The sequence below is a fragment of the Acinonyx jubatus genome, chromosome D1, assembly GCF_027475565.1.
Source record: "Acinonyx jubatus isolate Ajub_Pintada_27869175 chromosome D1, VMU_Ajub_asm_v1.0, whole genome shotgun sequence".
Classification (NCBI taxonomy): domain Eukaryota; kingdom Metazoa; phylum Chordata; class Mammalia; order Carnivora; family Felidae; genus Acinonyx; species Acinonyx jubatus.
The window spans coordinates 36219048-36291136 of record NC_069390.1 but is presented as its reverse complement, the minus strand read 5'-3'; the positions used below and the strand labels follow the sequence as shown (position 1 = coordinate 36291136).

The window sequence follows — 72089 nt, the reverse complement described above, 5'->3', positions numbered from 1 at the left end:
TGTTCTAATGTCTACCATCATAGCTTAGATCTGACTGTATTAGAACATCTTATGAAATCAGGCAGTGGATATTCTTTTATGTGTGTTAATCAAAAATTAAAGGCCCCTAAACAAGGTCATGGTAGAGGGCAGCTTAGCAATAGTCTTTCTACATTATATGATGCCTATCTTAAGTCTCTCCTGTGGAATCTGGATGGGATCTCAGAGTGTCTGGCACAGAGTAGGTACTCTATAAATGTTTGAGTTGAATTACATATTAACTGTGGGATTGTAGAGACAGTGATTTCACCTAATGCTGAAAATTCAGTGAGACAGGAGAGAAATATTACAAGCAGGCATTTCTCACTCTTCTCACATGATGTCCATTTTTCTCTCCTGTGTCTTAGAGATTACCCTACATTGCATTCCTGCCGCCATACATTCAGTCAATCATCAAAGACAAACCCTTGACCTTGGGAAGAAACAGGCTGGGCCTTGAGAGTGCTTTACCTAGTGTTCCATTGAAAATCTGCCTAGAGTACCTCAAGGAAGTTTTACATAAAATGAGACTCTCACAGTGTTTACGTAGAGCATAATGAAATGCCAAGTTGCCTATCTTGGCACATGTTATGCATTATCTTGCTGTCACTGAATTGGTAATATCTGTTTAATATGTATAAGTAATATAGCCTTCCCTAAAGTATATCATCTTGTCAAAATAAAAAAAAATTTCAAATCCCTCTTGGCTATATGTTTGGTATGCTGTTGAAGGAGAACTTTCTTACATCTGGAAGGAAAGGAATCTGAAATATTCAACATTGGGACTGTAAAATCTATGGAGGTTACACAAATTCAGATTATGCCTGGAAACCTCTTAATTAGATTTTTTTCAATCAATATTATATAACAACAGCCACATGACTGTACCTACATCTTTGTGGAAAGTGATACACTTCTTTCTTTTCTTTAAGTTTATTTTTATTTATTTTGAGAGAGAGAGTGCAAGCAGTGGAAGGGTGGTGGGGGTGGGGGAGAGAGAATCTCTGCTCTGACAGAGTGGAGCCTGATGGAGGGCTCACATCCATGAACCGTGAGATCATGACCTGAGCCAAAAGCAAGAGTCAGATGCTCAACTGACTGAGCCTTCAAAGCACCCCCACTTAATGTCTTGCAGCAGGACTCTCTGGGGTTGGTTCAAGCACAGAGTTATAGAAAACCAGCAAAATATTTTCCCTCACTGTATTGCCCAATCATTGTTAATACATTACCCATTCTAATCACCCAATCCTAATATCACATCTACAGTCAAGTGACAGAGATATGCCAAAGCTGAAGAAAGTCTTTTTTTTTAAACATTTTTTTAACATTTTTTTATTTTTGAGACAGAGAGACAGAGTGTGAACAGGGGAGGGTCAGAGAGAGAGGGAGACACAGAATCTGAAACAGTCTCCAGGCTCTGAGCTGTCAGCACAGAGCCGGATGTGGGGCTTGAACTCACAGACCGTGAGGTCATGACCTGAGCCGAAGTTGGCCGCTCAACCGACTGAGCCACCCAGGCGCCCCTGAAGAAAGTCTTTAAGAGTGTGTTTTACCTCCAAAAACAAACCCAAAGGAAAAGTTTTAAAAACGTAAATAGCACACAACATAATTTGAATGAGAACATAGCTTGTGAACATCACATTACATACATGGAGTATAAGTTCAGAAAAATTGATACCTACAGAAACAGAAATATGGTGTGAACACATTTAAAAATTGCTATGTTAGCAATGTCAGCTCTCTGATGAATCCAGCCCAACAGAATGTTTACTTAGTCTTCCTGTGCCAGTCACAGGATCTACAATATCAAATAAAACTGACACCTTTCCTGCTTTTCTAGGGCAGAAACATTAAAGACATACTTACAAAAATGGTCATTGGATTCATTTGACATGTGTATGAAAAACTCTCTGAGAAGATTTAAAATCTTCCAAATGCATGGGTTCTTTCGGTAGGCTCTCCCTCAGATCTTTGACTCTTGTGCAGTGAGTATGATTATGTAGTTTCCTGGTGTGTAGCAGTTCAAAAATCGAGGTTAGAGAGAGTATACCCAGAAGAGATTTGCTAGAGGCGGGCATGTGACAATAAATAAGTGACAACAGACAACTCACACCAATGTAGAAAAGAGACATAGAACCGTAGCTTCGTTCAAAAATTCAATATTTTTCCAATTTATATATTTATGTATGTGACATATTTTTTTTTAAATAAGCCTTGCCTGAAAGTTCAAACAATAAAATGCACAAATGTAGGGCAACTCTTATGGTGCTGGGGAAATAAAGAATGAGGAGAGGTAAAGCATTAAGAGCTCTTATTTATTTTCATCCATGACCACTTCAAACACCAAACCTGATGAATCTCGAAGAATGTTCCTCTGAAATCTTAGGTTTCATCAGTTTTCCTTAAAAATAACTACAAAAATGGATACCGTTGTGCCATTAGAGTTTCAATTCAGTCCAGCAATCTTCTTTATAAGATTACGACCACGAGGGGCGCCTGGGTGACTCAGTCAGTTAAGCATCTGACTTCGGCTCGGGTCACGATCTCCTGTTTTGTGAGTTGGAGCCCCACATCTGGCTCTGTGCTGACAGCTCGGAGCCGGAAGCCTGCTTTGGATTCTGTGTCTCCCTCTCTCTCTGCCCCTCCCTTGCTTGCACTCTAGCTGTCTCAAAAATAAATAATAAACATTAAAAAAATTATAAGATTATGACCATAAGAACAATACAAATAAAGAATTTATTCTGACAAAATAGAAAGAGAACTTGACTGAGGTGGCAAGCTTTAGATTTAAAATTAGTTTTGCCTTTTGCTGTACATCCTTGTGACTATTAGTCACGGTCTATGCTTCTAATAGTTTCCTATTGTTTTTGTAACAAATTATCACCAATTTAGAGGTTTAAAGCATGGAAGTATATTATGTTACAATTCTATAGTTATTTTTTTGTCTATTTATTTTGAGAGAGAGAGAGAGAGAGAGAGGAAGAGAGAGAGGGGCGGGGGAGAGAGAGAATCTCAAGTAGGCTTGGTACTCTTTGCACAGAATCTAGTGTGGGACTCTGTCTCATGAACCATGAGATCATAACCTGAGCAGAAATCAAGAGTCCGACGCTTAACCTACTAAGCCACCCAGGTGCCCTATATTATGTGACAATTCTGAAGGTCAGAAATCTCATGCAGATCTCACTGGCTAGAAACAAACTGTTGGCCTAATTGCGTCTTTCTTGGGGCTGTAAATAGAACCTTGCTTTTTCCAGCTTTTGGAGGCCACCTACTTTCCTTTTGGCTCATGAACCCCTTCCTCCATATTCAAAGTTAAGAATGTTGGGCCAACCCTTATTCTTGCTCCCATGTCTCTGATTCTTTCCCCTGATTCACTCTTCCATTTTTAGGGGCTCTTGTTGTTCCGTGGGGCACACCTAGATAATCTAGGATAATTTCTCTAAAGACAAGCTGATTTAGGAAACTTACTATTGTGCGATCTTTAATTCCCTTTGCCATTGTATCTAGCATATCCACAGATTCGATGGATTAGAACACAGGCATCTCTTGGGAATCACTATTCTTCCAATCACAGAGCTCTCTTTTTCTCTTCTCTATTTTGCTAAGATTTTTTAAAGCAAGTTGGTTTTAAAGCTTAATGAATTTTAAGTTAAATGTTGTATATGAAAGTTTTTTTGAATACTGTAAAGTAATATATAGAAATAGGTGGAGGGGATTGAGAGGCACACATTTCCAGTTACAAAAAAAAATCACAAATATTTAAAGTACAGCACAGGGAATATAGTCAATAACATTGTAATAACTTTGTGTGGTGACAGATAGTGACTAGACATAGTGGTGATTATTTTGTAATGTATATAAATGTCCAATCACTGGGCTATACACCTGAAACCAAAGTGATGTTGTATGTCAACTACACTTCAATAAAAATAAAGTGATATTTAGATTTAGGTTGATATTATAACATGATTTGTTTTTTGAATTTATGAGAAAATATCTATAGGACATGTCTAGAATTTTTTAAAAGTGGTGTGCCTTTAAAATGATTTTCTTCACAAAAAAATGATTTATTCACCAATTCAAATGAGGAATCTGATAAGAATGATTAATAATAATAACAGCATTTACTGTTTATTGAACAGATATACTAGACACAGAGTTAGGTTCATTTCACACATTAGTTCCAATCCTCACAACAGTCATGCGAATGAAGATTTAAAATTTGCATTTATAGATGTTGCGATTGAAAGCAAGAAGAACTAAGTAACACAACCTAACAACGCCACAATTTAAGCAGCAGAGGCAGAATCTGGGCTTCAAATTCCACAGTCTTTGCACTCCTACACTTCCCCCTGCTTTCTTGCAACATGAAAAAAAATAAAATTTTTATTTTTAACCTACTGAAATATACCTTGTTTTGGGAGTTTAACATAGTCTATTCAGACAGATAAGATTTCCAAATTAAAAAAAAAGTTGGAAAAGAGTTCTAGAAAGATAGATTGGAATTCCAGGAAGAAGATCACCACAAACAAATGCGAAACTGTGAAGCCTTTTAGATATATATTTAGGAACATTTTTGCCGACATGCAGGTTGTGTGGAAGGAAAATAAGGATTGGGAATCAGGGTAGAGACAGACTGCTCAAGAGATTATACTATTAAGGTAAGGTTTTTACACTTAATTTAGTAGACCTTTGGGACCCTGGAAGGCCTTGAGGTTAGAGGAGATTGTATATAATATAATTCATATTAAAGATTCTGGGGTTTTCACTTAAAAAACTTTTTCTCTTTTCTTTTTCTTTTTATTTTTTGAGGGGGGAGGAGCAGAGGGAAAGGAAGAGAGAGAATCCCAAGCAGACTCCATGCTCAGTGTGGTGCCCGACCTGGGCTCAATCTCTCATCATGAGATCCTGACCTGGGCTGAAATCAGGAGTCCGATGGTAAACTGACTGAGCCACCCAGGTGTCCCTCTCTTTTTCTCCTGAAAGATCCTGCCACTCTCCCAGGACAGAGGCTTTCAAATATATCTCTTAATTTTTTTCTTATATGATGACACAGTTTGTTTGTATTCATGATGATGTGTAGTCAGCAAAAATACTTGTGTATATTCAGAGGAAAAAAATTAAAAGCCATCTTTCAATATCCTATAAATATCTATAGCCTTTTCATTTGGGAAAAGTTGAATGCACATTTCTGAAACCAACTCATCACACTCTATAAAATAATGTCCCAGGCACACATACCCATAAGCATATTAAATATTCCATGAGTCCCTATAAAAATCTTAATATATATTTTCAATCGCCAGAATGTATGTATATTTAATGTCAGACCGAATCAAATCCCAAATGTATTCTAATGATTTTGAAGATATCCAACCAGCCATTTCCAGGGAGATAGGCTATCAATCAAAGTAAAGATGAAAAATATAACTTTATCATAGAAATCATATGGGTCTAGAGAAGTAGGAACTGAAGTGATAGTTTAGAAAAGTTACTTCCAGCTAAAAAAACCTCATTATTGGCAATGCCTTGAAAATCATTAGGCTTATTGTCATTTTTGTGTGTGTGTGAAAATACTTATCAAGCTTCTTTAAAATAAGCACTGAAAAGCATGGAAAAAAAATTCTAGGTTCTTGCTCAATATATGTCAAACCTTGTCTCTACTCTGTTACCCACCTGCCATATATTGTAAGATATATTCACACTGCAAAGCAATTTCTGACCCTTCATGGGGTCATTTTTCCAGGTTTTCTGTCACTGTGAGTGGTATAGGTCCAAAGAGCCATTCTTTCCTGGGGCAGCTAATGTAATGATATGTAGATATAACTGCAGATACAGAATATCTCACTAAAGACAAATTAAATGTATCTCCAGGTCAACCTTCCCTTAGCTGGACATCAAAAGTGCCCATGAGGTCTATAAGCAGTGTGGCACAAGAGAAGTTGAAGTGGAAATAAAAAGCAGTCATAATTGATTACAATTAAAATATTTTATATTTCGCAGATTTGACAGAAACATAAGACCATGTGCACACATTTCTTTAGAGCACCTTCTAGGACTGTGGAAAAGGTCTAGGCAAGGGGCAGCTGGGTGGCTCTGTTGGTTAAGTGTCTGACTTCCGCTCAGGTCATGACCTCACGGTTTGTGGAATCCAGAGGCGAGTCAGGCTCTGTGCTGACAGGTCAGAGCCTGGAGCCAGCTTTGGATTCTGTGTCTTTCTCTCTCTCTTCCCTCCCCCACTCACTCTTTCTCTCTCAAAAATAAATGAACATTAAAAAATGTTTTTAAAAATTACAAAAAAAAGGTCTGTGCAAGTGAGGGTCTCTGGAGTTTTGTTTCATCAGCTTCATGGTTTATATGGAGAACATTTTCCATACCATATAATTTTTCAAATATCAGCACTCTATATCTATTATGGTAATTTTATTGTTCATGTATATTTTATGGTATGCCACTGTAAAACCTTTGAAAAGGCAAGTGGTATATAAATTATGAATTAAAGCGCAAATAGGACTGGGGGTCAGAAGCTTTGCCACTCACTAGCTACATGTATGACATTAGGTTACTACTCAATCTCTCTGGGCTCCAAGTTCCTAAACTCAATGGTGTAAAGCCAACTAAGGCTGAATATAAGGTTATGTGGTAAAGTGGGGTGACCTCAAATGGCCTAACCACAAGTTCCCTCCCCACTCTGCTGTAGCAGGTGAGACCCCACTGACCAAACACCTTCCTCATCAAGGGGCCCAGGCACAGTTCCTATTTAACCCTGAGTAGTGACTGTCGGTCTTTGCCAGCCCAAAGAATTAGCCTAAGAAGCCAATCAGTTCCTTGCATGGAGACCAGGGGTCACATCACTCTCCTGGTACCACTATTTTACAAACGAAGGAACAGAGTAGATAGTCTAAAAAAATAACCTGAGCTGACACAGAACCAATAACTGAACAAGCCATGCATGAACTCCCCCACCCCCTGCCAAGCAAGTTTTCCATCATTTCAGAACAGATTCCAGATTATTATGAACATCAGGGCGCAGATAGCAGTGTGAGCAGAACTAATTTTTTCAGGGGAAGCAGTAAGATTTACTTCTTCTCTCTGTCAGTACCCACTTCCAGGCCTGCAACCCCAAGAAGCGTTTGCCCACACAGATGGGCTGTCTCTTCCAGATTCTGCTGAGACCTTTCCTGCCCAGCTCTCTTGCCCTTTCCACTATGGCAGAACCTCCCATAATGGTACCCACACCACACCACACAGGTGACCTTCTTGTCAACCTTCCCTTCTCCCCTGAAACAGCACGTGACTTCAAATCACTCTGGGTCTTTCTCCTATATCTCTGCCATGAGACAGGCATGTAGGACCCCCTCAGCCCACTTTACAGATGTTCATCCCAGCGATAGTGGACCAACATTCTGTGAGATTATTTGCATAGAAGAGTGCATGAAACGCTTAGGGGCCTATTTTCTGCAAAGGCAAACTGGAGAGGAGTTTCTGCAAAAGCAAGCAAGGAGAGTTTCCTTTGCATGTCTTATGTGTTTTTTGTTTGCACTTTATTCATTCCTTTTGCAATGCTTATTAAATTATATTACTTTTATTAAGGGGACATTTCACCAGAACTCAAACTAATTTTTATCACACTCTCTATTCAGAAATAGAAAGGCTCCTATATAAGGCTGTATATGGGAAAGAGGAAGTGTTTAGACTTCCCTTATCAAGCTTATAATATTCAGAATTTTAAAGTTTTAAATAGAATTCCAAAATGCTTAGTAAAGTTTGAATAGTTCTAGTTTATTGCAGGATGAAGATTGTCAAATGATGTGGAGAGCTAACAAAGAGAAGGCTGAAAGAGAGTTCCCATGGGACCTACCCAAATATTTACAGACTCCGTGGAAGAGGTAGTCTTTAAAACGAGACACAAAACCAAGACAGGGTGTTTAATGGTGATCTGGGGTGGAGGGTAGATAAGACAAAGTGAGGATTTAGTGTGTTTACAATTGCTGTGTAACAAAACATTCAAAATTTAGAAGCATGAAACAACCATTTTACCCTGCTCACAGACTCTGTGGGACAGAAATTTAGGCGGTGGTTTGTCTCTGTTCCATAACTTCTGGGGCCTCAGCTGGGAAGACTTGAGGTGACATGATGGCTGGGGCCAGAAATCATCAGGAAGTTTTTTCACCCATATATTTGGCACATGGCCAGAGTTACTAGAAGGCTGAGTTTCCCTGGAGCTCTGAATTGGAATACCTATACCTTGGGTCATGATGTGGCCTGGGCTTCCCAAGCATGATGACTGGATTTTTGAGAAAAATTTCCCAAGAACAAGTGGCCCTAGAGAGCAAGGTGGCATTGCATGAACTTTCCTCTCCTAGACTCAGAAGACTCACAGTGTTACTTTTAGTGCATTCTACTCCTTACATCACTAAGCCTGGTCTAGATTCAAGGAAAGAGAGAATAGTCAAAATTGCAGGCTTACTTGAAAATCACCACATAGAGAAGCCCAGTGACCTTATCTTCCTATTTCTTACACAAATATATATGAGATATTTGACCTATTGCTCTGGAATGTATGATGTCAGAGGCAGACCGTAATATTTTGGGGATAATGGTTGTATATACTCAGAGGGAACTAGCAGTATCCAGATTCTTGTGAATTTCTTGCTCTTCAGTTCACAACTGAGATATGGTAGTTGGTTCAGAAAGTTGAAACTAAACAGTCAACTGAGCTTTGAGCAAGACTCTCTAAAAGACCAGACTATTTGAAATCTCATGACAGAAGAAAAGGTTAGGAAAGATCTTCGATGTCAGATGTGTGATATTTTCTTTTTATGTATAATCATTGTGCTTTTATGATCGAAGGTGAGTTTTGCCAATAGGTTTATTTCCTTTTAAGGCAAATAGCATGAATAAAGCAAGGCTTTTTTATGGATCTTTCATAATAGAAATCACCTGTGATCTTCATTAAACGTCAGACCCTCTGGATATCCCATAACTTCTTTAATATAGTAAAAGACAAGGGTCTTTGCATTTAAATTAAATTACATTTGCCTAGCTTAGCTTTGACAGTAGGAGTTTGTTCCTGCCCTTACTTAGTTATAATCCTGGAGATGGGGCAGAGAATCAGAGAATCTTAAAACTTCAAAGAACATTGGGAAATATCAATCTAGTCCCTGTATCTTATGTTGTAAGGATAATAAAAATCAAATCAGTTAAATGACTCACCCAGAACCATAGAGGGAATTAATAGCACAACTTCTAATCCTAAAACTTTTTCAGTGAGTGTCTTTGTCTCTTCTCCCTGTGTTTCTTAGGTTTCATTCCCTCAGCTCCCAAACTTTTCTGTCATAAAAAGAAACCACTTTTGTCAGACTTGAAACATTCTTTCTCATCAAACTGTAAAGAGCACAGTTTTAATATCACATTCTGACACAGTTTAAGAAACTCATTATTGTGACCTTTTCACAAATGTTTACATGGAAGATGGCTGGCAGCGTTTGACAGTTGATGTAAGGTTTCATGTCTCAGAAAGATTGGGATGGGAAAGAGTTCCTCATCATTTTATTGTTAACAATCTGCAGATGATGTGGGTAACATCCTAAGTGGGTTACTTAGCTTTTTATTCATAATGTAGAATGGTTAAGCAGAGAGAAAAAACACTTGCTGATAATTTAAGTATTTTATATAGGTACCTAAGTAAAATTTATTTTCTTTTAGGATGACATTAGGAGAAATTTGCTTATTGTCTAATAACTTTCATCTCTTGAACTTTACTTTTGTTTTAAAATAATTTTATAACACATCTGTGATGATCAGGTCATACATTATTTGAAGTTGAAATAAATTTAAAACTTTGCTTTCAGCAAGAAGAGTTAAATTATAAGTGAAATAGTTTTTAGCATTCTTTCTCATTGATTGATTGGTTGATTTATTGATTGATTCAATAACTAGGTGTTGAGTTCCAGTTATATGCTAGGGACTGTGTTAGGAATTGAGGATAGTAAGTGCCCTTACATACCTCAAAGTGGTTCAAATACTATTCATATTTTTCTTCCCTGGGAACAGAGAAAAAGAAAAGATACTTGACTTGAGCCATTAGAAACATGGATTAGTGGCCTGGAAAAACCGGGAAGGGGATGAGAAATCAGGGATTATATGTTATGGTCCTTCTTCTCCTGAATCCTACCTAGATCTCTCTATGGAAAGCTGCTGATGATTCTAGATCTCATAGATACCTTTCTTCTTGTGTTTAAAATATTTGTTGGTATGAATCTTTCATTTGGTGATTACTTAAAGCGATAAATTTTGAAATAATTCCCTCTCTCTTTCCACAACACACACACACACCGATACACACACACACACACACACACACACACACACACACACACCTCCAACAACACTGAAGCTCCTTTGGGAAGAGAAGGAATGAGGGAGAATGCGTTAACTGTAAGGTTTCTTCTAAATCATCTGCTAAAGTCTTTTGGGAATACAGATAACAAAAATTATTATTTTTTAATTGTTTAACTCACACCAACTAATGTCTAGAACATTTCTTTTATAATTCATCTTAATTCTGTAGTTCATTTTTTTTTTAATGCAGGGGAGGTGCAGAGAGAGAGGAAGTCACAGACTCCAAAGCAGGCTCCAGGTTCTGAGCTATCAGCACAGAGCCTGACACAGGGCTTGAACTCAAAGACTGCAAGATCATGACCTGAGCCAAGTGACTGAACCACACAGGCACCTGCTGTAGTTCACCTTTTTATTGCCTCTTTGCAAGCATTCTCCTCTTTACCACTTCCTTTTCTTTGTCACGTTGTCCTTAGCTAACCTCCAACTCAGATTTATCAGTGAGCTAGTACCATAAGAATACTCCATAACAAACCATCCCAAAGCACTTAAAACAATGATTTATTCTCATCCATTCATTTGTGAATCTGCTAGACTCGGGTGGATATAGGTTGAGTATGTCACTATTGGGCTTTTAGCTGTAGATTTGACCCAGGTCTGCTCTGTGTATCTCTAGCCCTCATGAACTGGCAGCTAACCAAGCTCTGCTCTTCCCATGGGAAAGGGTGGGTGAACAAAGAACATAGCAATCGTGAAAACATCATTTAAGTCTCTGAGACTGTCAAGTGTGCTATCTGATTGAACTAAGTAAGTCACATGGCCATGGCCAAAGTTTCAGGGGTGCTTAGAATGAGGATAAACACATGTGTGGATTTATAATTCTTTGATAGGAGTGTTTCAGGATGTTAGTGATAATTCAATCTAGTATCATTATTAAGCCCTATTATCCCTCTATTCCAGTGTTGCTCTGGGAAGTTAAACGGGACCAGAGAAAAACCTCCAAACTTGCAGATTGGCCTCACTTTGTATTCATGACCATTGACGTCAAAAAGCAGTCAATACTTCTCAATAGTCCTACATGATATCCCAGAAAGTTCATTTTCTCATTCTCTTCAAAACAATTTTTTAAAGAGTTCTTTTTTAAATGTTTATTTATTTTGTGTGTGTATGAGAGAGAGAGAGAGAGAAAGAGAGAGAGAAGAGGAGAGAGGGAGGGGCATAGAGAGAGTGGGGGAGGGGCAGAGAGAGGAGAGAGATAATCCTAAGCAGTGACAGTGCAGAGCCAGATGCGGGGCTTGATGTCTCGAACCTTGAGATCATAACCTGAGCCAAAATCAAGAGTCAGACTCTTAATCAACTGTCCCATCAACTGAGCCACCCAGGTGCCCCGACAATTTTTGTACTCACTTGCCTCTTTCTTCAAATGTGGTTTTGGTTTGTCCTCTCCAGTAGAATGTAACCCAATGAAAGCAGATATCTTTGAAGGTTTTGATCACTGATGCCTGTTAAGTTCTCTGAACAGTACACAGTATATAGTATATAGTATATAGTATATAGTATATAGTATATAGTATATAGTATAGTATATAGTGTGTATTCACATTTTGCTGATATAGATTATTCTAATTTTGATTAAATAATTAATTGGCTTAATATACCATGTCTCTTGCTAGAATATAAGTTAGATTAGTGACCTTTCTTTTTTAATTAATATAAACCCAGAAACCAGAATAGTTTCTTGCACAAGGCACTCAATAAATATTTGTTGAATGAAATAGCTTACTGTAGTATTGCAAATATTATTCCAAACTAGGAAAATCCAGTGTCTGAGATTTATTTAATGCAGGTTAAGGTGACACAAATTAGAAAGAATATGTGTTTATTATGTTATTTATTGGAGAACCAGTAGCTTGTTTCAAAGCTAGCAGATTATTTACATAATTCTATAGTAGTTTTTTATTGTATAACTTTATTTTCTATGAAGAATTACCACTAATGCCAAATACAAAAGGCAGAAATGTAGTCTACACTTAATGTGTATGTTTTGCTTTATCATGTTCCTCCAGCTCAAATAAATTGCTTTCAAAAAACCTATTTATAAATGTATTAACATATTAGATGGCATGAAGTTAATTGCTGAGACACAATAGGTATTCAATTTAGAAATGTAAAAAGAAGTGGGACCAGAAATAATGTGTGTTATATTTTTGAGGATTACTCACCTTGTTTAATTGTTGCAAGCAAGACACTGGAGCCAATGATTAATGATCGGCAGTCTGCCGGGCAATTTCTTGGGCAGCATTTCAATGGACAATCAGTAATGAGAATGTTGAACTAAGAATGGACATAGATGAAAACTTGGAGTTACTTTTAATGCATTATTGTCCTTCCCTTTGATGTTTACAAGTTATATTTCAACGTCAATATCTTACATATTTCTGAGTGGCAGTAGTATGATTTCCAGAAATGTGCAAAAGTTGAACTTAGTAGATAGATTTTCCTAAATTAACAGTCAAAATCTAAAAAGATCAGTTGATATAGAAGGGTTAAGATTCTGTGATATGTACCATCATGCTTAAGGAAAACAAAGTACAAATAATTTGAATTTTCAAACGGACCATTTATCACTTTCCTATTGGTTTAAGTCCTAGCCTCAAAACCTTGGAATTTATTATTATTATTATTATTATTATTATTATTTACTGAACATTACAGCAAAACAAGCCGATGACAGTGCATTAATACATAATTCAACTATGTTTATTGACTGCCTACGCTTTGCCAAATAGAAGCCTGGGCATTGGGGATATTACAATGGATAAGATATGGCGTTTTCCTTGAAAGAATTCACTGTCTAATGCAGGAAGACAAATAAGTATATTAAGTCATATTTCAGTATGATAAGCCTGATAGGAACTCAAGACAGCACTGAGGAGAAAGTTAACTCTCTCTGAGACCTTCACAGCAGTCCTAATGTTAGACTAAGGATTCAAACTGAGTCATGTATGGTATGCTTAAGGCTACCAGGTATATAAAGCATAAGGCAACACTATCATAGAATAAATCACAGAAGAGACATGAATCTAGCTTCTTCATTTTAATGATTATAAAACTGAAGGCCAGAGATGGTGTAGGATTTAGCCAATGTCATGCAGGGATCTTGAAATGAAGTCTGGACTTAGAACTCATAACTGCCAGTTTATTCACATTTCTATTGTATAACAAAACTTCTCTGCAAATGAAGAAAGATGCTGTTAGTTTTGTTCACTTGTAGTAGCCACTACCTGCTTCCCTAAATTTAGATATGTACTTGTTTAATAACAAAGCCTGTATTTGTTTGTGTCACACATCTTTTATAAAATACTGATTAGTTCAAGCAAATATGGCAATCCACACCCCACCCCTTTTTTTTGGCCCCCCCGTGGTGTAGCAGAAAGGCTGCTGGAAGGGACCTTTGGGGAATGTTTTCTCACCAATTAAAAAGAAGCAATAAACGAAAATGTTTTCTCTTACTGAAAGAAGTTGTTGTGTGGGCTTGTAATGCCCAGTATTTAGTCAATAGGTTATGACCCAGAGAAGAAGTGAACTGACACACTGAAGATAGGAGAGAACAAAGCCGAAAAGTAAAAATATATATTCTATTATATATAGAATATATATATTCTATATATATTCTAATATATATATTCTAGAATATATATATATATATTTTACACTTGAGTCCATAATGTGTTTTGGTTTATTATGTAAGATGTGAGGTAGTCAAGGTCCCTTACCCACCACCTCAAGGGTATCCAGATGCTCCAGCGCCTTTTGATGAAAAAAAAAAAAAATCAAACCCTTCCATTGAATTGCTTTTGTACTTGTGTCAAGTCACATTTTATGGCTATATTTCCTATGGAAATGCAAAAACTCTGGAGCAGCTAAAACAAATTAAAAAAAAAAGAATAAAATGGAGAAATCACTCTATAATTTCAAGACTGATTTTGCAGCCAAAGCAATTAAGAATGGAGCAGAATAGAGAACACAGGAAAACACAAGCTTTCAAATTTTTCTTCCCTTATCTTTAATTGTTAAAAGCTTAATTGTGAAGTGTCTTGACATGGATTAATCTGAGTTTATGTTATTTGAGATATGCTTTGGGTTTGCGCCTTTCTTTTTTTGTTGTTTTAAGATTTTATTTTTAAGTAATCTCTGCACCCAACATGGGGCTTGAACTTACAACCCCAGGATCAAGAGTTGTATACTCCACTGAGCCAGCCAAGTGCCCCTGAGTTTATGCCTTTCACCAAATTTGAGAATTTTCACTTTTTATCCTAATACTCTTTCTGCTTAACATTCTTCAATTCCTCTGAGACTTGAAATATATAACCTTTTGATCTTTTTTTAATGTTCTGCTGATTCCTTGAGGCTCTGCTTATTTGATTTTTAAGTCTATTTCCTCTCAGTTATTCAGATTGGATAAATTGTATTGATCTGTCCTCAAGTTCACAAGTCCTCCTGTCATCTCTACTCTACTACAGAGCCCACCAGGAGAGATTTTGATTTCTGGTACTGTATTTTTTCAGTTCTGCAATTTCCATGTGATTTTTTAAATGATTTTTGTTTCTTTGATGAGATTTTCTAATTTTTCCGTCTGTCTTACTGGTTCAGTTTGGTGTTATCACAGAGACATTTGTCCAAACCCAATAGAACTGAACCTCTTCTGAACCTGTTTTAATGCTAATTTGGGGATCAGGAGACATTGGATCTGGATTACCTTCTTCTTTAGGATGGGATTTGTAGATGCTATATATTGCTGTGTGATTTCTCTAGTCCTGAAGACTTCAACCAATTTGAATTACTTTTTTTTTTCTCTCTCAGAATTGCCTTGTGTCTATTTCTTGCTACATATTTCTGGTTTATAGTTATACTTTGGGGGAAAGGGGTAAGGAAAGGTGAATCTGTGCTATCTTGTTTGGACTAGAAGTGTCTATTTAGTTTCATATCTGAATTTTAGCTACAACTATACCAGGGCATTGAGTGTAGCTTATGGTTGATTTAAAATGTTTATTCAACATTCTGGTCTCAAATGGTTTAATTGTAAAATATCCATGTGCTCTGAAGAAAGCTCTTTGATTAGTGAATAATGATTTTAGTCCCAGTTAGAATACTACACTATTTAATTAGCTAAGTCTAGTGGCCACCTATAAATTTGCGGGCCGCTTGTTAGGTTAAAAGTTAAAGGAAGAAAGATAGGAAGGATATTTTAATCAAAACTGAAGGTGGAAAAGATGGTTGTTGACCTGCTAGGAATTAAGCCATCTTGGCTAGTGGTGAGGATACACGACATAATGCACATAAACTGTGTAGTAGGGACTCAATACGTCGTAGTTGCTATTATTTTCATTACTGTTGTTGCAACTATGTTTAGAATCTAATCAATTCAATTTGAGTAGTGAGGTATTTAACATTAGGGTTCTAGGTGCAGCAAAAGCCCTTTACAACTTGCAAATTCCCTCATCTGCTGCCATAATAACACTAATTACTAACATTAGCATACTGCAGTTACTAGAATCTGTATGAAGAACAGTCTCTGAAGTGTAGGTTATCACCACTCATAAAGGGCTAAGTGATTGATCTCTCTGGTTCCTTGCAAGTCTAAAGTTCAAGCTTTTTTGCATCCCCCTAGTTGGATTTAAAAAAGAAGAGCAGCAATGTGAAAGGTGGAAAAGATTAAAAATGAAGTCAAGGCATCTCTAAATTTTCTTTGAGTGGAGGACAGTCAGAAAGATCCTGTATGTGGAATGTCAAGGGCTCATTCTTCTGTAATGTATGCACTACATATGCACATAGGCACTGCAACATCAGAGGCAGAGGCATTGTGACTGGAATGATAACCTCTAAAACAGTCCTTGGGGCTCTCACCACAACATGACGATCATATTTTTCTTTTAGCTTCACTTGTGCCGTATATCGCAGGACTCACATTCTCATAAAATAAGCCCGACACTAACTTGTGTTTCACAGTTTGTATGGCACAGCAGATTTTATGTTAATGCCAGGCATGGCGGATGGCATTGTTTTGTCCTAATACATAAACTTTATGTAAATGTTACATAAACATTTTACCCTCTGAGGGTGTGGAGAGGTATGTGATAAATATCTGCCCTGAATTGCATGCATTAAGTTTATATGTGAAAATAAGTTTAAGAAGTATTAAATAACTATTATATGGCTATAATAGGCATTGAGGGATTTTGGAGACAGATGGACTAAGAGCTGAGACCTGACGAAACTGTTTATTACTTGCATGCATTTGGTCAAGTTGTTTGGCTTTTTGGAACCTATTTGTTTTTCTCTGTAACAGATGTGATGATTCCCAATACTGAAAGCCATGTGGCTGAAATAAAAAAAATATAGCCCCTAACCCAGGCCTTGTACATATATAAAGACTTTCTTCTTCTCATTAATTCATAATATTTCAAAAACCGTGTATACTCACATACACGCACACACACACACACAGAGACATACACATATTTACGTATACACACAGACACACATGTGTAGATAATTTTATGGATGCGTTATGATTCAGAGACTAGGGATTCAGAGGCTGGGATAGGGTTATTTAATACGTTTCCCAAGCATTCTCAGATTTCTTGAGTCCCCCAAATTTAGAAAGGATAATAAATTTGATTCCAGAGAAAGTATATTTCTTGGAAATATTTAAAACTGTGGGGTTAGTGGCAGATGAAGTTGACTGTCAGCATTGTAAAAAGTTTTAATCTTTTAGGCCTCCTAGTCTTTACTGCTATGTTTGGTGCAGTCTATAAAGTGAATCGGGGATAAGCACCGCTTCTTGAAGGAGGGGCAGAGTCTAACTAAACAGGAGTGGAAAAGCTCATGTAGGACACATTCATGCTATGGTGACACATTCATGCTAGCAAGACTACTCAGGGTTGAAAAAGCCAAGTCCAGGATACCTGTTTTTCCCAGTGGCAGAGGCAAAATTATGCCTTCCCTGTTAAGCTGATGCATTCAAATTCTGGAGCAGAAAATAACTTGATCTTATCTGTAGCAGCTTTAATTACCTTTATCCATTCTAGTCTGACTGTAATCAGCTCTCAGAGTACTTAATAGGACAGTGTAAAGTCACTAAGTTCTTGTTCTTCATGAATAATTTTTCTATTCCCAGGGAAGGCATTTCACATAGTGAGACTCATTACAGCCCAACACCTCTTTCCAATCAAGTTGTCCATTGGGATTTCCAGGGCATAAGGTGTGCTCAAGCATCAAAGTAGGGCTATTCAACTGAGTCTCTTCTGTTGCCAGTAGAATCACATAGGGAGTTATTTGGTGCATAACGTGAATTCCCTGACGTGTTAAGTGCAAATGACGAGAAGACTCCAAGACCAGTGCTGATACTTGAAGCTAATGAGGAAATCTGCCAGAAGAGGGAGAAATACCATGTTGAGAGTCAGCTCTGTTACAGTGAACGTGACAAAGGGTTTGGCCTCAGGAACTCCAGTGTCAGGACTGCTCTGTCACTTGCTGGTTACAGACCTTAGACAATTTAATCCATCTAAGCTTTTAGTTTTGTTTTTTGTTTTTTGTTTTTTGTTTTTTTATCTATCAAATAGATCTTTATGTAACAAATGTGTTCATTGTGAGCAATGAATAAAATGCTTTAAAAATGGTGAAGTGAGGTCCAAAAGCCTGTTTTATTATAAAATGTCAATATGTATCAGACATTTTGAGATGTATTAGATGTAGATCTTAAAAAAAATTTAAAAACACAAAAGAAAGACAATAAATAACTGCATGTAATACAAAAGTTGAAAAAAAACAAGAAATATAACCAGATTTCCTTATGTGGCTCAACCGTGGAAAACATTTACATGGTTACAGTAATGGAAACATGAAATAATGATTTGATCAAAAAACGTAAAATGGTTATACTGAAAAAAATAGAGGAAGAAAAGCTGAAGGGATTTGAAATGGCATGAACAGGGGTGTATAAGACAGCTAAATTCTCATTCAACATTCTTGCAAATCAATGTGTAATGTCTAGAATTCAAAACTCATTAATGGTAGTATACATATTATTAAGAAATATGAAAGTAAGTAAAAAGAAACAAAAAAAGAAAGTGACTGTTTCCAAGTGTTGGAGACTGGGGTTGAGGAGGGTGGGGTAGAAGATTGCCATAGTCCATTCCAACCTTTGTCATGCCATTTTAAAAAATTTAACTTGATTTTATTGTGGTAAGAACACTTAACATGAGATCCACCATCTTAAAAAAATTTAAGTGTGTAATACAGTATTGTTAACTATAGGTACAATACGGTACAGAAGACGTCTAGAACGTATTCATCTTGTGTAAGTGAAACTTTTTGCCTGTTAATTAGCAAGTCTCCATTTTCCCCTCCCATCTGCCCTGGCATCCACCATGCCACTCTCTGACTAAGTGAGTTTAATTATTTTAGATACTTCATACAGGTGGAATAATGCAGTGTTTGTTTTTCTGTGACTGGCATTTCACTTAGCATATTGTCCTCAAGCTTCATCCATGTGGTCACTTATGGTAGAATTTTTTTTCTTTTTTAAGACTGAAACATTCCATTGTATGAATATGCCACATTTTCCTTGTCCATTCATCCACAAAAATACATTTAGGTTGTTTCCACATCTTAGCTATTGTGAATAGTGCTGCCATGAACCTAAGAGTGCCAATATTGTTAAGATTTTGATTTTGATTCTTTTGGGTAAACAGCAGAAGTGAGGTCGTATTGTGTTCCGCCGGGGTGTGAGAATTCTGGTAGGACGGTATCTCAAATTTCGATATCAGCTTGGATGTTTCTGGTTTTGTGCTTGCTTGGGGTGCAGGAGCCTTTCAACTGATTCCTGGATATCTTACAAAGGGATTTGTCCACCAACTGATGAACTGGTGTTTTTGTTGGGAGTGGGGAGAGGAGGACCCCAGGATTTCTCATTTTGCTATCTTGCTGATGTCATGCCCCATCATGTTATTTACCACGTGAACATACATTAATTATAATAGTCCCAGTATATAATCTTTACTGCAAACTACAATAAAACCTCTTAGGAAATGATGGAGGATAGTTTTACTGTGAGCAGAAACATAAATTATCAATGGAAAGATTTACAATTGAATTTTGTTCTTCCATTTACTAATTACATGAATTTGGGAGACTATCTTTCTGAGCATAAATAACAAATAAGCATATTTGAAGTATCCAGTGTTATTTAATTTATTTATATTTAAATTATTTATATTTATTTGTTTATCTAAACAAGCTTATAGAAGAATTTCTAATTTATTCTGTGGCATGATGTCTAACTTATCATGTTCATTATTCCCTCAAGCAGGGAAGCACATTTTATGGCAATTTTGAGCTTATATTTTGCTCTCTGTTTTCTTAATGCATTCCTTCAACAATCCTCTAAATCATGTGTCCTCATGTTTATACATAAGGAGGTATAGAAAATAGAGTTCTAGAATTATAGCACTCAAAGGGATATTAGAGACCATTTATTTCAAATGCCATCTAAAGTATGAAGGTATATTTCTTTGTTTCTTTTGAGACTTTGTTAATCCCTTAATAAATAATATTTAAGTGGTGTCTTTTGAAATGAAACCAAAACCTGACATTCTTAAGATATACAAGTCCCCAAATATGCTTTATTTTGATAGTTTCTTTGTATTATGAATAGGATTTTTTTCTAATTCCATTTATCCATTGGATATTGATGGTCTAGAAAAAAACCCTTGGGGGCGCCTGGGTGGCTCAGTCGGTTGAGCGTCAGACTTCAGCTCAGGTCACGATCTCGCGGTTTGTGAGTTCGAGCCCCGCGTCAGGCTCTGGGCTGATGGCTCAGAGCCTGGAGCCTGCTTCGAATTCTGTGTTCCCCTCTCTCTCTGTCCCTCCCCCATTCATGCTCTGTCTCTCTCTGTCTCAAAAATAAATAAACATTAAAAAAAAAAAAAAAAAGAAAAAAACTCTTGATTTACACACACACAAACACACACACATATCCCTGTTTTGCTGGCCATTTACTAAACTATTTTATTAGTTTTAATAGTGTTTACAGTTTTCAATTTTTCTCTTTTTTAACAGTATTAACAAATTTCATCTGCAAACTGAAAATTTGGATTATCTTTATTATTCGAATTTAATTTTCTATGAATTAATTCAACATAAAAATGTCTGAAAATATTTGTAGACAAAAGTTTATTACAACATTATACAAAAGAGTAAAAATTAGAAACAGCCCAAATGATGCCCATTAATGAAAACTGGTTATAGTCTAAAATAAATGACATAATTTCATGTATCTTGACTTTAAGAAGGTGTACCGGAAATAATACCCACCTTCAAAATCTTGTTGCAAACTGTGGGCATTACATGTTTAATTTTTGTCTCACCAAATTATTTTGGATTTGTCCTTTAGAGGCCTAGAGTTTACTGTAAACAGCCATTCTTAGCTGACAGCTCACATCCAGCAAAGATCTAATAGAGAGACACTGCTTAAAATAGGCAAAATTTGTAATTGCAGAATATTACAATAGGCTAAAACTGTTTGAACATATTGGCTTATACAACTAAAAATTGTATGGATATGCCACACTGTCCAACTGAAAATTTAGTTGGTGTTTCTGTCATATCTTCATCTTACTGGTTGTAGGAAACATCCTTGTGATTGCTGGATTGTATGCACCACATACATCTACATTCAGGTACTAAGCCTTTAAATAGTTCTAATCTAGATCTTGTATCTCAGATTGATACTTAGTTGAACTGGAAAGAAAAACTTAGTTTCCTCACTTTATGGGAGGTATTTCCCCCAACCTATTTTGATAATAGAGAGAATCATGTACTTTATTTTTTAACATTTTTTTAAAAGTTTATTTATTTTTGAGAGATAGAACAGTGTGAGTGAGGGAGGGGCAGAGAGAGAGGGAGAGAGAGAATCCCAAGTTGGCTCTGAGCCACCAGCACAGAGCCTGATGCGGGGCTTGAACTCACAAAACCATGAGATCATGACCTGAGCTGACACCAAAAGGTGGGTGTCTAACCGACTGACCCACCCAAGTGCCCCTAGCACCAAACACTTTAAACCTGATATACTAGGGCATATGCTGACCCATCAGAAAGCAATTGAGAAATAGGAGACTAGGAAGCTGCAGGACAGAAGGCTCTTGCTTTAGGAGAGATGATGCTTTGTTAAGTACCTCATGGGGTTTACTGAAAGAGGTAAGAATCTCCTGGAAGTCCCCAGGGAAGAGTTGCACACACCTTCACCTTCACCTCGTGTTTATATGGTTCCACAGGACTGAGATGTTTTATTATGGAGGCAAACACGATTTATTATGGATGGTATTTTTAACTTGTTTGCCAAGGACAAATGTGGAGGTAGTAAGACACCCAGTTCAATATTCTCCAAAATGCCTGAAGCTAAACTCCTGATTAAATCTTTTGATTAGTGCCTAAGATGCATTATTTGTATTTCTTTCAGCATGCAGCAAAGTCACCAGACAAATGCTTTCAAAACACAATAGCAGAAGCATTGACCCTAAGAATTAAAAAATCAATGGGCTTTTAACTGTTCATTTGCTTAAAGGTGCAATATTTTAGTATTTTGTAGTGAAATTATAATAATAATGGTAGAGATCCGCTAATGTCATTTAATTTTAGAGAAACTTGTGTCGGGTCTAATTATTGAGAATTGAATATATTTCCAGTTAAATACACACCTATATTTTAAAATAGAAGCAATTCAATCTTTCACTCTTAAGTCATGATATCATTATGTTCAGGAAAGCCAGGATACTAATAATCAGTATTGCTGCTAAATAGTTTAGCCACTAAAAATAGTTTGCAAAATAAAAGCTCCTAAAACCTATTTTATATAAATTGTTCCTCTAGAGCATGCTGAGCTGTAGCTATCACAAGCCCTCTGGAACCTTCAGTTGAACAAACCATTTTAGGTTTGTGGGTCAATGAAGCAGTCGGTTCGAAGTGGGAGAAGAATTGCTCCAAAACTAAAAATTAGACAAAAGAGGCTGTCCTCCATAAAAAAGTTCTTAGAATGTGCGGAAAGAGAGCATTCACACTTACAGGGGGAAAAATGCTCATTTCTACCATGAAGCTCTTGGGGATCCCGTACTACCCAGGAGTAATGAGGAAAGGTTCACTGTGTATCTCTTGGATATTTCATGACGTAGGTAACTTAGTAACATTTTCAGACTTTTTCCTTCAATATATCCTTGTTAAGTATTTATTCTTTGCCAGAATCTGTCATGAAAATATAAATATTGGAGAACTAAGGCCAAGAACATCCAAGGAGTTTTTACAGTTCAGCGCACAAGACAGATGTGTAAACAATCATTCCAAGCACTTGTAAGGTGGGAGTGTTGTCCACACTGTAGAGAAGTATAACGTAAAGGAGAGTGATCAGTTACAATAGTAGCAGTGTGAAGAGGGTGGTGGGAAAGGTTTCACAAAAAGGAAAGAAGCAATTTGAGGCTTATTTTATTTTGGCTAAAATATGAAAATAAAAACTAACACTATTGATTCCTCAATATGTGCTAAGTAAATTAATTATCTCACTTAGTCATAATAACTGCTCTATAAGGTAGGAAAAATTGTCTCTGTTTTACTAATGAGGATCTGAGGCCCAGGGCATATAGATGAAACAGGACAGAGTTCATATTTGAACACAAGCATCTTGCTTCTGAAGCCATTGTTCCCAAGCACTCCCTATGCCACCTCTCATTGTAAAAGGAAGGAGAGCACATTGCAAAACCCAGACTGTGAAACAAAACTATGCTTTGGGGGAAGTAAAAATAATTCAGCACAACTGAAGCAAAGGCTGTATGTACATGAAAGAGTGAAAGGGTATAGGATTGGATCAAAGGATTAGAAGACAGACCAAATGGGACCACGTAGGCTGTGCATATGGCTTAAGAAATGAGGAATGTAGGACCAAAGGCAAAGAGATCAGATGACAGACAGAACAACCAAGGTAAGAGAATGATGGCTGCCTCGAATAAAGCAGACACAGTGATAAAGGGACAGGAGTGGATAGAAAAATGGTTAAAAAGAAGAGTGGAAAGGGGCGCCTGGGTGGCTCAGTTGATTAAGCGTGGGACTCTTGATTTCAGCTCAGGTCATGGTCTTATGGTTCCTGAGTTCGAGCCCCACCTCAGGCTATGTGCTGACAGTGCAGAGCCTGCTTGGGATTCTCTCTCTCTCTCTCTCTCTCTCTCTCTCTGCCCCTCCCCTGGTCTCTTTCTTTCTCTCTCAAAATAAAAAAATAAACTTCAAAAAATCTTTAAAAAAAAGAAGAGGGGAGGACTAGGGGGTGTATTAAAGGGAGGCTGAAGAAGACAAGAATGGATTCTAGGTTTATAACCTGAGCAACTGATTGTATATTAGAACCACACAAGCTAGGACACAAGGGAGAGAGTGCTTTCCCAGAGTCAATGCCCTTGTGCCTTTGAGGGTTTTGTGTGCATCTTTCAGAGATGCTTGTGCCTGGTGAATGCTTAAGAAGTCATTATCTATTCATTAGACACCTCTTTGAGAGAAGCATACAGCTGTCTTTAGGACACAATAGAATGTGTCTCCTTTGCCAAGGTAACAAATGATTCTCCATTTTCCCCAATTTGTGTAAATATACAAAAATAATCCAATATCACGGGTTTATTCTTTAGATTCTGAGCCCGAAAGTCCAGCAACTCGCTTTGAAAACATCCAACATCCTTTTATTGTGAGACATTTAAATTGCCCTGCAGACGTGACCTCACAGATCGTTACTTCGCCACCATGAAGTGGGCCAAAGAATAATTTATCACTATTTTTAAAAGGTATAAAAAGGTTAAATGACTCATTGGATTGCTCAAAATAGAAGCTCAGCTCTGAAGTCAGCTAGGTGCATGTAAGAGCAACCACCAAATGGCTGCATGACAGGGTGTAAATTGCAGTTTATTGATACTTGATATAGCTTGAGTTCTTAGAGTCTTAGTCTGCTGTGAGCAATGAGCTTAGAAGTGAAAAGGGGAATTGAAGAGGTATTTTTTCCAAGGTAGGCAGTTTATTCTTATTCTTTGTAGGCTTTTCTTCTGACCTGTGCTTTTCCATCAATAGGAATCTCAAGGTGAGATCCAATATCAAAGAAATAGGCACAACATGTTTGGCAGAAATGTTTCCTATGTAAAAACGCCTTTATGTTATGTATTATCCAATATTCTATTTGTCCCATACAATTTTATATTTTTTAATTTTATATCTAGGTCATCTCATTTAGTCTCTGCTGATGAATATGTATGTCAAATGCAATCCTTTTCTCTGGATGCCAGACCCACATAAGAAACTGTTTTTGCAATTCTTGGCTGACAAATAGGTCTCTCAAGGTCAGTATATTCACAACTTGAGTTACGTATATTCTTTCTATTCCAATTTTGCTCCTCCTACAGTCTCGTACAACTAGTTAATTGAAACTCTGTTCTTCTGTTGGTCAGGCCAAATCTTGGAATCATTCTTAATGCCTCAGCTTTTCTGAGGTCCCAAATTGGGTCTCTGATGAAATCCTGTAGCTACATTTATAATCAAATAGCTATTCCATTTACTCTTCCCACATCCACTAACTTACCAGGTCGAACCATCAATGCTCTTGTCTGAAAACGTTGGAACAGCCTTCCAACTTGTCATCCTGACTGTGTATTTTGCCTCCAAAATCTATTCCCACCATAATAGTCAGAATTACTCTGTGATAATCGACGCTATATTATTCTTTCACTTAATCCCTCTGGTGCCTTTACTTCTCATTTGAAGTACAAATCAAAGTAGTTACAACACAATTTAATCTGGTCCTACCATATGAATTTCCTCCTCCTACATTCCCTATAGCCCATTCCTTTCTGTCCACACTTGACTTCTTCATACATGAGGCAAACTCCTGCCTCAGTGCCTTTGCACTCATGGTCCAATCTTCTGAAATCACATCTTATAAACTTTTGCATGATTTCATCCATTATATCTCTTAGGTCTTCACTTTTCTTTGAAGCTTTCCCAAACTACCTGTTTTAAAATTGGAACCATTATGGGGTACCTGGGTGGCTCAGTCGGTTAGGCATCCAACTTCTGCTCAAGTCATGATCTTACTGTTCATGGGTATGAGCCCTGTGTCAGGTTCTGTGCTGGCAGCTCAGAGCCTGGAGCCTGCTTCAGATTCTGTCTCCCTCTCTCTCTGCCCTTCCACCTCTCAACGTTGGTCTCTCTCTCTTTCAAAAATAAATAAACATTTAAAAATTAAGAAATAAAATGAAATAAAATTGGAACTATTACTCTTATATACAATATCCTCCTTCCCTACTTTATTTTTCCCCTTAGCTCTTATTGTTATGTATAATAGGTAATATGCATTTTATTTATTTTTCTTATTTATTTTTTGCACGATAGAATTTAAGAACCATGAAGACAGGGATATTACTTGTTTTCTTAATGGTCTTGTACATGTAGTTACTCAATATATATTTATTGAATGAATGAAAAGTTATGCATTTTATACTTACTAAAATGACCTAGAATTTTGTACATTTTTTGTACATTTTTAAGAATCCTCATCATAGAAGAATGGTTGCTGTCTTTGCATGGATCCATGAAAAGTTGTATGTCTAGTTCATCTATAAGGTTGAACCATATAAAATTGCCAACTTTCAATATTGGTTTTGATTAATTTCTAAATAAAATTAATCACTTTTTTTTTCTTAGTACTGATTGCTTTTCTCCTTTGATTTCTTTTTTTTAAGTTTTCAAAATGTTTATTTTTCAGAGACAGAGTGCGAGCAGGGGAGGTGCAGAGAGAGAGGGAGACAGAGGATCTGAAGTGGGCTTTGCGTTGATGGCAGAGAGTCCCAAGCAGGGTTTGAATTCATGAACTGTGAGATCACCACCTGAGCTGTAGTCCAATGCTTAACCAATTGAACAAACAAGGGGCCCCTCTCCTTTGATTTCTTGACAGCTCTTAACTATAATTCCCAAATTCTGAATTCTATAAAGCAAATGGCTATAGGCTACTTCAGTTAAAGAAAAAGAAAGGTTGTCAATTACTCAGAAATTAGCTACTCTATGATCAGCTTTATGTTTGCAAGCATATGCAGGTTTAAGGCTGATATTCCTAGTCTGGAAAAGATAAGTTCTGGGCTCCATTCTGCTATTGCAGCATCAGGAAGATATGATAATGTAATCACTATAGTATTTTATTTTTTTACTTTTTCCAAAAGAAAAATGTCATTATCATCTACTGAAGAATTTGAGACATTGGGTTAAGTTCTTATTTTTGCCTTTTATCTATGTAATTCCTTTTAAATTGGGTTTCTCCTGAGTAAACCCAACTATTTTACCTTGAACAAAACTCTGTAGCTTGTCTCCTTTCACAGAAAAATTTAAAAAAAGAAAAGAAGTTATTAACTGTTTTATCTTTTGGTGAAAAATAATCAGCAGTGAGCTTAACACTTTGAAACAAAGTATGCTAGTAAGCTAGTGAGTACACACATGTTGCCTCTATTATTTACTTCTCCTCTATTTAAATTTTGTTAATGTTTATTTATTTTTGGGAGTGAGACAGAGGGACAGAGCACAAGTTGGGAAGGGGCAGAGAGACGACAGGAAGACACAGAATCCAAAGCAAGCTCCAGGCTCTGAGCTGTGAGCACAGAGCCTGACACACGGCACGAACCGTGAGATCATGACCTGAGCTGGAGTCAGACATCTCACTGACTGAACCACCCAGGTGCCCCAATTTCTCCCCTACCTTAAAAATGGACTGTGATGCTTTTATTTCATCTATTTCTATAAATATAAAAAACAAAATCAGCAAAAACAAACAAATAAACAAACAAACAAAAAAACACTCCTAAATGTACTGAAAGCCAAGGAAGACAAGACTTCATTAAAAGTGGCTGATGAAGTGATGAAGTATGGACAAGGAGGAAAAGATATCCTTGGCATCTGGGGGTAAGTTTGTGTCAGAGGCTGTGATAGGTAGGGATGTGGAAATGATAACTCACGTTGCAATAAAATTGTGTTAGTTCTTTTCCATAACAACAGTCTGGCAGGGTAAGATTTTCCTGTCCCCATTTTACAGCAAAATAACCTAAGATTCTTGTCTAAGAAAAAAATATATTGTATATGCGTAGGTAATGTATGGAGTATTCATGTACATATAGGTGTGTGTATGTATATGATTCTTTCTGACAAAATAATTTGTTAGCTTTAAGGTATTTTTGTTAGCTTCAAGGTCTTTGAGACAGTAAGCAAGAGAGCTGAAATTGGAATATTTTCATCTGATAAATAGAATTATGCTTCATCTCACCTTCTGAGTCATTCTTAACGCCTTAGGAGTATGAACTCTTGTTAATCGCAGAATATGTGTTATTAAGGATTTGCCTTTCCTGCATCCAAAAGGTATAGTGTGGCCAAGGTACTAAAACAGACATCAATTTTCCTCCTAGTAGAAATAAAATAGTTCTAAGAAGCTCTTTTTATCTCTAGGTTAAACCATAATACTTTTATGACAACACAGAAACTCCTGGAAAACTTTTGACTTAGAAAAATTTGTCTCCTTAATATTTTGTCCCTGAGGTGATATATTTATTAGGATCTGGGAGAAGCCTTGGTAAGGAAAACAACAAGAAACAGCACTGCCCATTTTATTTAAAAGTATATTCAATACACTGGGGAACCAACAGCACTGCTTTAATATCCTTCAGAAGGAACACATGATGGAAATGGAAAGAAGCGTTTGGACACTTCATTATAGAACTCCCTGTGGTTGGGGGCCACTTGAGAGTTTTGGCTGCTTCCCCGGCAGGAAAGAAATGCTTGTGATTAATAACCTCGATCTTCAGTGCCTACCAGAGCTGGTGCACAAATATCCTAGGTCCCTCACATTTTGTGTGGTGCCTCTTACACTGATTTCCAAAGTTTCTCATGAGAGATTAGCCTCCATTCACTGGCAATAGTAGCTGGCTTGAAAAGTTTGTCTTTATTGGCTGCCTTTTCTCTTAGCTTCATTTCTCTACCACTGGTGTTTCTTTCACATCTTTACACAAGCTACTTGCGCTTGAGTCCTTGCCTTGGGGTATACCTCTGGGGAACTCAAACTGAGACACACATTTTAAAAACTGGGTGCTTCCTGCTCTACTTTTCAATGACCCAAATATCTAAATGATTACTCCCGACAGCCTCTGAGCACCCATTTCCAGGTTTCTGCATCTTAGATGCTTCCATTTTGTCACTCTCCTCTACATATACTTTAAGAAGTTAAATTCTGCTGACATCCCATTCTAGATATTTGGTGTCTGGGTCCCTTTAAAGTCTGTCAGAGCAAAATTTGCACTGGATAGTGAAGCAGGCAGAAGCCTTTATACAAAACTAGTGTAAAAAGGAGAAAGAGTGAACTCAACTCTGGGAGCGCTCTTAAGTGTGGGGGTGAGCAAGTGGAAAAGTCCTGGATGACATTAGTGAGAGCACACTTAGTCCTGTGCTGGCAGTTGTTTTTCCCCATGATTAGGCCATGTGTGATTGCTCCTTGATGTTTATTTAGGTTAGGTTCCCACCTTCCACGAAGACTGGGAGGTAGGGGCACTATTTCTTTCAACGTTCACATTTCAAAAAGGTGGTTCCCAAGTCGTTGAGAAAGACATTTCCTTGATTATAAAACTGGCAAGAGTCTGGGAGAAGACTTACATACACATTTCAAATAATGTGTACATAATATACAATTGCAAACATTCTAAAGTAAATGCTCTAAGAAAAGAGGTCAAAGGCTCATTGTCAGGAAGAAAGCTGTCCAAAGTTTAGTCAGGCTGAGGGGAATAGTAAGGCCATCTTGGTCAATTCCTATTAATAAACATCCAAAGACATGCTTTTCTAGTCCTCTCTCATGCAGTGGTAAGAGTTGTCCAGAGGTGTCCTTCATTAGTTGTGTGATTCTGGTAACTTTACTTCACATTTCTAAGCCTCATAATCAAAAAGCTGGTAGTAATCATATACTTTCTTCAGTATTAGAACGTATTAGTTGGCTAGGGTGGCCCTAACAAAATACCACAAACTAGAAGGCTTAGACAACAGGAATTTATTTGCTTATGGTTCTTTGGGCAAAGTACGAAGTGTTAGCCTGGTTGGTTTCAGGTAAGACACCCTTTCTAGCTTATAGACGACCATCTTCTTACTGTGTCCTCACATGGCCTTCCTCTATATGTAGCATCCCTGGTATCTCTTGCTTTTCTTTTAAGGACATTGGTCCTATTGGATTAAAGCTCATTTGACCTTAACTACTTCCTGACGACCCCACCTTCACATACGGTCACCCTGGGGGTTAAGACTTCCACTTATGAATTTTGGAGGGACACAATTCAGCCCGTAACACATAGTTTCGGGATCATAGTAAGAAACCTACAAATGGTAATTATTATTAATAAGCACACGACAACTGGAAGCTTTGAATGAAAGGTAACTTTAGTAGCGTGTCAAGGAAATTTGAAAGCACAGAAGATGAGCTCTTTGGAGGCAGACAGCTCTATTCTAAAGTGCAGATGTAACTAATTCACTTACCAACCATGATTAAGAAAACATATTTCCAAAAATTCTTTCACCAGTACCTCTTTGATTTGATAAGTTTTACATTGATTTGGTAGGCTGACATTTTCTTACACTACATAATTATTCAGGATAAATAAGCTTATAAAGAAATGTCCTTCTGGCAAATTTGTATATTAGAGTTAGACTAAAAAAATTACCTTTAGGAACTAGCCTGAAACCCAGAAGAACCTCAATAGATCCACCTAGCCCTTTTGCTACCAATCATATTGATTGTGGGAGTAAATACATACAGAATACATGATTGGCTTTAAGTGACATATTTGCTAGTAAACCTATAACCACAAAGCAGATTTAACTAAAAAAATATTTGACAGAACAAACCTTTAGAACAGGGGCAGTGGGTGGGAAGTATTTCAGGAAAAGTAATGCTAAAATTAGAAATTTTCTCACGGAGGATTTTGTGGGGAAATCCCATTTATTCCCTATTAATCTCATATTTTAGGAACTTCCAACTTGTACCATTGGAATAATTTACATGATTGTCAAAACGTCGAAAAGGCAAGACGCATAGCCTTACAGGCACTACTCATTCTTGTACCTGGAGGAACTCCAGATATCTAAGAATACTCTCAGAAAAGCAAAGTACATGTAACATTCCCAGAGTCACTGATGGGTTGAATGGAAAATGCTAAAGTTGAATATCTACCCACCCTTTTCCCATTTATGTTGTTCTAGTGAATTTAATAACTCTTGCCTGAACTTGTTGTCCTGAGTTCGAGCCATTGAGCAGGTTTTGGTGATAACATAACATCATAGATGTGATTGGCTTTTGAATCTTTGTCAAATTGATAGTGTGAAGCAGATATTGCAGAAAAATATGATGTGATAGAGAATCAAGGAGTCTTGTATGTCGTACAAGGCAGGAGGATTCCTCAAGCTCCTTTACTATAATATCCCTGCAAATGTTTAAGGGTTATTACCTCAGGGCTTTAAGTGTGTATATAGAGATGGGGTGGGGAATGTACTTGACTTGTCCATTGCTTCCCAGATTCCAACTCTGACAAATCTTCTTCTTTCTTACAATAAAAGTAGAATAAAAAGAACATGGGAGAATAAGGAATGGGAAGCAAGACCAAAAAGGAGAAATGCAGCAGAATGAAGAGCACCAAAAATCTGAGCTGCCTCACTTCTTATGTCCTCTGGTATTGTTTATGCCATTAGCTAAATTAATTAAGCACTTAGAGTAAAAGTCTTCTTGACCGCTGATTAATCAGCAAGATTTTCAGAGTGCTAAATTACTCTCTGAGGAAACATCAAATTTGATTAATACTTCTTGTCACATTCACACACACACACACACACACACACACACACACACCCCTGTATACACATGCACACACATAACACTAATTACTAAAGTATTATTTTGTATCTTAAGGATAAGTCTCACTTCCAGAAGCATTTTCATCATTCTTTTGTTTAAAGTTCACATCTTTGTGAAATAGCTATTATCATTTGCTCACTTTCCGGAGGACGAAAATGAGACTTAGTATGTTTGTTACTTGACCATAGTCTCCAAAAGAGTGAAAGATGAATTTAATAATGTAACCCACTTCTGTCTGATTCCAGAGCCATTACAGGGAGACAATAGATTTTAGTTATCAAGAAGTAAACTCTCAAGTCATGGCATATCTTGAGTGCTGAATGCAACTAATTACAATCTATGGAAACCTCTGCATGTTAATTTCCTTCTTTCACCTCTCACTTCCCCTTCTGTGATATGGAAATAATGTATTGTGTACCTCATGTAAATGTTGTGACAATTAAACGAATTAGTATATGTACTCAGAACACTGCCTAGAATATAGCACATGTCCAGCAAACGTTAGTCCTGAAGACAAAACAATGATAATGATGATGATTACCCATTGTCTCTAGTGATGAAACAGCTCTCTCTGCAGTAAGTGAAGCTTCTACCCCTCACACTTTTTTGACAATGATACATATGTGTTGAGAAGTCTTGCCTCTGACGAAATAAGCCTATCTATTCTATATGTATTTCCTGCATTGCTGTTACTGGTTTGATCAATGCTGACCATTGCTGTGGAGAAATGTGTTACGATGTCTCTTCCAGAAACTGAAAATGCAGGTTATTTTTCCTATCTATACTTCAAACCCTAGGAAACTTCTTCCTGTCATGTCTCCTAATGACGTTGAGGGAGATAGCATCCAACCGGAGCAGGATGAAGGCTTCCACAGCCCATCAATGTGGTTTAAAGAGGAAAGACCTTCTTTTTCCATTTGAAGTTTCTGCGTTGATTCTCATTGTTCATTCTACTTTTCTAATCACCCTCAATCTCAAAGGGAATTTAGGGGATTCCTGACTCCATCTTCTGGTTGAAAAGATTTACAAGACCTTTAAAGTAATTAAAGAAACTGGCATCAAAGACAAAAGTAGCCAAAAATTGGAATTATTCAGAAAATTTCTTGAAGTACTTTTATGTTTGTGTCAGTGCAGTACCAAGAAAAATATGTTTTAAACAGAAACACTCTTTTTGTGGACTTTCATATTTGGGAAATTGGCTTTGTTTTTAGAGGCCCTTTTTACATTGTGCTTGATTTAATATCAGGCCAGAGGCAGAGTTTTGTCTTCCCAAATAATGATGACATTAAACATCTTGAAATTAGTAAATGACAGAAAAAGTGCAATTCAATAGAATGTTCCGAATTTTTACCAAGACCTTTATTAATGATTTGTTAGCAAATGTTTTAAGGGAAGTTGGTTAAGAGAGCTCTTAAATTATTTCAGTTATTCTTTGTGGATTTTATGGGATATGTCTGAGAAGATTTTTATTTATTTATGTATTTATTTACTTTATTATTTTTTGTTTGTTTGTTTTTAGTGACAACATGAAATTAAGAACATATGATTGTATCTGGTCATCAACTTTCATCATCAGACTGAATGCCAAAGGAATTCTAGCTGTTTCCTAAATTAAAACTTGTAGTCAAAAGACAGAGTTATACTACATTAGAGAAAATTTAAAAAAATAATTGGTCTCAGTATCTGAAGGCAAGGCCATGGTTTGTGGAAGGAAATGGATCTCTAGAGAACCCTTAGGACAGTAGAGTAAGGAGTTTGGATCATTAACCATTTGTAGTTAATAGAATATGGTTACAGTCACTGTATTTCAGTGCTGTCTGCAGTGACCAAGTCATGTTGGAATTAACAGGATATAGATTATGTGGTGGCTAATATTGATGTTGCTTGGAGAGGAGGATTGGGCTCCATTTATATGATCACAATATAGTTAGTTTAGTTCTCTGCATATTCTGTGTCTTGCCAACTAAATTCACATGTGTGAGTCCAAACTGCATAGGAGACTTGTGTATGTAAGAAAGAAGTGTGTACACATACTAAGATACTGAAAAATCGGTGATGGGGTGTCCTAGAAAGTGCTCAGTCTTTAGTCAGAGATCTGGTGTCTCATCACTGCCATTAGTTAAGTGTGAGATCTGTGCTGAGTAAAGCATTCTTCAAGCTTTACTTCCCTGATTGATAAAATGTAAGCAATAAATTCTAACTACATAGCTGCTATGAGAATTAGACGTGATGCAATTCATCAGAGTGCTTTGTAAGAGGTAAAAATTCTACATAAGGTTGACACTTGAACGCAGGTTTGAACAGCCAGGTCCACTTATACACCGATTTTTTTCGACAAATACAGTATAGTACTATAAATATATTTTTATCTTCCTTTAATTTTCTTTTTTTAAAGTTTATTTATTTATTTTTGAAAGAGGAAGAGTAAGGGAGGAGAGGCAGAGTGAAAGAGGAAGAGAGAGGATCCCAAGTAGGCTCCCCATTGTCAGTGCAGAGTCCAGTGTGGGACTCGAACTCAAAAACTGTGAGAGCATGACCTGAGCTAAAATCAAGTCTTAATTGACTGAGCCACCTAGGTGCCCCATCTTCCTTATGATTTTCTTAATAACATTTTATTTTCTCTAACTTATTTCATTGTAAGAATACAGTATATAATACATATATAAAATATATGTTAATCAACTGTTTATGTTATCAGTAAGGCTTCTGGTCAATAGTAGGCTATTAGCAGTTAAGTTTTGGGGGAGTCAAAAGTTATATGTGGATTTTTGACTGCATAGGGGTGTTGGTGCTCCTAAGCCCTGTGTTGTTCAAGGGTCACTGCACAGTTGTAACATTATAATTATTTTTATTCATATTACTTTTATTCTATATGTGCTCTAAATCTCAGCTAGAATCAATAAATAACTGGTAATAGTCATAGGTATAAAAGTATATATTATATCACTGATCTCATACTAATTTTTCCTTCAGGAGGAAAAAAAGACCTCCCCCCCCAAAAAAAGTAAAACACAAATAATCGAGGGAAGAGAATTAAAAATTAGTTTGAAGATTGGAGACCAGTTTTATGTAGCAGAAGATATTGAAGAATAGCAAGAAATAACATCACCCTATTTGTAAAAACTTGGTTTTCATTATTAAGATGTGTGTGTGATCACCATGCCCATTGAAGAGAAATAATGTTTTACAGACTTTTATGAATTAAAGGGAATATTCTAGATACTGAACTGGGCTAAGGGTTTGAAGAACCAAATTCTTGGCTTATTTTCTGGGTTAATTTGAATAATAATCTCACAGTGCCCAAATCTCTAATAACACAAATGAGAAAATCAGCCGTGCTAAGTGATCTCAAAAAGTTGTTCAGACTTCAAAATTCCAGACCGGACACCAAGTTGCTGCTTCTAAACTAATGCAGGCTTCACATCAATGATACATTTATTATTCCATTTTATTAGTAAGATGGCATCATACATTTCTATAGCTCAAAGTGTACTTTGATCTCCATACTTTCGATTCATGAAAAACTCCCTGAGTTGTCTTCAATTTCTTTCATCAATGTTTTATAATTTTCAGATTACAGCTCTTTCACCTCCTTGGTTAAGTTTATTCTAGGTATTTTATTCTTTTTGGTGCAATTTTAAACAGGATTGTGTTTTTATTTTTTCCGTGTCACAATAAATTTTTTATGGAAACAGGCTGGTGTGGGGACAAGGGGACAAACAAGTGCCTTTAGGTCCAGTGGCTCGGGTGAACTAGTGAGGCCTCTTCACATCGATGCCATACTCCGCTGACTGCAGGGGTCAAGTCCTCCATGGTTAGCGTGCTGCTTGCGGTTCTTGCTGTTGCTTCCAGAGCTGCTGGAAGCTGTGCCCTTCATTTTTCAGTGCTGTAGGGCATCACTGGCAATATCTGAGATGGATTTCTGGGCAGCTGCAGCTAGGGAGATGAGCCGAATTATGCCTGGGTCCAAGGTCTCAGAGCCAGCGCCGTGCAGGTAGTAACTAGGCACCGCATCTGGGATCATAGGCGTGTAATCCTCTAGCTGCATCAAGAAATCGACCACAGGCTTCTGGACATCACTGCCTTCACCTCTCCATTGGTCCTGCTCCACAGCACGTAAACCCCAGTAGACCCAGCCCCCTCGACCTCGGTGCCTGGCAGACAGTGGAGGCGCCCAGCACCACCCCAGTCACGTGCCCCCTGCCACCGCTCCAGCCCCAGATCCGTCCCCGCCCCGCCCCGCCCCGCCCCGCCGCCGTCCCTGTGGAGCTGGCCTTGTTTTCCCCAGTGGTGCTCATGGGGCAAGACTAGGGGTACTGCTGAGGCTCAGGCGGCAGAGCTCAGCACAGACTTGTGATGATTGTCTTAATTTCTCTTTCTGCTACTTTCTTGTTGAGAGTTTGTTTTTGTTGTTTTAAATCATGAACGGATCTGACATTTTGTCAAATGCTTTTTCTATATCTATTGAGATAGTTACATGGTTTTTATCTTTTTTTTGTTGTTAATGTGATGTATCACATTGATTTATTCGCAACTATTGGACCACTCTTGCATCGCTGGAATAAATTTTACTTACCTGTTAGAATGGCTAGTATCAAAATGACAAGAAATAATAAATGTTGGCAAGGTTGTGGAGAAAGGGGAACACACTCATGGTTGGTGGGAATGTAAATTGGTGCAGCCACTACAGAAAACAGTACGGATCTTTCTCAAAAATTGGAAATAAAACTACCATATCATCCAGCAATTCTACTTCTGGGTATTTATCCAAAGAAAAATAAAATACTAACTTGAAAAGATATATGGAACCCCATGTTTATTGTAACATTACTTATAATAGCCAATGTATGAGGTAACCTAAGTGGCCACTGATGGATGAATGGTATACATAAACAATGGAATATTATTCAGCCATAAAAAAGGATGAAATCTTGCCATTTACTACAACATGGATGGACCTCAAAGGAATTATGCTAAGTGAAGTCAGACAAAAAAAGACAAATACCATAGTCTCTCTTATATGTGGAATCTAAAGATAAATTAATTAAATAAAAAAAGCAAGGTCAAAGTCACACAGAACAGGTTGATAGCTGCCAGTGTTAGAGCATAGGAGAAATGGGTGATCTGTTTTTGTTCGTTTGTATTTCGGAAATAAATTAAAAACCAAGCCAAACAATGTTAGTTGGCATAGTGTAGGTATAACATCGGAATAAGAATCAGAAACTTGCTGAATTTTGGAATAAGGTAAAATAAAAGATCTTGCATACACTTAATAAATTACCAAGCTAAGGTTCAAATTCAGGTCTGTCTATAAAAGTCAAAACCTTTGTCATTATTCTAATCTCTTTTTCATCAAGAAGAAAATGTTGAAGCAAAGGGTCATGAGGATCAAAGTTAAGGCACTCTGTTTAATCTAAGCAAGTAGCCAAGGATAATAATCAAGAGCAATCTACCATTTAGATTAAAGACAGTAAATCTAGAAAATGGATCCATAGTCCAGGAAACATGCAGCCAATGTTTTCGGGACAGATATTTGGGTACAAGAAATTATAAATGCAGATTATAGAACTTGATTCTGAAGACAGCTTCTATCCCATCCAAAGGAAGATATTTCAGTGAGCATTTTTTTACTGAATAAATTTAAGATTGCCAATAGATGGTATATTGATACATAAATACATAGATATATAAATATAGAAATAGGATATATGTAGCTTAAAAGATTAGAATTTAGATAGTGGGTGGTAAAAGTGAAGAACAGAAATGAAGACATAACCTAAGAAAATGAAGTTCCTACTTAATGAAAATTTAATGGGTTCTGGAGACAGATGGACTGGGTTTACATCCAGTCTATATTATTACCTATGTAATCATAGGCAAGTTTTATAACCTCTGGAGCCTCTTTGTACTTTTCTATAAAACAGAGACCATGAAATTTACCATGTGTGGTTGTTGTGAATATTAGAAAGAATATATCCAAAATGCCTAGCTGTGCCTCCATAAAGTAGTTACCCAATGGATGACAATAGAACTTGTCTTTATTATTAATATTGTCAGCTTCACATAAAGTTGCATGTCCTTGAGAAGCGGGGGGGGGGGGGGGCAGAATGATAGATTCTGATGGCTAAATAACACATTCCTATGCACCAGAGAACTGAAAAGATAAGGGAGAAGAAAATGGATGTATCAGAATAGGCAGGTTCCATTTCAAAGCACTCAAGGAATCAGCAGTTAAAAACTAAAAAAAAAAAAAAAGGTCTTATCATTTGTGTTGAAAAAAGAGACTAAGTTGGAAAGTGACATTTGTAACATTAAAGGACCTGCTCAGTTCAACTTTTCTATTTTTACTATTTAGAGTCTGGAACACAGAGAAAAAAGGGTCTTTGAAATTTAGTTCCATGTTTCCAATCAGTAAATGGCTTCTTAATTATTATGATTCTGATTTAGGAAGACGAAAATAATGGTTCATAGATATTTTTATCCTTTCTAATAATAAAGAATAACTGGTAAGTTTGTAGTTAAAATAAACCATAGATGGATAAATGAAAAGCTGAGAATGTAAATAATCTAAAGAAAATTACATTGTTTGCTAAAAAGATCATTTTGGCATAAAAATCTGAGTCTAAGCCATATCTGATGGTAAGTATTTTGAAAGAGAAATAAAAAAGACAAAGCATAAGAATTATGTGATGTGTCAGCCAATGGCTGCCTGATAACTTTAAAAAATGGAGTCAAAGATGAGATTTCTCTACTAATAAAGAGAAAAACAGGAGTTTTGCAGGTTAAAAAAATAAGGTAAACAACTTATATATCTATTTGTTCTAAGTGCACTTATAAAAGACAATAAAATAGGTAGACAGAATATAATAACAATGTTGATATTATGCTCTCAATTTAGTAGAAAATAGCCTATATATAGCCTCCCTAATATCATGACACATGTGACTTATGTATACGTGGCAGTCTTCCCTTAATGTTATGGCTATGTGTGTATAGACACCATTTCAGAATTCAACTCAGAAATCTCATTATGCTCTGTTTAATTGGGTGTGTTTTTAAGTAAGTTGAAATCCATAATAGGAGACATAATACATTTCTACCTTGTAACAGATTTATCCCATCTTGAATAATAATTGCCTATTCCACAAGAGTAACCATTTGAGCACCTTAATATGGATGACTGGTAAAGAATAAAGAACACCAGGAAGTCAAATATCCTCAAATGAGAATGAATATATATATATATATATATATAAAACATAAATGGTATAGAGTTGTGACAGCCTGTGAAGGATTAAAGATTTTGCTTAAACAGATGTGACCTGGAATTTATTGTAATTACTGTGGGTCTATGGTTAATTCCAGAGAAAGCAAATAGGAAATAAGAGTAAAAGATTTTATTTTCTCAATTAGGCAAGGATCAAGCTGAGAGAGATCAATGAAATCGTGATCAGTAACACCTAGCTTATCATTACTGAAAAAATAAAAGTCACTTGGAAAAAGACTAGGAGAGCAGAAGGTAGGCAAAGAATCTTGCTGGAAATTTATGGACAAATTGCTTGAGCCAGATATGTCATGAGTCATAGGCTCACGATTTCACTGTTTGTAGACACATCAAAACATAGAATGCCTTAGCCTACAGTTACACTAAACCTAATTTGAATAGTGGAGAATCTCCAGAGTTGAAACTTTTTAAATTATTTAATTGCGTATACTTTTTTACTAGGATTATTATTACTGAATAAATATGCTTTTGAAAAATGTGTTTAATTTTTCTTTCTGAATAACTATGCTTAAAGGGAAGCTATTTCTGTAAACCACAATGCATACTGCCCCCAATCCACCACCTGATAATTAACCTGAATTTACTCATCCTAATTTGCAGAAATGTGGAAAAAAGTAACCTCCTTTTTATAAATCTGTAGGTTATGATAAAACTAATGATAACACAATCAACTAGTCATTCATTAACTCTAATTTTAATTTAATGAAGCAAATCTAATCTGAGTCTTTTTTTGCATTTTACCCTTTATCAATAATAATCTGAAACTATGCAATGCCATTAGAGAATGCATTAGTAAGTTGAGATCTGTGCCCTCTCTTCCAAATAGTCAACAAGATCCACAAAGTCTGTGTTTTGCTTTTGATCTTAAAAAAATGAAATTCAAACTAAAGTTTCAATTTAATGAGGTTAATAGATTCAGAAAAAGCAAAAGTACAAAGAAATAGAACATAGGATAAATTAGTTCAGACACTGAGATTAATGATTTTCTTTCATAGCTAAATTATAAAAACTATTTATGAAATTATAAATAAAGATGCTTTTCTTTTGGTTATACAGGAAAATAAAATATATTAATCTAATTTTGATATTTAAGTAAAGTTAAAATTTAGAGTTTTCCAACTATAGTATTTTGATCTTTTATTAAACTTAGATTTAAAATTCAAAGAAACGCATTCTCATTTTATAGCATTATCCTCCACTTTGTACTTAAATATCTATCATTAATAGGTTATATTGGGTAAATATAATGCACTAATGAATAAATCGAGCTGTGTGGGATCAAATTAAGTTGTTTTAGAAAATAAGCTGTTATGTGTTTGAATTCTGGTTTTTGACACTTAATGTCATTTTGACTTTGAAACGTTACTTTAAAAGTCCCTGATCCTTATTTTTTTCATATCTAAAATGAAGTTATTAGAAGTAAGTTTATTGTGAATACTAGATATGCTCTATTTGCAATATTTACCATTGAATATGGCTCATGGTGGGAACCAGTCTTTAAAGTGTTGGGGCACCTGGGTGGCTCAGTTGGTTGAGAGCCTGACTCTTGGTTTAAGCTCAGGTCATGATCTCACAGTTTCCTGAGTTTGTGCCCCCGCGTTAGGCTCTGCACTGACAGTGCTGCGCCTACTTGGCATCCTTTCTCTCTCCCTCTCTCTGCCCCTCCCCCACTCGCTCTGTCTCTCTCAAAATAAGTAAACAAAAAATTAAAAAATAAAAATAAAATGAATATTACTCCTCTTTCTCCCTCCCCTTTTGCTTCTTCTGATTCCCCCTTCATCTTCTTTTTTGTATCATTATTATCACCAATTGTTTTAGCATGAATTTCATTTAAACAAATGAAAACACCATCATTCCCATGTTTGAACTACATCATTTTACATCTGGGTAGACTAAAGGGCTAAATGTGATGAATGAGCTGTACTGATTCCAGATCAGAGCCTCTAGTGACCTTATTACTTTAGGGTAGAGTATAGAAAATGCTTTCAGAAAGAAAGATGATCAAATTGATATAGCCAAAATAATCTTTTGTTCAACTTGTCAATCAATTTCATAGCCACAAATGATATATAATAATGAAGACTCTATTCACCATGGATTCTTTATGGTCTCTAGTTCAAGCTCTTGCTATTATTGAAAGTTTTATTCCTTACATTCATTTTTAAAATTTGACTTCATATTTGGATATTATACAGTGATGTTCACAAATGAGAATAAAGTACATGAAGACTTAGGGTCTTTGGGGAAAACATTATCAACTTAAGTATATGGTCCATGGTGATAGAGGTCAATCTGAACAGATAAGTCATTTGTTCCATCCAATGTTAATTTGGGCTGTATGCCTGAAGACAAGGTGTTGCCTAATGGAAATCATCAATTCTGATTTAATTCTGGATCTCATTCTAAATTATATTGTGAGCTTTCAGGTGGCATTTAACTTCTAGGACTAATGAACTTCCTCTGTGAAATCTTTAAGATACTTTTTTTTAATTCTAAGGTAGCTACAAGGATTTTAACCTGGGAAATAATGATTTTTGGAGAACTAATAACTGTAAAATGAAGAATTACGGTCTTTGCTTTTCAGGTTATAAAGGGGTCACTTCTGAAGCTGGGCCAATGAATTAGCAAGTATCTATATCACTACTCTATTTGATCTCTATGACTATATCCCCTCCCTCCCCCCACATTATGCATCTGTGTGTTCAATTTGAGTTTTGTTACACAAATGCAACTTTAGTTATCAGAACATAAAACAATGTGGTAGACTAAGCCAATAATGAAAGGCCAAATTTTCTGCAGCATTGTCCCATTTTTTGATTACCTTGATTGCAGGGTTTTCAGCTGAAAAGTGGCAAGATCTAAGTTATATTGTGAACTGATCACTATTTTTATTGTGTCAATGCAGAGAAACTAGTTAGGAGGCTACTATAATAATATAGGCAAGACATGGTTGTAACTTGGACTTATATGATACTTTTGGAAATAATTATCAACGGTAAGATTGTGGATAATTTTGAAGAGATAGCAAACCAAATATTTTCGGAGTATGAGAGGAAGAAAGTCACCAAGGATGATTCTTCAAAGTTTTGTTTCTGTTTTCTGAGCAACTTCATAATAAGGAAAACTGTGGAGGGGAGTAGTAGTTAATGGTGAGTGGGGGCAGAAATACTATTAGTCATGTCTTGCACATTGGATTCTCCAGATCCATACAGGTACAAAAAGCTTATTAGAGATGAACAGGTATATATATATATATATTTTTTTTTTTTACATTTTTTAATGTTTATTTATTTTTGAGAAACAGAGAGAAAGAGCATGAGTGGGGGAGGGGCAGAGAAAGAGGGAGACACAGAATCTGAAGCAGTCTCCAAGCTCTAAGCTGTCAGCACAGAGCCCAACACAGGGCTTAAACCCACGAACCATGTGATCATGACCTGAGCCGAACTCGAACACTCAACCAACTGAGCCACCCAGGTGCCCCAGAGATGAAATTGTGTAAACGGAAGGTGGACCAATAAGGCTGATGAGAGAAAAAAGTTTAATTGCAATGCAGGGCTGTCAATACCATGACTAATTTGATGGAGTCCTCTGCAATGAGCATTGCCTATCAGTGTGTATTACAGAAGCTGAAATGGCTGGGCTTATCTATCCTGACCCTCTGTCACTGGATGTGGCTTCCCCCAAACAAGGTAGCTGTCTACAGGTGAGGCAGACTTTAAAGATCTGGACATTGGAGGCTGTCTGCTGACCTCACAAACTGCAGCTGGGCAGCAAACCTGGCTTGGAAAGATCTGGCATTTTTTATTGACTTTTCCATATTCATTAAGAGAGCTGCTGCTCAAGGATGCAAATGGACCTTTCTGAGGAGAACCATACAAAATAGACACTAATTGGACAAATTACAGCTGGTCTCAGGGCTAAAAATGATGCTTACTGTCTCCCTCTTTCACTATCGATTTCTAATTTCCCAACACTCTGAGCTACTACTCTGTGGCCTTAGTATCTTGCATGGCGAAGTTACCTAGACCCTGCTTTCAAAGGAGTCTGAGCCCGGATCCTCTGCTCTTCTCAGAAAATGGCTGTTGTTATATATTTATAGTTATAATTGGTCAAAAGTGTAGTAAGAAGCATCCAAATGGAACAACCAAGTTTAACATGCATTTTTTTCTGTGTCTCGTGTAACATCAGTGCTACATTCTCATAATTGTCGGGGTCCATTACCATTGCCTAGGGAGTAATTCCTCTTCTTGTGTAGAGGTCCTGGAAACAAAAGGCACCCTATATGCTCAGGAATCATCTGATTTAATTAAATTAATTAATTAATTAATTTATTTATTTATTTTAAGTTTATTTATTTTGAGAGAGAGAGAGAGAGAACACAAGCTGAGGAGGGGCAGAGAGAGAGGAGAGAGAGGAGAGAGAGAATCTCAAGCATGGTCTGCATTGTCAATATAGTCAGAGGCAGGACTTGAACTCACAAACCATGACATCTTGACCTGAGCTGATATCAAGAGTTGGATGCTTAACTAACTGAGCCACCTGGACGCCCCTGAATTTTGTAATTATAGTTACATAAGATACTTTTATGTATCCTATGTGAAAGTAATTTCCTTCTAAAGATCAGGATTTCTGATCCTACAGGGTCCAGAGTTGTGGAAACAGAAAGCATCAAATCCCTCTTAGGTCATCAGAAATGAAAATGAGACCATTCAGCTTCCTCACTTGGTTTCTAAATGAGAGTGTATTTTTTCTACTGGGTAACATTTTTTTTTTGTATTGAATATATAGTCAGAGTCCTGAAGGATAGTATCTTATCCTTCAGAGTATCACCCTAAAGGGGAAAATCAGCTGTGGTTTCAGCAGGCTGTCCCAACAATCTATCAGGTGATGAATGCAATATGAAAAATGGATCTCCCAATCATAATCCCACAACCACACCTTCTTTGCTGAAAGTGAGTGCCCTAGTCTCCTGCGATGTGATGTGGGATCCCATTCCAGTGCATCAAGTAGTGGGTAAGCCTTCAGAAATTGGAGGTCAAAGTCCAGGGGATAGAAAAAACAAATCCATTACCCAGAATAAGTGTGTGTGTGTGTGTGTGTGTGTGTGTGTGTGTGGTGTTTTTTGTTTTTGTTTTTGTTTTTTGTAATTCTGTTCTTTCCAAGGAAGGGCTCTAGAGAAATCAACTTTCCACTTGGTCTAGTCAAGAAATGATATCACATGGAGGCACCTGGGTGGCTCAGTCGGCTAAGTGTCTGACTTCGGCTCAGGTCATAATCTCACGGCTCATGGGTTCGAGCCCCACCTCGGGCTCTGTGCTGACAGCTCAGAACCTGGAGCCTGCTTCAGATTCTGTGTCTCCCTCTCTCTCTGCCCCTCCTCCGCTCACACTCTATCTCTCTCTCAAAGTTAAAAATATTTAAAAAAAAAGAAAAGGAAAAAGAAAAAAGATATGATATCATATGAAGACTTCACAAGGCTCTCTGTTGCTGGCATTTCAGACATTAGGCAATAATGATGATTAGATTAGTCTTGGGAAGTAGAGTCCCTGATATTGGGCTTATGTGTAGCCTCCATTCCTATAACTAAGTCTTTTTAGTTCATATGTGCGCATCAAGGCAGAACGATGTTGGCTAAAGACAGACGATAACTGACATCAACTGGCTGAGATAATTTGTCTACTTAGTTGTTCAGTGTTCTTTGTACTTGGATGCTCTCTAGTGGATATTAACATGTTACAGACAGATGTCCAAATGTAGACACTGATTAGTTAAAGATTTATGCCTTAAAACATAGGATGGCTAATAAAAATAATTGAATCCTTATGTTATAATGTACAGTTATTGGAAGAACACTGAACTAAGAGTCACAAACACAAGGTCTCATCTTGAATATGACATTAGTAGGACCTAGACCTTGACCAATTGTAACTGCATTTATGAAAATAGGAATATTACTTGCTCTGAATGCCTCAATGTGTTATTGTGGTAAATAGTAAATTCTGGTGAAATTTAAGTACTGTTTAATATGGAATAAGACTAGTTATAAGCAGAAGTCCAGCCAATGAGGTTTTTAGAACTCGTATTCATAAGAATATAGAGAGTGATTCTTCCTTGTGGAAACTTGATTTCATTCCATCTCTCCTATAAGTCTACCTTTTCTAACTGTTTCTTTAGAGTAATAGTCTCTAATAGTTGTGACCGCATAAATGCCTTTCAAGTTATAGCACAGGGTGGTTTTACTAAATTGTTTTACCTCAACACTTAGTGGTTTTACCTCGGTACTTAGAGGTCACTTGTTTTGTGTGTTTCGTTATCACCTATTCTCTGATACTAAAGTGAAGGGCACACATTTTAGTTTTTGTGGTTGTTGTTATATCAGTATTTCACTTCTAGCTATAGTGTAAATTCTCTGAATTAGATAGTGTAAATTATCAAGCTACCTCCTCCAGACCTGCAAAAATATGGTTAAACAGTATGAAATTTTATTTCTTCTTTATGTAACCACCCAGAAGTGACTGGTTGAGGGCCAAGGGAGAAGTTCTGCCATATTTTTCATCCAATGACACCTAAACTTCCTCTGGTCATCACCATTTTCTAGTCACTATAAAGGAACAGAAAGTACAGAACAATGGTTTGGGCTTTAAAGAGTGATTTATAACCCACTGAATCTAATAAAAGTGTAATTTTGGCTTATCACATCTGATCTCGGTAATTGGAACTAAGAGCCCCTTAGAGAGAGCTGGCGAGTTATCATCAGCCAAGGTGGAAAAATTATGTCTGTCACAAAGTAATCTTGAGCCTAGGTCAAGACGAATCTAATATAATAAATTATAAACAGGTTGGTAATGCAATAGGAAGCAGCAGCATGAGCTGATAGCTGAGTCATATAATTAGAAATTCTTGAAATAAAAATCTATTAATTCTTATTATTGAGGTCTTGAGAACCTGCAAAATCCTACAACCAGCTAACAGACTTAAACCATGCCTTAAATTCTGTTCTTCCATTTTTATAGAAATACATTAAAATTTATCTAACATCTGCTTACTCCTTTTCTTCCCTCTACTGGGATCAAGAAAGTTCTTATGCCATATCATGTGCTGAACCTTTGCAAAAAACTCAAGTCAATTAATTTTTGAAGCCAAAATGACATTTAATTCAAGATGAAAACTATCATATCCATTATGTTGGCCAAACTAACTTTCAAGGAGAGCTTAAAACTATGGAGATTCTGTCAGTGCAGTGACCCAAATTACTTTTTGCCACTCATTGCCTCATCAGTGCAATTTAATTGATTCAACAAGGTCATAACTGGGCATATAGGCAAAGCTATAGAATTTCTTCCCAACATACAAGTTGATGTCAACTTCCAACCAACATGTTTTTATTACCAGAATTGTTTGTTATGCTATGATTATTTTTCAATATGTCATAAATTACTTACAGCTATGCTCATATTGACAAAGTTCTTATCTACTGACACCAATTATTTCCCCTTTAATCTTGTCAGATGGCTGCTGTTCAGTATAAGGTGTCCTTAATTAACAACTAACTGTAATTAAAAGTATAATGAAAATATATTACATTGTCAAGACTCTGTTCATCTTGATGTTATACAAGGACAATAGGACTGTTTCTATGAGAATGTAATGCTCAAATATTTAGCCCTCAAAATTTTCTCAGTGCATTTCAAGGATTAGCATTTTGAAATCATTGTTTTAAAATTGCAATAAGTACTAACTCCACTAAAAATAATATATATGACAACAGCTGTTTATGAAATCGTTCTCAGAAGTAGCTGTTTATTTTTTGTGTGGAAGAAAAATGGAAAAATTAGGAAATAATTTATTCTTAGTAAGAATCAAAGCTTGAAGCCATCTCTTATTTATTTAGGCCAATTATCCAATTATATTCTTGATATTAGGTCAAATTAAGCCATAAAAATTAATAGTAGTGCAATTCATCAAAAACACATTAATATTTTTACTTAGACTACATCTTTGAGTATATTCATTCTGTCTTGGCAGTGTATTGAGGTTTTCTATTGACACAGGATTTGAAGTATTTGCTTCTTTGCTATCTGCTTTGAAGAAATAAATGAAATGTAAAAATCTAAATAAGAAACGTTTTCAAACAGTATTGAAAGAAAATTAGATCAGAACTTTTTCTTTTGATTTTTTAAAAATTGGCCTTCCTTGGGGCGCCTGGGTGGCTCAGTTGGTTAAGCATCTGACTTCGGCTCAGGTCATGATCTCACAGTCTGTGGGTTCAAGCCCCCGGTCAGTCTTTGTGCTGACAGCTGAGAGCCTGGAGCCTGCTTTGGATTCTGTGTCTCCCCCTTTCTCTCTGCCCCTCCCCTGCTCGCTCTGTCTCTGTTTCTCTCTCTCTCAAAAATAAATAAACATTAAAAAAAAACAACACCACTTAAAATTGGCCTTCCTCTATATTATGTAATTTCTCATCTAATAACCTCTTACATTTTAGCATTTTACTATATACTTACTAAGTACCTGGGGGCTTATGATATATTTTGCACACAAATATGCACTAATTTTTTTGTGAATAAACGATATGGTGATCTGACGCATGTTTCAGAGACACTCTGTGAAGTAACAAAGGAAGACGCATAATTACTTGATCAGAAATAAAATTAAGTCAATACCCTGATACAGTGTCAATACCCTATATCCAGTGACTACCAGAAACATAATATTTGGCTGAACTATTTGCGTTTACTACTCATCTCAACAGAGGAAAGAAAAAAAAAAGACCAGGGTTATATTGTGATTTATTATAAAACAGATATATTTGGTCTTCATATCCCATTCCTGCACAGAATTCCTAAAACCTTTGGAATTTCTTAAGTGAAAAGAATGATAGAGGTGTCTTGATATTTGTAACAAACCCCTTTCAACCACATCTGAGTTTAATGTTAATGAGGTGACTTTTGGATCTATCTAAGGATGGGGTTGGTTTGCCATGGGAACCAACCTATGTTTGGAAGGTTGGTAGTTTCAGTTCCATCCTTCTGACCTCCTGGGAGAGAAGATGGGTTAGAGGTTGAATGGATCAACAACAGCCAATGCTTTAATCAGTCATGGCTATGTAATGAAGCCTTCATAAAACCCCAGAAAGATGGGGTTTGGAAAGATTGCAGGTTGGTAAACACACGGAGATTTGCGGATACTAGTGTATTAGGAGAGGTCGTGGAATCTCTGCCCTTTTCACATACCTTACCGTATGCATCTTTCATCTGGCTGTTTTGAAGTAACTCACTTATACGATCAACCTGTAATGTGGTAAGTAAAATGTTTCCCTGCATTCTGTGAGATGCTCTAGCAAATTAATCAAATGTAAGGTGGGAGTCATTGGATAGTCCAATCTATAGTTAGTTGTTCAGAAGCACAGGTGACAACGTGGACACACAAATTGGCTTCTGAAGCGTGGGGTTGGGGGGTGCAGTCTTGTAGGGCTGAACCTTTAGCCTGTGAAATCTAATGCTATGTGCCAGGTAGGTTGTGGCAGAGAGTGAAATTGCAGGACATCCAGCTGCTGTTGGAGAACTGCTTGCTGGTATGAGGAAAGAACCAACATGCTGTAAATTGGAATCAGAAACATTAGACAGCCTGATGGGAATGAGAAGAAGGACTTAGTACCTCTGATTTTCTTTCTCAAACTTTCTTTCTTTTTTGCACAGTACATCAGTTTGAATCCCAAATTTTTTGCAAGAATTACTGAAAAAATGACAGGATAGTTTTTCACTCCTGGAGTTGCTAAATTTTGAGAATGTGTTTCAGGAATGCTTAGCAGGTATTTAACTTTTCTATGGAGAGATAGCCTACCTGTTACAGAAGCTGACAAAGAGGAAAGACAAAGAAACCCTGCATGAATCCAGAAGGTATCTCTTGACCTCCTGCATCTAAATATCCTTGAATGTTTTCAAGCTTGAGGTCCATATAATGAAAGCCAGGAAATTCCCTTTACTCCTAAAGTTGGGTTGACTTGGGGTAATTTGCTGCGACTGAAAGATCCCTGTCAAGTTAAAGAGGCTGAAACCAGTGATTAAAGAGGCAAGAGAATGGCAGGGTTTTCCTTTAATAATGCAAATCAAACCTCACTAAGGGCTCCTTTAGGGGAAGACTTATTTTCTATTCAGATCCTGTAGCACAAAATATAGTACCTCCCAGATATTTTATCCACTGCTGTTCTATTATGTTTTTTCAAAGTACTTCTATTCTGATGTCTTGCCATCTGATCCCAACCTCTCATTTGGGTGGGGTAGACCCTATCTCTAATAGATGCCCTGCAGTTTTCCTTTATATCGATAATTTCTCTTTTTTTCTGCCATATTTTTCATAGATGTATTTATTGCTCAAAAACTTCCGGAAGCAGTTAAATGGCTTGAGTTGGTTGCTGAGAAGTCAATCCTGTCCTCTCAATTTATTCAGGAGCATTTCTAAAGGCACTTCTCTTTTTCAAGTGTTCATAAATTCCAGGCTGCTCATAGGCCATATTGCATAATTTTGACTAAGCCTATTTATCACCTGATGTGAATGTTCACTTGCTCCCAAACAGATCTTTAGATTGCATGGTTACAAAGAAAAACTGGAGCTAGTCATTAGTTACAGAGGTAAAAACAGATTTTATTCAGGACTATTGCGATAGGGGAAAAGAGACCTCATATAGAATTGGGTTCAATCCAAATATAACATGGGCAAGTCAGAATTTATGGCTAAGAAGCAGGGTAGGGTCAGTGGATGGAAAACTACTAAGAGGAAACATTAAGGTTAAGGAAGACATTGGCTAAAGCAATATAACAGGATTCTTACTGAGGACAAGACGGGGTAATCAGGTATCACCTAGGGGATTGGGGAGGATGACTAACCCAATCAGATATTGAGGGTGATCAGATATTGAGTGTGGGAGGTTCTGGTTAATCTGAATTAGTAGGTTTTTTGCTGAAGCTGGATTTTACAAGGAAGTGCACAGATGTGCCTAAGAGAAGCATCCTAAAATCTGGATGAGAAACAAATCTTTGTCAAAAGAGTTAAATGTTCTTGGAACTCTAGACTGCAGAGAGGGGAAATCAGAAATCTTAGAAATGCGAATCAGCTCCTTGAAATGGCATACTCTGTGCATCCCGCCATCTTCTCCCCTGCCCAGTCTATAAAATGCCTGATATTGTTTCTTAACTTTGTAGGTATTTGATCAACATGGTTAATTTTATACATCCAAGCAGCACCTACATGATTTGGAGATTTGATATTCCATGCTTATTTTCTATAAACAGATAAATAGTCTCCTCTTGGACAACATTAGTAATTGTCCTAACGTTCATACAGAATTTTCCAGTTTTCAAGGCATGTTACCATACATTGTTTCATTATTTTTTTTCTTCACGTAAACCTCACCTATACACAGACACAGGGGTGCAGTGAGGGTAATGACTTGTGTGAAGCCTTGGGAAAGTGAGTAGTAGAAAGAAGCAATGGCTGGAAACTGGTATGTCAGGTCAAGTGCTCTTTGCACTTTGCTCTGCTGCTTCTGGATTTTTCAATAGGATGCTGTTTGCTTTTGCATTAAAATAAATGCTTCATCACTTATTTAGGAGTAATACTTAAAAAGATTTTGGCTTTCAAACTTGCGGGGTAAGAGATTCTTTTTAAAAAATTCTTTTAAGTTGTATTTTAGAGAGTGAAATAGTGTGTCTGAGCAGGGCAAGAGGGGTAGACGGAAAGATAGAGAGAGAGCGAGAGCGAGAGCGAGAGCGAGAGAGAGAGAGAGAGAGAGAGAGAATCCTAACAAGGCTCCACTCCCAGTAGTGGAGCCCAACTTGGGGCTTGAGTCCACGACCCTTGGATCATGACCCGAGCCAAACAGGCTCCCCAAAAGATTTTATAATGAATCCTTCTGCACACATTTCTCTTCTTTTCAAATGTAAATCAATTTTAGGGAATCCAAATTTCCAGCTTCTTCGATCATTTCTTTATTTTATGCTAATTATCATATAATGCTAAAAAGGCCATTCATCTCCGAAAAGTACAGATATTTATTATGTTTGAATCAAAACATAGAGACTGCATTCAATGGGATTTTCAGCCACTCACCTGTCTATCTTGGCTGACACACTGAAGATTGTTTTTCCCCTTTGGAAATAACAGCTTATGTAGCAGTTCCTCTGCAATCTTTGCTTTATGATTCTTAATTCTTTTCATAATATTTTTGTTTTTGTTGTTCAAGAAGAAAGTTGACTCGGTGCTGATAAAGATGGTATAAAATAGAAACAGTGTTTCTATTTTAACTCAGTGTTTAAGTAGAAACATAGCTTACAGGAAATTTTCTATTGCTGCAATCCCTCGTCTCCTTCTGTGAGCCTCTTCCTTGCATAAAATGTTGCACACATACAGATTTGAGCTGCGGGTGAGGGGACAAATGATCAATCTCAGTAATCCTGAAGGATAGTAGAATATGCTACCCTAAACAGGCCACTTTGGCTTATTATTTTGAGCCATAGGCATTTGAAAAACAGCAAATTCAGGGAAAAGTTTTCTGGACTTCCCATGGCTGCCTAAATAAAGGTCCCACAAAAGGAACTCAGTTGTTATAGAGCCTCTCCACTACAGTTTCATCACTAGGGAAGATTGAGTCTTATCACAGGAAAGGAAACTAGAAGTGTCGACACCCCATCCAGACACTTTGTCACAGACTATTATACTTTCCATCTATTCTTCTAAGGATCTATTTATCTTTTCTAAAAATCATTTGCTCTCCCCAGGAAGCCTACATTTCCTTCCTCTTTTCCTATTAAGATGATATTTAATCCAGAATTGTAAGCCACTTTGGAGAGTTGCTCATTTTTTACGGTCTCCCATGTGCATAGGAATTCAGAAAAGTATACAGAAAATTCTTTTTTTTCTCCTCTACAATACAGATCAGCTCTCTGAAAGTATGTACTTTGAGGATTCTACCCACCCCTACCAACTTCAATTACTTTAATGCCTTTTCTAAAGAGCTTTTATTATAGGAAAATGTTATAACACTTAAAACCTGTCAGAATGGCTAAAACCAACAACGCAAGAAACACCAGGTGTTGGTGAGGATGTGGAGAAAAAGGAACCCTTATGCACTGTTTGGGAATGCAAACGGGTGCAGCTACTGTGGAAAACATTATGGAGGTTTCTCAGAAAGTTAAAAATAGACTACCTTACCATGCAGCAATTGCAGTACTGGGTATTTAACCCAAAGAACACAAAAACACTAATTCATAGAGATACATGCCTTCCTATGTTTACTTCAGCCTTATTTACAATAGCTAAGATATGGAAGCAACCCAAGTGTCCATCACTTGATGAATGGATAAAGAAGATACATATATCACATCTTCACACATATATGTGTGTGTGTGTATACATATCCATACAATGGAATATTATTCAGCCATAATAAATGAATGAAATATTGCCATTTGAAGAGACGTGGATGGAGCTAGAGCATATAATGTTAAGTGAAATAAGCCAGACAGAGAAAGACAAATACCATACGATTTCACTCATATGTGGAAACAAAACAATTGCTCATGGGGGAAAAGTGAGAGACAGAGATAGTCATAGCAAGAAATAGATTCTTAACTATAAAGAACAGTCTGATGGTTACCAGAGAGGAGGTGGGTGAGGGGATGGGTTAAATAGGTGATGAGGATTAAGGAGTGAACTTGTGATGAGCACCGGGTGATGTATGGAATTGTTGAATCATTATTTTGTACACCGGAAACTAATATAACACTCTATGTTAACTAACTGGAATTAAAATAAAAGCTTAAAGTAAAAATAAATAAATAAATAAATAAAATACCTCAGAGAGCTCCAAAAAGATTAAAAAATCAGAATATAAAATTGGATGTAAGTTATGATCGTAACTTTCCAAATACATATATGGCAGAAAACTATAATAATTATAGCTCTCTGTTAATGATAATAATTTTATGTCAGTGTTATGAATATTAGATTTTTTTATTTGTTTTCTTTTTCTTTTTTTTATGATTCTGTCAAATTAGTTATTCATTAATTAATGATTCTGAGGTATTAAGTCTGGGTGACCCACAGCTTAACATGGTAGAGCCCTTAATATAGACAGTTCATTTTTCAGACCGTGATTTTTTCTTTTGGCAAGTAAATAGCTTTGATCGAGTCACTTAGTTGTATATGTACTATAGCTACTATATATTAACATACTTAAACTATACTTAATTTATATATTAATGTATCTATTATTTATTAAGGTCTCAACAAATTAGATTACATTAATGACTAAGAGATGTCCCCACCCTTTAAAGTGTTTGAAGTTTAGTGAGAAAGATAGAGAAGAAAGCAGACGATTGAAATATAGGACATTAAATGATACAAAAGGCCGAATCTGAAATGTGATAGGAACAGAAAAAAAAGGGGGGGGCAGTGCTTTCAACTTACATATGTCAGAGAAGGATTTGGGTAGAAAATTACTAAGAAGTCAAGGTGCATATCAGTTGTTTGAGATTGGAGAGTGAGGGGTGCTTCCGGCATAGAGAACAGAATAGGTTGGTGAGATCCTGGCATGTTTAGGTGACTAGAAGTGAGTAAGCATTATCTGGAGCTAGGATTTCAGGGTGACATGACAGAAGACGAAAACAGGCAACAAAGATGCTTAGACTTCATTTTGATAGCAGTGGTGGACTCTGTTTTGAGATGTACATCACCAATTAGAGGTTGAAATGTCAATGTCCTGCAAAGTTTGAACATATTTAAGGAATATTATGTTCAAGCTGAAGTTCTCCTATTTCAGGGCAGAGGCCAAACAGAATGTTAATACCTATTTCAGTGTGACGATGGAATAAAATCTTAAATCATCACAAGTTCCCATGTTACACCTTCATGGCTTAAAAAATGAGGATGAACTTTAGATTTGGGCACTGTTTTGTTCAGTTGTACTACTTTGTTCAAATATCAGCATCTCCCATGAATTGTGTACAGGGGACAAAGTTAGTTAATCTTCCAGAGCCTCAGTTTCCTTGTTTTCTAGATGGGAATTAATTCCAACCAGAGGGGAGTTAACAGATTACAGGTGACATCTTATACAAAGTTAAACTAAAAGGGTGCCTAAGAAGAAGAAGACATTCAAAAAGTACTCTTCCTATTCTTACCTCCGAGATTTCTAAGAACACACATGAAAATGACTCCAACAGGTCAAAAGCAAAACATTCTTTTAGATGTAGCCAACTCCACTTGGCAGTTGCTGGGTACTATTTTCTAGACAAGGAGTCTGTCCTCTAGCTCTTAAAAATATGCAAATGATCCCCTTGAAATTCCCTACACTGCATATGAACTCAGCAATGCAACACCTTACTTGGCACACATTTTCTCATGATATGTCCTGTAAAGTGCAATATTTTAACTTCTACTTCACCAATTGTTACACTATTACTTTCTATAATATCCTATTAAGTGTCCCTTCTAAAGAGATTATAATCACCAGGCCCTGAATGTTCAACCCTGCTGAGCAATTCGTCACCCCTACTCCACTTTTCTTCCCACGTCAACATCCACAATAGTCTCTGTGCCTCTATTATTTAGAAAACTATGAAACCCTGTATCAGTACACAAACAGCTGTTTCTCAGGACATTTTTCAGCTTATTCAAGCACTTGCCATAACTGAAATCATGCATAATTACAATTCTAACTGCCTACATATAGTTACAAAGACCAATCTTTGCTTTACTTTCTGACAAAGGCCTCAGTTGGTACAACACAGGTCAATAACTTAATTATACCATCGTGAAATTGAAACAGAGAGGCCAAACATTTTTCAAGTTTATTGCCATTGGTCTTACAATGAAGGAAGGGATATTCATATGAATTACAAAGCATGTTTTTATGTCTTTTTTTTTTTTTTTGTATTTGCATTCAACTTCACATACTTCAAATACAATGAGATTGTGTGGAAGTGACTTAAAATGTTTTCCGGTTTATTTTCATCCTAGAATCTCAGTATATAAAAATGGGAAAAGTGGGTTAAGACCAAAGTCACAGCACCTTCTTATCTTGAGTACAAATTTTTGGAAGAGTCTTTATTTTTCTTGTAATAAGCTTCAGGAATTTCACCAAATTCTCAATTTAGAAAACATTCAAAATATTTTTGCAGTAGTTATTTTTTACAGGAGTACCTCTGTAATCATGATAACCACTTTTTTCTTCATTTTGTTTTTTATAACGACTATTTTTAAGACTTCTTGGAGGAGGCAGTTCCATGTGTTGTTAGTGAGAGTGAAATCTGGTCTAATATTTTTCTTGAACTCTTTAACATTGTTATTAAAATTTATATAAATACATATATGCCCTCTCTTTATAATTTCTTATACTTTATCCTAATAAAAGTATCAAAGATGTAAATAAAACTTCAGTCAAAATGCTACTCAATGCAACATTCTTATAATAATAAAAAGAAGCAAATTAGTCTTACATCATACAAAAAAAAAACACCTCAAAATGAATTAAGGATCTAAATATAAGACTTGAAACCACACAAATCCTAGAAGGAAGCACAGGCAACTAATTTCTCTGACACTGGTTGTGGCAACATTCTTCTAGACATGTCTCCTGAGGCAAGGGAAATAAAAAAAAAGCAAATAAATCATTGGAACTTTATCAAATTAAAAAGCTTCTGCAAAGCAAAGGTAACAACCAACAAAACTAACAGGCAACCTACTGAATGGGAGAAGATATTTGTAAATGACATATCTGATAAAGAGTTAGTTAGTATCCAAGATATTTAAAGAACTGATACAACTCAACACCCCAGAAACAAATAATCCAATTGAAAAATGGACAGAAGACACGAACAGATTTTTCTCCAAAGAAGACATACAGGTGGCCAACAGACACATGAAGAGATGCTCAACATCACTCATCACCAGGGAAATGCAAATCAAAAACACAATGAGATATCCCTTCACACTTGTCAGACTGGCTAAAATCAACAACACAAAAAACAAGTATTGGCAAGGATGTGGAGAAAAAGAAACCCTTGTTTCACCAATTCCTGTTGGTGGGAATCCAAACTTGTGCAGCCATTGTGGAAGACAGTGTGGAGGTTCCTTAAAAAATTAAAAATAGAACTACCCTATGATCTAGTACTTCCACTACTGGATATTTACCCAATGAATATAAGAACACTAATTCTGAGGGATATATGCACCCCTACATTTATTGCAGCATCATTTACAATAGCCTAACTATGGAGCAGCCCAAGTGTCCATTGATACATGAATGGATAAAGATTTCTCTGATCCATTTTAAGAGTTGTTCACACTCGATTCCTTTTCTCCCACCTCTCTGGAACTCACTTCCATTTAGATTTCATCCCTATAGTTTTTCTGAACTAACCCTTGTCAAAGTCAGCAATGACCTCCAAATCACTAACAGCAGTGGTCATTTCTTCATTCTAATCTAATTTTGACTTGTCGACATTTTTTAATATATTTGATTCTCTCCTCCTTAAAATACCATATTCACTTGAGTTTCAGAAATTAATACCTTGCCTCTAATTAAAGGAGAGTTTTATGGGTCAGTCATTGGAGCTTTTCTCTCTTCTCTCTACCTTCATACTCTAAACTGGGACTATCTAGCAAAAATGTCAAACCAGCCACAGTTCAGTGTCCTGATCTCCTGGTTCGTGAGTTTGAGCCCCACATCAGGCTCGCTGCTGTCAGTGCAGAGCTCACTTTGAATCATCTGTCCCCCCCCCACCCCTCCCCTGCTCACACTCTTTTTCTCAAAAAAATTTGTTTTTTTAATAAAATTGTATAAAAAGTAAAAATAGGCAATTTTAATTTTAAAATATATTTTATTTAAGACAACATATTAAAACATGATTGAAAGTACAATCAATATAAAATCATTAGTGAGGTATTTTAGATTATTATTTCACACAATGTCTTCAAAATCTATGGTATTTTATGCCTACCATACATCTCAATTCAGATGACTCATGTTTCTAATGTTCAAAAGCCCTTTGTGGCTAAGTCTACCATATTGGTCCATGTGGGTGTAGATAATCTCATTTATGGCTTTAAATACCATCCCTCTGGGCTGAGTGCTGTCAAATTAACATAAATGGAACCACTTCCCTGAAATCTTCTTCCCTTAAAAGCTTATTTGATATCTCTACTTGGTGTCAAATAGTTACATCAATATGTGTGTGTGTGTGTGTGTGTGTGCACATACTATATATATATATATATTTATATGTATGAATATATATACATACATATATAAGCATTTAATATAATGATTTAATGATTACCTACTATAAAAGTGTGTGTGTGTGTGTGTGTGTGTGTGTGTGTGTATACAGACAGTTAACCTTGTTAGAACTAGAACTACTTCTATAATGTGCATAGAGTCTGATCATTTATGTCCATTACTACGCTCTATTATTTCCCTGCCACTAGGTCCAAGTAGGAGTCGCTATTTTTCATGGTGCTTGCACTGTTCCTTTTCTACAGTGAAGTTTTTTTCTCTTTCTCCAGAATTCTATAAAAAGTAGAAAATAAAAGACAAATTCATACGGTGGTGTAATTTAATGTTTGCACCTAATTGAACTTACCATTTTCGTTTTCTGCCTGGTCTCTGTAGGCATTTGTGCTTATAACACTAGATGTGGACCGTAAGACATGACACACAGAAGGAGGCTTAACATATCTTAACCAGCATCTGTCCTATTTATCACATTAAAGATGTGGGTGATGTTTGTTGGCATTGCTATGTCTGTAAATCATTAAATAAAATAATGACAACCTTTCCTTTTGAACTCCATAGTTGAATTCTTTTTACAATTGAATCGAATAGCATAAGCAACATTTAGGAGAATTTAGACAAACATACTTGAACTATGTTACCCACCACAGTAGTTTCAAACTTAATGCTATGTTTTTGATTCCTAAAAGAACACTTGTGACATACAATGTGGAGTAATTACGTGTAGTTGAATATTTTATTTCTATGAATAAAAAGAGTATTTGCAATGTGTTATTTGTGCTGAGGTACTTATCTGTAATAAACTGAAACCCTTGCTCTCACCTTGCTATTTTGTTATGTAATACATAAAAACTAAATTAATAACCATGAAGACAACAAAAGATGAGTTTTAAAATAATCAAAGGGGTTCATATTCATGTGTGTTTTTTTTATTATTTATTTTAAGAGAGAGCGCATACATGGGGGAGGAGCAGAGAGAAGGAGAGAGAGAAAGAACTCAAGTAGGATCTGCACTGTCAGTTCCGAGCCTGATGCAGGGCTCGAACCCACGAAACATAAGATCATGACCTGAGCCCAAATCAAGAGTCAGATGCTTAACTGACTGAGACACCTAGATGTCCCTCATGTTTGTTTTTTTAAATGTCATAATTACAGACAAATTTCTATTTATATTAAACATAGATGTAGATATGGGTGCAAAACTAATCAAATAAACCATGGAATCGTCAATGCATTTGTAGACAAATCAAGTTTTCTTTTTGAAAGTACTGATTTAAATTAGATGAGACCCATTATCCTCCGGTTAAATATATCAGAGCAAAGGGATTTCCATCTGCATTGTCATCACTGAAATAATCAAAAGGAAACCAAGTAAATAAATTTCAAAAACAGGCAAAATGTGAAAACACCACTCAAAAAAAAATTTTTGAAGTAGTCATAACACCTAACCACTAATTGGAAGGAATAGCTGTTGTAAAGTGTGAAACTTGAAACAAGTCAAGGGGTGATGATAAAGTAGATGAGGCAGATTCTCAGACTTGACTAGAGGTACCTTTCCCTCTGGATTATAATGTGAAGGTTTGTTCTTCTGGGATTCAATAGAGAAGCAGAAGCGCTCAGGTGTGAGTGTGGGAAACCTCTCATTTAGTAAGTTCTGTTTTATCCTCTGATAGCTTATGAAATATTCTGTTAAGTGTTCGGTACCAAAGGAGGGTTTATATCTCAGCCCACGGAGAGAAAGTCTTGTAATTTTCATCGTAAATCCATTTTTCAGCGTCAAGGATAAGAGTAAATGCTTCCATTAGAAAGTTATTTTCTTAATCACTTCTCCCGTTTCTCCTTAGTATTATGGTTAATTAAAGTAATTTGTTGGATTACGGTTACAAAAAAGATAAGAAAGTATGAAGATAATTATGTGCCACCTGGGTTTAACTATTATGCCAGTGAAGATTGCTGCAGTCCTTATGTTAAACTTTTAAAATGAAATCTTGTGTAATAATTACAGAGTCCTTGTTAAGTTACATTATATTGGAATAAAATATAATAAGCATAATGTTTGGGTTTTTTTTCAACCAAGAGTCAAGGACTTGTATTATCAAAATAATTATAAAAAAAGCATTTAATCCGACAAGTAAATATATTTGTAGTGTTGTCTACATATGCTATGCTATCACACAGGAGAAGGAAGGGGACATCTTCCAGAAGGAATGCTTGTTAAACCTTATGATGTCCGTATTTCACCTGAAGGGATGAGTAAGACATGATGACTATTTGGTATCGTTGAATAAGTAGTTCAGAGAAGAAATCAGCAATATGCATTCATTAGTTATTTCAGCAAACATTTAATAAGCATCTACCATCAGTCCAGCCTTGGTCTGCATCCTAATGGCAGAGAATAGACAAAGACTTATTCTAGAGGGATAAAAGATGGTAAGTATGGAAACAAAAACAGATACATCAATTTTAGGTTCTCTGAAGATAAAGGAAGGAAAAAATGAGAAAATGAGGGCTGGCTGCTATTTTCTGAAGGGGTAAGGAAGCCTCTCTGAGAGTCACAATCAAGCAGATACCTCAATGGAACAGCCTACTTATCATTGACATACTTGATGATTCAGTTTGAATGCTGAGATTGTGTGAAATTTGTCCAGGTTATCAGTATATGAGTTTAGATATTTTGTATTCTCCATAAAAAGAGTACTTTGTACCACCATCAACACAACTGTAAAGATATGTATTGGCATTGTTTCCGGTAATATAAAAGCAATAGGAAGGGCTCTTAGGGGTACAATAACACCATTATTAATTGCCTTCATACACTCATGAGAAATTTCGTTAATGAGTATTAATGGTTAAAGAGATGCCATCCTCTTAAAATCCATGTAACAGAATCACATGTGAAACATGAACTAATTCTCTTAACTTTATTGTAACTCAATTTTCTTATTTGTGTAAAGACTTTTTACTGTCAAATTTCTTCTTTGAATAGTGTATGGGCTTGAACTGACAGATTGCTGGGCTCTTGAGCTCCTTTGAAATGCAGATTGTTTTGAGGTTCTTGGGCACACAGGGCTCTGTAATTATGCCACAACAACAGGGAACCTCTAGCTCAAGAAAGACATTGAACAGCTGCGGTGACCGTGTACAAACGTTTTCTCAGTTTCCAAAACAAACAGAAACACACACTGTTCAATGGCCTTTATTAGCAGACTATTCTCTAATTTCGTCTCATAACAATCTGCCAGTGTTTTCTTTAAAATTGCTTTCTAAAAGAAAAAATATATATTACTTAGCCATTTTAATTCAAGTGAAGCTAATGCTTGGCACTCCATCAAGACTGCTATTTGAGTCCACTTTTTCCCCTGCGAGACTATTAACTACTCATTATAAAGACCATGATAAAAACATATATATAAATACTAAACCTTAATATGTACAAGTAGATTACATGTACATGTACCATATGTACATGTAGAGTCACTTTGAATTTATCCTTTTTCATATCAACTCTGAAGGAATCAGAATTTGTACATAAAATCTCATTGGTCTGGTCCACTGAATCTTATGTAAAGAAATGGCTCATTAATTCTAGGAGACAGTCCTACAGAATGATTAGAGCCAGGGGCCCTGGAACCTGGGTTCAGACCCTGACTCTGCCACTCATGAGGTGTTTGGCTGTGGACTGGTTACTTTGCATTTCTGAACTTCTGATTCCTTATCTATAAACTGTGAATGTTAAGAGCACCAGCTTCACAGTGATGCTGAAGTGATAAATACATCTGGCTTTAAGAGCTTCCCCTGGATCCTGGTAAGAGCTCAGTGCACGTGGCTTCCTCCTGTTTGTGCTCTTTGAAGTCAGGGTGACTATACTGAGCACAAGTACAGAGTGTATCCACACCCCTCAAAGTAAAAGTGATCCTTTGCTATTTGATTAGAGAAGAAATCATCAAATAGTTCTAGCAATTAGGAACATATATGAGCGACAGAGACAGAAAGCCTGACTACATTGAAGCCATATACTGCTTTCTCAGCTAACCAGGCCTCGGGAGATGGGCTGTTACTTGTCTAGGTTCATTTGCACTGCGGTGTTATCAGAGAACCTGGCTTGTAGCCTAATGATTGCAACATAGCTGCTACAGATGGATACACCAAGAAAGTCCTCAAGGCAGAAGGGGTATGGGAGTGAAGGCAATCTCTTCTGTTCTTGCTCTTTTATCAGGAAATCAACAGATTTCCCACAATTTACCATCTGAATTTTGTTGATGACTTACTGTTATTCTCTGTGTCATATGGCAATTCTCCGCGGTAAGAGCTACTGAAATAGCAAGCTGGGACCTTGCAATCTCCAACAAACTTTAGGTTATATTAATAGGAATGGAGGTGAGAAATACAGGTTGGGTAATATTTTAGTGTGTGCCATAATAGCCATCCAGGGAAACATCAGAATTAAGTTAGACTTCCATATACTTATTTTATGGTTTGGTATTTATTGTTTTAATATCGAATTGCCTATTGGAGAGTGATACTATAAACTTTTCATTGCTTAATTCCTCTGCAGTTTTAATTTAGCAGTAGTACAAGATTTTATTTTGTAGCTGAAATGTTTTCGTGTGCTTTTGTTTGTTCGTTTGTTTTCCTGAAAACCATCAGCAGTTGGGCAAGGTGTCCCTAGAGTTCACTCAGTTCATTCATCGCGCTTCAGCTATACTGGCTTTCTATTTCTCAAATAGGCCAAGTTCGGCCCTACTTCATGGTTTTCCCACTTGTTCTTCCTTCAGGTTTGGAAAGCGCTCTTCCAGCCCAAACCTAGACCTATCACCACCATCTGCCCACCTCTGATTCCTAACCTAGGTTTGGTTCAAATGTCTCTTTCTCAGAGGCTCCTTCTCTGATCTGACGCCCCTTCTAATCAGCCTCTATCTCACTAATCCTATCTTATTTTATTCATTCTCTTGTTTTAATTTTCTTTCTTTAAAACTGTCTTATTTTTTATGCACTTACTTAATTGTCTGACTCTTCCAAATTTACAGTAAGTTCCTCCAACTGAGGGACATTTGTCTGATTCATCACTACAGTTCTCAACCTAAAACTGTACTTAGCACACAGTAGCAATTTAATAGATACTTGTAAGATAAATGAAAGAATTCTTAACACAGGGTTGTTCATTAAAGCAAGAGGAGTGATTTAAATATTAAACACTGAAATGTTTGATTACAGCAAGAGAAAAATGGGTCAATCTCTCCATTCCAACAATTGGAATGTACTTGAGAATACGTCTTCTTACACCTAACAGAACCTGAATGGACATGGTAACAGCTCTCACTTAAATTATACCATGGCTAAAAAACCTCCTTTTATTGACACAGACTTCCATTACCCCTGGTCAAATCTTGCTGGCTTCGGCATCATTGCCTTTGTCTATGTCTGTCCTGAGGCATCAAATATTTATTTAAAAATGCAATTCTATCCAATTAAAAGATGGGCAAAATATCTGAACAGAAGTCTCACTAGAGAAGATAAACAGATGGCAAATAAGCATATGAAAAGATGCTTAACATCATATGTCATTAGGAAATTGCAAATTAAACCAACAGTGAGATACCACTACATGCCTGTTAGAATGGCAAAATTCCAAAACACTGGCAACACCAAATGCTGGTGAGGATGTGGGGCAACAAGAGCTGTTGTATGTTACTGACAGAAACGCAAAATGGCAGTCATTTTGTAACCCAGTTTTGCAGAGTTTCTGGCAAAACATAGTATCATTTTGCCATATGACCTAGCAATCGTGTTTCATGATATTTAACCATATGAGTTGAAAACTTATTACTCAAAAACCTGAATATCAGCCTGCAGAGCAGCTTCATTCATAATTGCCAAAACTAGGAAGCAATCAAGATGCTCGTAAGTTAATGGACAAACAAACTTGGCACATCGATGCAATGGAATATTATTCAGCAATAAAAAAGTGAGCCATCAAGCTCCCACAAGACATGAGAAAACTTAAGTGCATATTGTTAAGTGAAAGAGGCCAATCTGATGATGCTACGTGGTGTATGATTCCAACTATTTGACATTCTAGAAAAGGCAAAACTACAGAGACAGTAAAAAGATATGTAGATGCCCAGAATTTGAAGGGAAGAGAATAGACGACCTATACGATGTTAAACATAAAGAATGAACCTTAATTTAAACTATGGATCTTAATGAATAATAATGCATTAGCACTCACCAATATTAACAGATGTACTACAATAATGCAAGATGTTAATGATAGAGGAAACCAGAGGAAGGGTGTTGGGGAACATGGGAATACTTTGCCTATTCTGTATTTTTCTATAAACCTAAAATTACTCAAAATAACCCACCTAACATCTGTTTTTAAATAATGCTCACAGAGTAATATTTAAATACAGAACACCTGTCTCTAGTGTCTTTGTATTAACAACTTGTAACATGAAAACTGGAAACAGTGATTGATTGGCTTGGCCATACCTATCCACAGAAGAATTGATTTATTCTCTTTCTCCCTTAGATTAGTTGAATAACCAAAGGCCAAAAACGTTACCAAACCCCATTTAATTCTGGACTGAGATTCAATGTTTTTCAAAGTTCTGTTTTGAATGGCTTTTATAAGTGTTAACTAAACAAAATGTCAGACTTCTCAAAGATCAGCATGTCTTGGGAAATTTTAATAAAAAAATAATTGTAATAATAATTGACTGTATTTTGACTAACAAGTAGATATTTCATTTTCTTCCTCAAAAAAAAAGACAATTTTGGCTTTGAGGAAAAAATAAAATTCTCCGGTACAGTAAAAATGTGCACAGATTGAAATATGTCATTCCGTTATCCATGAAATAGAGAATAAATGTCTTGCTTACTTACTAGAAAAACAAATTTCAACCCTAGAAGAACACTAAAATTCAGATACTTTAATACCTCTTAATGCTTCTGGATTATATGGAACAATGTAGTGTAGCTCATGTTCACATAAACATGGAGAATATTTCCTGTGGGCTTTTGATTTTTGGACACAATCCAGGATGAATCAAGGCTTGAAAGTTCAAATACATTAAAAATGAAAAAAAATATTAATTGATGTAATAGTCATCAGAGTTACCGGAAAGTTGTCATCTTCTATTAATCTTAATAATCACGATACTATGTAGCTTTATCACTGTTAACCAGTAGAGTAGTTTCACAATGGTTTTTCTTTCTTTTATTTATCTTTCCTAACAAATATCTATTGTGCAATAAAGGTTAGAGATCATGAAACTGCCGTGTCATTTACAAAGCCTGAGTGATTCATTGATTGCTGGTCTCTTGACTCACCCTTATAACTATCTAAAAGGTTATCTTCTCCTTGATGAAAGTCTTCCAGCAGGCAAGGCAATAGAATGTATCGATGAAATGTCTAAAGGCAAAAAAAAAAAATGCAATTGCAATCACTGTGAAATTCTAATTGGGAATCTGTTTTAAGACTTCATAGTTGAGAGACAGTTCCATTTGTTTTCTCCCGCTTGTAAGCCAGTGTTTTAAAGCCAGCTGATGCTGGGGGAAGCTGCAATAACTTATCCTAAATTTCTTTCCTAGAGATCTGATGGCACAATCCAAAAACTAGAGGTTCTTTTCTGATAGTCTCAACCTTAACTGAAACCCGACTCTTGCCAGGACCACATGCGTTTCCAGCTTTCTTTTTTAGAGGATAATGAAAAGTGCTGCATACGTGAGGTCTGCTACTGAGCCTTTAATAAAATTTATCTCAAGATAATAACCCTCTGAAGTTGGCATTACTGCCCTGTTGTATAGTTGAAGAACCAGAGACTCAAGAACTTACATATCCTATTCAATGTTTCAAAACTACAATATGGCAACAATTGATTTCTACGTCCCTGATTCTACACTATACATCCCTGTTCCCCCTCCTGGTGTACTGCATAGACTCCTCTGACACGCGTCTGTGGTTATCACTGTCAGCTCTCTTATGTGCAAAGCTCTACCTCTGAGTCATCACCATGCAGTCACGGTGGGTCTCCAATGCTTGTAACTATCTCCATGATTGTAGTCAGCTTCCATTCCTAGCCACCTCAACTGTGGCTGCAAATGTCACTTTCCCTTTAACTCCTCAAACCCTCCACCAAACAAGTATCTATCATCAGGCACATGCCTGCGCGCTCTCTCTCTCTCTCTCTCTCTCTGTCTCTGTCTCTCTCTCTCTCTCACACACACACACACACACACACACACACGACTTTGCATCCTACTTTACAGAGTAAAATTCAGGTTTTCTGGCAAAAGATTTCTCAGCATGCTGTCCCTCCCTTAACCCTTTTTTGAACCTATATTCATCATCAAACCTGTCCTTTCTGTCCTAGCAAAACAGACATCCTCAATCTTCCTGTCCAAAGCTAATCTATACCTGGGCTCCTGAGTCCACCGCTCAGGAACTGGCTCAACATTTTCTTCTCTTTCATGATTTCATATACATATATCTTTTGGAGTTTCTACTAAGTCTATGTATATGTAAATTTTAGGAATGGTTTTTGCCTCCAAGTAACAGAAAACACTTCTACATATGGCTTAAGAAAATAGGGGTGACTTTTTTCACATAGTAGGAAATCTAGAACTAGAAAGTTACTGTCATTGGTTTAAAAGCTTAGCAATATCAGGACAATGTATTCTTAATTCTCTCCTCTGTATCCTGTCATGTAAATATGCTCCCATTGTTTCGTACATTACACCCTTTTAGAAAGATCTCCGAAAGGTTTCCACTCTGATCTTATTGGCTGGAATTCATCAGCCAAACTGGTTGCACAAAGCTACCCCAAATGCTTTAGAGAACGGGAAGGGCAGGTATGCAATTTTTTAAGGCTAAAGAGTGAAGGCAGGAGAGAAAGAAAGGAATTGGGAAAAGGTACTGTTTTAGTGAACCAACGCTGTCTGTCAAAGCACGTGTGCGTACTTTAGTGTCTTGTATCTTCGAAACAGGAGAGTTATGCAAAAGAAAACTGTGATAGATCCAGATTCTTGATTAGTGTCCCTGTGTTCAGCTTGTGTCTTGTTCCTCCTCTGTTGTACCTGGACTGCTTCAGGTCTGACCCTCTGCAGGAATTTGTTGGCAGTTCCCTAATTTCTGGATCCATCTCCTTGAACACTTGGAGCTGTGACCACTTCTGCGCAGACACAGGAGTCACCTCTTCTGTTCATTCGCTTCTGTCTGAAAACACACGACGGAGCAACCTTGTGTGCTCAGTCCTTTTGACTTTGCTTTGACGTTATTAGTTTTTTCCATATTTTATTTCTGTGTTGCCATTTTGGGACTGTAACTGGAGAGACATTGAAAACTGTGTCAAATCTGCCTTCTTTAACTGTGAGCTTTATCTTATTATGTTGAGTGATTATTTGTATGTCTGTATTGGCTCCTAGGTTCTGAATTATGGAGGCAGGGTCATTTATTTACTTTGTTTTAGTTCTTAGTGTGCTGCACAGTTCTTAAGTACTCAATTATTGATGAATGTGAATATAAATTAATTAATTAATCACTAAATGCTCAGAAGGATTTGAAATCCAAATACCAGACTTGGAGTACAGGATTGCCCCTTTACACCTGCCTGAAGCAGCAAAGTTTATTTCACATCTCAGATCTTCAGTTTCTCAATATTTAAATTAAAAATGATACTAAATGCACCATGTACTTCATTCATATTCTATCTTAAAATAAAACCAAATAACAGAGAAAGATGCTTGTTGAATTACAAAATGTAAGCAGGTATTGTTTGACACATTTTTCTTTTGAAAGTCTTTATGTAGAATCTGACAAAATGATTAATTAATCTAAAATTATTAATTGAAATTCATCAACAATTTAGTGAGTATTTACTATGTACCAATCACTATTCTTGGCACAAGAAATACGGTGACCACTAGATCAGTTCCTGTTCACATGAAGCATACTTCCTGGTGGGTGAAACAAGGTAGGTGTATTCATTTTCCATTTGCTGCTGTAACAACTTACCACGGGCTTACTGTTTAAAACAACAAGACTTAATTATCTTACATGGCCAAAGCCTGACAGGTTTCACAGATTAAAGTCGGGATGTAGGCTGGGCTGTTCTCTTTTCTGGAGTCTATAGAAGAGAATTTGTTTTTCCTTTCTGCTAACCACTCCCTGCTTTTTAAAAACACATTGATAGTAAGAATCCTGGGAATTCTTTCCCATACACCATTAGGATGCATTGGAAACTGATGAAAAATACAATACACTAGCATTGCCAAGAGTTTTTTTCAAAACCATTTATATTCTCTCTCTCTCTTTAATTTTTTTTAACGTTTATTTATTTTTAAGACAGAGAGAGACAGAGCATGAACGGGGGAGGGTCAGAGAGAGAGGGAGACACAGAATCTGAAACAGGCTCCAGGCTCTGAGCCATCAGCACAGAGCCCGACACAGGGCTTGAACTCACGAACCGCGAGATCATGACCTGAGCCAAAGTCGGACGCTTAACCGACTGAGCCACCCAGGCGTCCCTCTCTCTTTAATTTCTAACTGAAATCTCCTTATTTTAAAAGAATTACATACAAAATCAGTTTACTAAAATTCCTTCAGGGCTAAGTCAAGTAAGGTATATTTATTTCTACTACCAACCCAAGAAGGTGATTATTATTTCTGTTTCCTCTTAACATATGAGAAAACTCGTAAGTGTTCAAAAAACTGTAACTTACCCAAGAGATGCTACCAGCTGGAGGTTGGCCAGGATCTGGACGAAGGGCTGAGCAGCCGTTGGTACCAGCCTTGTGGTACATATTAGGCAGGCACACCCACCTGCCTGAAGTCTGTGGGCCTTTTCCATGGCATTGAAAAAGAGGTCACATGTTTAGGAAGAGTAGAAGAAATACCAATTTATAAACCACACCAGGTACAAGTTACATTTCTAAAAAAAACTTTCTCTTGGATAATTTGATGAAGACTAAGACCAGGGGTGCCTGGGTGGTTTAGTCGGTGAAGTGTCTGACTCTTCACTTTGGCTCAGGTCATGATCTCCCAGTTTCGTGAGTTCAAGTCCCGTGTTGGGCTCTGCGCTGGCAGTGTGGAGCCTGCTTAGGATTCTCTCTCTCTCCCTCTCTCTCTGCCCCTTCCCCACTTGCACTGTCTCTGTCTCTGTCTCTCTCAAATAAATAAATAAATAAATAAACACTTAAAAAAAAGTGTGGCACAATGTGAAAGATCAGATAAGGGGAAGAGCTGGGAAGGCAGATACCACACCACTCTATTGTGCGATACATCTGTGCAAACAATGGGAATTGTAAGATGTTTTCAGAGAGTAAAGCCTTAAAAAATGTCACAGGCCCAAAAAAGAAAAAAAGAAAGAGAATACTGGAGCATAAAGCATTCAAGCCCAAGAATCGTTTTGACAAATGGCCTGGAGAATCCCAAACCTCAGTGGCTTTTGATTTGATTGCTGGATACAGAGCAGAATCTGTGTTGCAAAGATTCATATGGGATAAACTTTAGAAATGGTTTAAAAAAATTCTCAAATCTCAGTGGAGAAAACCGAGTCAGAGAATAATGGGGCTGCTCGGTGAACCACAAACGCCCATGGGCTATGAGGCTCAGTGGGAAAGGAAAGATTTATTCCTCACTTGAAATGCAATGTGAGGCCATTGCAAGGATACAGATTTTGGAATCAGACAGACTCTGCTCAAATCCAGACAGTTGTTCTGTGTAATGGTGATACTCTCTCTGAGTATCACTGTTTATGTGCCTGAAACAGGAATTAACCAAGATCAAATGCATTTAATGGTCACACATGGTCTCGTATACTAAATCTCAACACATGAAGCCTACTTATTCGTTCATTTGTGGATCATTCCCTGAGTGCCGGAGAACTTTGATAAGGAATGATCAGTCTTGGGGATAAAAAACAAGTAAAAAGGCAATGTATTACAGTACACAGTGATACACGCTTTAGGATGAGACTATGGCATGCTGGGAACACACAGGAGTATCACCCTGAATGCCTGGGGCGTAAATAAAGACACCTAGGAAGGGCAATATCTCCTTAGATGCCAGCGATGCATAATGGCAGTTCGCGTGAGGAGACTGGAACATATTATGAGACTAGAGAAAGAATTAGGGTGCTGCAACAGTCCAGGAGGGTCTATCTTCAGCAATGGGAACCGGAAAATAAGAAATGTAGAGATCTGAAAGAAACGACTCGGTTAGGAAGCTCATCCCTTTTCTTTCCCTCCTCTGTAAAGTTCAAGCCAGGTTAGGAGCAACCCATATCTCGTTTTCTCTTTCATCCTTTTTTCTACTTACACAGTTAGGAAAAGGCAAATATCAAATATTTATCAAGACACCGACCAATCAGAACAGTAGTTGTCTTGGCAATGGGGCAGGGTTCTAGGGGAAAGGAGTAAGAGGAAGCAGTGGAGAGGTTTAACTCAAATGAAAGCATAATATTTAACAACTGGCATGTCCATGTCATTGTACCATCTGAATTTGAGCCCTGGATCAGGTTAAACAACTGAGAAATAAGGTTGTCATTACTGACATTGATTTTTTATGTTGCACTTACTTTGTAGTAGGTTAACATCCTCCTCTATATAACCCGTGCACGTGCACGTGCACACACACCTCAGAACACTTTATATCCCAGCTATGAACAACTGGGTCAAATGTTGAAACAAAGCACATTATTTAATTTCACGGAATTAACTGATCTAAAGGTCGGTGATTCTGGCACAATTAAGACTGTGCCATCAGTCTCAAATGACCCACAATTCAGAGATGATATGATTAGTATAAGACTTTTCTAATTTCAAAGCACTTTCACATTATCAAATGTAATCCTCACAATAGCACAGTAAGGTAGATAGAGTGGGAACTCGGTCATTTACAAATGCTCTGAAAGTCAATTTCCACCAGCTGAAAGATGGCCAGGAGCCAAAGAAGCAGGTGGTATCATGATGTGTACGTAGAAAATGAGAAAATTGCGACCTATCAAGATAAAACTAATAACCTTAAAATAATATGCCCTACTCTTGAAATGAAAAGATACAAATAAAGAAAGGTACACAAACAGAATTTTATTATTAAAGACGTTTCACAAGTTGAATGAAAAAGGACTGAGAATGTTAGAATTCAAATGACAGGACTAACTTCTTTTTCTAAAAGCTTTTATTTGTGGGCTGTTTGGAGTTGCAAAGGATTACAATTGGGTTTTAGGCTCGTTAATTGATGTGTGTCTAGTTAAATCCTAAAACAGAATTTACATAGTATTTTGAGTGGACAGGAGGCAATGGCATGTTTTCCAAATAAGAACAAAATAGTGGAAAGTCTGTTGCTTTCTTAACCAACATTGGTTTAAAAATATAGTCCCAGTTTTTGTGAGAGTTAGTGCTGATGTCCACACAATTGTGATTTTTTTATATAGTGTGGTCCACAGAATTCCAGGGTAAAGGCAACATTTCCTGAGGGATCAGGGCAGGTTTCCTTGGAGGAGTTGGTACCTTGAAGAATGGGCTAAATTAATCCAGGCGCCTTTCAGTTTCAACAACCATTTTGCCACAATACACCTCAACGTTTCTTTGGGATTTATTCACTCTTGCCTTCTGTCTAGACCACATTGCAACCTTGTCATTTTCAGCCAGAAGAATGAAGACATTTGTGAACAAATCAAGAGGAAAATTGTACCAACGAAGGGAGAATCAGTGAAATGAGAATACAGATATTCCTTTTGGTATCTGTTTAGGTTATCTAGTACACACTGAATAGAGTGGACTCTGGGAGGTGCTATATAGAGGAGGCATAAGCCCAAATTAAATCTAGACCTTGAGGAAACATAATATATGGCACAAATACATTATCTTATATGATATTTTGCATTATATAGTGTATATCGTATTGTACTATGTTATCCTACGTATGATACAGTATATAATGATGCACGGGAGAAGATGTGATGAAATGACTTAGGAAGCATCTGAATATATTGTATGGGATTTCTGAACAGATAGCAATTCATTTAAGCTTAAGGGGCAGAAGTGGGGTAAGTGACAAAAAAGACACATGGAGATGGGGACACAAGGCAAAGGACTGCAGATACAGTGTATAGCAAAAGAAACAGGAAATGCAGGGCAGAGATAGGCAACCATGTGGCACGAATGTTAGGAGGCAAGCTTGAGGGCGGTGAGGTGGGACTGTGAAGCATTGGGGTCTGGATCAAGGAAGCCCTTGAACATCCTTATCTGGAAAGAAATTGGGAGTCAGACAATCTTTTGGAGGATTAGCCCCACAGTGCTCTGAAGGATGGTGCTTGGAAGGCATGAGAGAAGCCAGAAGTCTGTCTCCCTGGGAGAGCAGCAGCACTGCCCCCCAAAGACTTACTGAGTGTGAGACACCATGAAAACTCTGAATGGGACAAGCCTCATAAATAGGATTCTGCTTTTTATTATCACTTTTCATTAGTTTTCTGAAACAAGAAAACTAGATTCTACAGACAAGTCAGTGTCAAATCTGTATCAACTCTGACTGGGAGAAAAAAATCAGTATCAAATCTGACGGTGGGGGCGGGGGAGAACAATAAAAAAAGGCCCATTGAGTCTGTAAGGCATTGGACAATGGGTTGTGTTTGACTTGGGTGGATTACTGATGTGTGTTTTTAAAAGATTTTATTCTGAAAGGGACAAAGCGTTCTCCTGAAAGACTGGCCTCCTTTCTTTCTAATTTTAGTCCCCCTTTTCTACTCTGCTATTATATTGCTCTAACTTTTAAAAGGAATATTTTACTAACTCTCCTCACACCAGGTAATTCTTTCATTGCCAGGACAGTTAGAAGGTCATTGCTATGTGCTCTTTTTCAATCAAAGAGTGACACCCAGACAAAAGTCCTCCCCCAGCACACTCCCATTGCTTGGCTGCACTGCCCGGCTGAGCTGCAAATGTGTCTCCTGTAACAGTTTAGCATTCCCCAGAACCTGTCAGGGGCACTGAGCAAGAGCGGGAGAAAGGCTTGCTGATATATTCATGGTCATTTATAACGTCGACAGCCATGCCGAGCAATGAGAGCTGAGGCATTTCTAAAACTAAAGAAATGTAAAAACGCTTGCCCTTAATCAGTGTGTCTCATGCTTTTGCATGCATTGTTTTAAGCAAACGAT

At 36.8% G+C, this 72089-nt stretch overlaps 1 pseudogene; it reads right to left on the bottom strand.

Moving 5' to 3' along the window:
- Positions 1–35040: 35040 nt before the first annotated feature.
- Positions 35041–67731, bottom strand: LOC106978434 (transcription initiation factor TFIID subunit 10-like; annotated as a pseudogene).
- Positions 67732–72089: the final 4358 nt, after the last annotated feature.